This window comes from Hypanus sabinus, unplaced genomic scaffold (genome assembly GCF_030144855.1).
Source record: "Hypanus sabinus isolate sHypSab1 unplaced genomic scaffold, sHypSab1.hap1 scaffold_532, whole genome shotgun sequence".
Classification (NCBI taxonomy): Eukaryota; Metazoa; Chordata; class Chondrichthyes; order Myliobatiformes; family Dasyatidae; genus Hypanus; species Hypanus sabinus.
In genome coordinates, this window is record NW_026781394.1 from 238,969 (window position 1) to 311,057 (window position 72,089).

The window sequence follows — 72,089 nt, forward strand, 5'->3', positions numbered from 1 at the left end:
TATATGGAAACGAGGAAGGTTGTTCAGGTTGTAGGAAGGTTGACCCATTGAGGTAGGGAAAGAATGGTAACTCGCAGGGGTCATGGCTGTAACGAGATATGGAATATCCATTCCCGAGGAAGAAAGAAGTAGGCTTAAGACCTACGAAGCAGAGATCATTAGTGATGGCTCTGGAGAGTTACAAAGTCGCCAAGAAGGAGCCAAACAATGGACATAAATGAATTGGCGAGGAGAACATGAGGACAAGAGCCTCAAAGCGATGACGGCTACAAGAGTAAAGAAACATGTGCCTGGAGTCGGAGGAGGTAGTGGAGGTCGTTAATGAATGATTCGCTTCAGCACTCACTGGTGCAGAGGTTCCCAACAGTTTTTAGGTCGTGGACCAGTCCTATTAAGCAAGCACTCCGCTGACCACAGAGTAGGAATCCTGGAGGGATCTTGATAAATGTGGGGGCAGCGCGGACAGGCTGATATGCTGGAACATGTCAAGGTTTCGAAGGGAGATGCATTGGAGATTCTGAAGAGCATGAGGATAGATAAGTTCCCGATAGTGAAAGGATTACAGCACGTTACTAATGGATGTGTGGGAAGAGATTGTTTCGGCTTTGGTTATGATCTGTGCGTCCCCACTGGCCACAGGAATAGGTGCGAAACATTAAACGTTGTGAGCTTCTGACGAATATCATTATTTTATTCAAGGTATCAGGATTAACCCTGGGAATGATAGACCAATTACTCTTATTGCAGTGACGGGCAAAATTTCAAGAGATACGTTTAGGAGCTCCACAAGTCTCCACACATCAACCTGAGATTGGAACTTAGACTTCCTAACTAATCAGACCCAAAAGGTGAAATTCAGCAAGTGCGCACCAGACCCCAAACTTCAACACTTGTGCCCCGTGGTAGTGTGTCCAGAGCCCACGTCTCTACTCTCTCCCTCTCCTCGCCCATGACTGCAGTCCCGCTCTTGCTGCGGACTCCGTCATCATGGTCGCAGAAGACACAATCGTGATTGGCCTAATCACAAAGACTAATAAATCTGCATATAGAGAGAATGAACCTTAAACTTCGAACACCATTACGATGACAAAAGAAATCGTAATCCACTTCAAAAATGGAAGAAGTATCGAACAAGCTCCACTATCCCCAAATAGGAAGTAATGAGGAGTGTTCAGAGGGTCGAGTTTTTACGGAGGAATATCATCGATGAGCTCTCTTGGTCCATCAGTCAAACCTCGTTAGCAACAACAACAAGCAGTTACTATACTATATGAGCTGATTAGGGAGAGCTATTCTGTCTTAAATAATAGGATGTAAACATTTATGTGCGATAGAACGCATACGGACACACGAAATAACAGTTTTGTACTCTAAATGCAGAGAGACAGATTACAAAACACTCAACTGTTTGATTAGGACGGCTCCGAACATCACTGGGGCTCACCTACCGGGCTGGGAGACAATCCAACTCTCGATGTCTCCGGCAACAGAGTAGCCTGATCCGAACGCTGACATCGTCTGTTTAATTTCTTGTCAACTGGTTGGAGATAGGGAAACATCTTCTCCACGATATTAGACGGAAATAGCTTCATCCCGAGGGCCGTTGGTCTGCTGAATAATGCTACCCCCTGCCTTGCCAATGGTCTTTGAGTGCTACCGAAATCATTTGTTTATGCAAATACAGTTTTATTCTCGTTTTAATGAATCCGTAACTCAGACATTGCAAATATCTGTTTTGCCGGGTCTGGGTTAGCGACGCAATTTTGTTGTCTTCAGCCAGTACAATAAAGTTCCATTGTGTTCTCCTCATTTACAGAAGTACAGACTGATTAGAGACAGTCCAAAGGAATTTCAGAAGAGCAGAGCATGTTTCACGAACAAAATTGAATACTGCGAGGAATTAGCAAGACCTATTGTATAAAACCGAGGACTGGAGTGTATGATAGATTTTTGAATGGTTTGTTCCCCCAACGCTAAGCTCATTCAGGAAGGCAGGATGCATGTGTTCCAGGGACTATTACCTGTGCGGATTCAGAATTGGATTGGCCCCAGAACGCAGAGGCTGTGCTGGTCTTCATTAGACGGGGGAATGAGTGTAAGAGCAGTGAGATAATTTTGTAACCCTATAAAACCCTGCTGAATCCTACGATGCCGTATTGCTGTATGCATTATGCGATCATGTGTTAGTGAAAAGTTCAGGGCATGTCTTGTGACCAGGTACCTCCATATTTATGCCAGCAATGCAAAGTGTTCTGGATCCTGAGGGCCCTAAATGACGGGTGCCGTCTTCCTCAGACATTGCTTTTTGAATATGGAGCGAGCCTGATGCCATTGATGGAGCTGACTGACTTTACAACACGTTGTGGCTATTTACGATCTTCTGCAGTAGCGCCTCCACAGCTGACGGGATGTAACAGCCCGCATACTGTCCAGCGGACATCACTCATCTTCTCATACGTTTTCGTAATTGCACCAATTCTTCATCTGTAGCTCATCTACAGAGCTGTGGACCCACGGAAAAATGGAATCTGCTCAGCCTTTCCACTGCTGACCCATCGATGCAGACGTACCAGTTTACAGTTCAAAATTCAAAGTGCATTTATTATCAAGGTATGCTTTTTCAACATTTAGATTCGTCTCCTTACAAATAGCCACAGAACAAAGAAAGCCAATAGAATCGGTTAAGAAAATGTCAAACAACCGATGTGCAGAGATCGATCCTGCAAACAAACTTAGCCAGACAACATTCAGTACTGAAGTTCAGTAAAGTGAGTCCCCCAACAGAAAGGAAGCAGAATATTGCAACAACCGATCCAAGAACAAACCCCGCCTCTGTTCAACGCAACGCCGAGTAATGTCGCAGAGTAGCGAGCCGAAGCGTACTGTCCAGCGTCCAATCTGGTCCGTCACTGAGAACGTCCAAACGTCGCGTCGTTCCTCCCTTTCGGACCCGGGCCCTGCTGCACCGTTAATCAAGGATTGAATAACGGCGGGGGCATTGCTGAGACCAAAAGTCATAGCTAAGTACCCGAAGTGGCCTTAAGGGGTATTGAAAGCCGTCTTCCACTCGTCCCCCTCCCTTATCCGGACAAAATGGAAGCGGTTTCGAAGGTCCAACTTCGAGAAGATGGTGGCTTCATGAAGTGGCTCTAGCGTAGTACATGTAAGAGGCAGTGGGTACTTGTTCTTAATGGTGACATGACTTAGGCCTCGGTAATCGATGCAGGATCAGAGAGAGCCATCCTTCTACCCCACAAAGAAGAATCCAGCGTCCACCGGGGAGGATGAGGGTCGAATAATGCCCGCCGTGAGAGATTCACTGAAGTAACCTTCCATTGATTGCTTCTCTGGCAGGGACAAGTTAAATAGGCGTCTGGTGGGTAGCGGGGACCCGGTGGAAGTTCGATTGCAGAACCGTATGGGCGGTGCGGGTCAGGGAAAGGACCTGCTGTTTACTGAAGACTTGTCCAAAATCATGGTACTCTTTGGGGACGTGGGCAAATCAAGGGTTTCCAAAATAGGTGAGGTCACGGTAGCTTCTTTGGGAGACAGGGCCGACCGCAAGTAGTTGGTATGGAAGGACGGGCTCCATTTGGCTATCCTCCTGGTAGACCAGTCAATACTGGGATTTCGTTGGGTCAGCCATGGGTACCCTAGGACTACCGGGGCTTGAAATGACTGAATGAGGCTTTGTCGTACGTCCTTCCGATGGTTGCCGGATAGAATCAAGGTCAGGGGCGGCGTACAATGGGTAGAAAAAGAGCATAGGAATTCAATAATTTGGACGGTTTTAAAATCCATAGACAGTCAACTAAAACGTATAAGACAGGAAAAGATGAAATATGAGGGCAAACTGATCAATAAAGCACAGCGGGATATCAAAACTACTTTCAGGTTTATACAGAGTAAGAGCGAGATGAAAGTTGCTATTCGACCACTGGAAAGTGATGCTGGTAAGATAGCAATGAGGGACAAATAAATAGCTGATGAACCTAATGGGTACTTCGCATTGGTCTTCACCTTGGAAGGCAACAGCAGTGAAAATGTCCGTGAGTGACAGAGAACATTAGTGAGTGCCATTGCTGTTACAATATGAAATTGTGTTAAGCAAACTCAAGAATCTTAAGATCCAGGTCCCATGGAACATGGACGAAATTCCTGAGACCTGAGAGTGGTCATGGTCTCTCTAGAGAGAAAAAAAAAACAACTTGGTTATGGCAGGGTCTCGGAGGACTGGAAAAATATAAATGTCACTGCATTCTTTAAGCAGAGAGAGAGTCAAAAGAAAGGAAATTACAGGCCACAGCCTCACTTTACTGTTTGGGGAACTATTGGATGTATTGTTATGGATGAGGATTCAGGGAACTTGGAAGCTAATGTTAAAATAAGCCGAGGTCAGAATTGTTTATGTAAAAGGAAATCTTGTCTGACAAATCTGTTAGAGTTCTTCGAAGAATTAAAAAGAAATCAAAAAGATGAGGCAGCAGATGTCATTTAATTGGACTTTCAGAAGGCATTTGATAAGCTGCCACAAATGAGCCTGCTTCCTACGGTGTTTCAACAATAATACTGGCACAGATATCAGAATAGCTGACAGGCCGGAGGCAGCGGGTGAGAATAAAAGTGGCCTTTTCTGGTTGGCTGCCGGTGACAAGTGTGTTCCTTAGAGGTCAGTGTTGGGACCACCTCTTCTCACGTTGTTTGTCAATGATTTCGATAATCAAATATCAAATAGTGATAGGTCGTGCCGAGAAAAATGCGAGTGGCAGCATCACTGTCACTGATGTTGGACCTCAGCCCACTGAACTGATCTGACAACTGGCTAATCCCCGAACATCGCTGACCATGTTAATAATGTTTTTTTTTTTTTTGTTTCTGGAGTCTTAAATCTGACCACAGTGATTATGTCACAACGTATCCTGGTCACTGACTGAAATGCCTCCCAAAGACACAAATATATTAAATTCTACCTTAGTGCATAGAATTTAGTTGATTTATCCTCTCCTTATGTGATCCCTGCAGCCAGCTGATGATCGATTATCTAGATAAAAGTGATTAGCTAAGTGCAATGCTGTTTTCTGTACAGTACTTCTTTCGTTGTTATCTGAGTGGTCTGCAATGGCAGTACTGCCCAAAATGGCAGTGTAACTAGCAACACAGTTAGAAAATCAGCTGTTGAGAAAATCACATTTGTTTTACCTCCAATCCCAAACAGGAGAAAATCTGCAGATGCTGGAAATCCAAGCAACACACACAAAATGCCGAAGGAACTCAGCATTAGGACTCTTTTCCATAGATGCTGCCCGGCCTGCTGAGTTCCTCCGGCATTTTGTGTGTGTTGCTTTGTTCCACCTCCTCCTGGTCTGAACTTTTCTACCCGTGAGAATATGTTTTGACTCATTCTCTCTGGGAAGGTAATTATATCAAACAGCTTTTTGCCCTTCATCACAAATGTGCCAGATGTCTCCAAGGAGACAGTCTACTCCCCTTCCCTTCAGATTCATAGGCATTGCCATCAATGAGTTCACCCAGGGGAGGGTTCCGGGAAATATTTATGTACAATACATAAACTGGTATTATCTGTGTCTATTGTGGAGATGCAAAAGTTGCTGGAGAATTTACAAGTGGGAAAAAGTGGAATGATACTTGGAAATGTTACTTTTTGAAGTGTAATTTAGCAAGCAATCCACATATGGACAAAGTGCAAAAGCTCTGGTGAGAAAATCCTTCATTACCTGTTACAGGCCTGTTACATAGGTTGTGTGACAGTGCAGCTGAACTTGATTAGACCCAGAGGAGATCAAAGTTGTTATCGACAGTGATTTGCTAGCTGTTAAAATGAATACCTCTCTATATGAAATTCACTGTGCACATGTTGACACTGGATTAACAAAAATGCACAATACAGGCTTCATGTGCACACTGGTCATTACAAGTTAGAGGGGACATTGGTGGGAAGGTGGGGAGACCTCCAGTGTCCCTGACACCCTCACCTTCAAGATGCACATCCAGCTGCAGCTTGTAACCCTGCGCTGAAGGAGTTGGAGCCGGAAATGGATGAATTCTGGATCATCCAGAAATTGGAGGAGGTGATTAATATAACATGAAGAGAGGTATTACACCCAAGGTGCAGGACACAGGAAACTGGGTGAGAGTCAGGAAGGGAAATGAGGTTAAACAGCCCTCACAGAGTACGCTTGTGGTCAACCCCACAACAACAGGTAGACCACTTTAGAAACTGTTTGGGGGGGGGGGGGTGTGGATTACCTGGCAGAGGTAATTCAAAGGGTTGATAGAGGATTCGTTAGTTAGGGGAACAGAACAAGAAGGGGACTAATATCCTTGTGGTAAGGCTTACTACAGCTAGTGTCGGGGGGTGGGGATGATGTGTTTAAAATAAGTTGTAGGAGGAATGGGAGCCAGAATGAGAGAGCAGATAGTGGAAAGGGTAAAATGAATTGATTTTATTTTATTACATACATCTTTCATATACATGAGGAGTAGAAATCTTTTGTTTACGTCTCCATCTAAATGTGCAATCTGTAATTCATATAAATAGTTTGCACTTAGGACAGTCTATATAACATAGAAATCAATTAATCAGTCTGACGGCCTGGTGGAAGATGATGTCCTGGAGCCTGCTGGTCCTTTGCTGTGGTCCTGTTTCCTGGATGGTAGCAGCAGGAACAGTTTGTGGTTGTGGTGAATTGGGTTCTCAATATCCTTTGGGCCCTTCTTTGTCGTTACAGCTGTTCACCCTCTCAACAGCAAAGGGGATTACCCTGTCTCCATTCCTTCTGTAATCCACAACCGGCTCTTTTGTTGTTGCGACATTGAGGGAGAGGTTGTTTTCTTGACACCAGACAGATGTTGTTCAGACCTGTTAGTTTGTAAAAGCTTCCCAATATTTTTCGCTCTATTATTTACCCTCTCTTTGGCTTTTATGTTGGCTTTGGCTTCTCATTTCAGCCATTGTTCTGTCCTCCTGCCATTCTAATGCTTCATTGGGATGTATCTACCATGCAGCTCCCGAATTGTTCCCGGAAACTCCAGCCATTGCTGCTCCATCGACATTCCTACCAGTTTCCCTTTCAAATCAATTTTGTCCAGCTTCTCTGTCATAGAAACCTGGAGAAGTTCAGAGCAGAAACAGACCATATGTCCCATCGAGACAATGCTGAAAACATTTAAGCTGTCTGATGTAATGACCTGCACTGGGACAATAGCCCTCCATACCCCTACCATCCAGGTTCCTATCCAAACTTCTCTTAAAGGTGAAATCGAGCTCACATGCACCAGTGTGCTGGCATCTCATTCCACACTCTCACAATCGATTCAGTGAAGAGGTTGTCCACATGTTCCCGTTAAATTTTCACCTTCCCCACTTACCCATCACCTCTGGTTGTCATCCCACCCAACCTCAGTGGAAAAAACCTCCTTGCATTTACCCTATCTGTACCCTCATTATTTTGCATACTTCCAACAAATCCTCAAAACAATGTATAGTTTGTTTGTTTATGCTTAGAGCCTTGTTTAGGTGAATAAGATGGTGAGGGGCTTTGATTGTGTGGATAGTCGGAGGCTTTTCCCAGGGCTGAAATGGCTAACGGGAGGGGGCATAGTTTTAAGGCGCTTGGAAATAGATACCGTGGGAAAGTCATGGGTAAGTCTTTATACAGAGAATGGTGGGTGTGTGGAATGCACTGCCAGTAGCGGTGGTCGAGGCAGATACAGTAGGGCCTTTTAACATCTTCTTAGACAGGTACATGGAGCATAGAAAAATAGAGGGCTATGCGCTAGGGAAACTCTAGGCAGTTTCTAGAGCAAATTCCGTGGTTGGCACAACATTGTGGGCTGAATGGCTTGGAATATGCTGTGGATTTCAATGTTTTATGCTGAACAGTGAAATAACTTTGGCTATCCTACAGTCCTCTAATAACCACCTCCCGTTCACAAAGGATGATTTGGTTATCTCTGCCAGGGGCCCGACAACTTCTGCACTTGCCTCCTGTAGGGTCCGAGGGGGCGCCATGTCATGTCCTTTTCCACGCTCCCATAGACCCTGTGTCCATCTCCTGAGTAAATAGGGATGAAAAAGTATTTAACATCTCTCCATCTGCTTTGGTTCCACACGTGGATTGCCATTCCGGTCTTCCAGAGGATCAACTTTGTGCCTTGCAATCCTTTTGCTCTTAATCTATCTCAGGAATACCTGAGGATTATCCTTCATTTTTTCTGCAATGGCAACCTCTTGCCTTCTTTTAGCCATCCTGATTTATTTCTTATTTGTTCTCTTGCTTTGCTTATACTCCATAAGAAACTACCTGCCTATCCCTGTTATATAACTCCGTTTTGTGCTTCACCAGGGTCTCAATATTTCTTGAAATCCAAGGTTCTCTACAGTTTCTATCTGTACCATTTATTCTAAGAAGCACATACCCGCTTTGTACTTTCAAAATTTCACTTTGAAGGCCTCCCACTGACCAAGCACACCTTTGCCATAAAGCAGCCTGTCCCAGTCCACAGGTGCCAGATACTGGTGTCAGAATTTGAGGTGTTGATCCATCCCTGAACACATCAGCCTTTCCTACGATGCTCCTTGTATTGAAATATATAGTGTTCAGCATATTCCCACTGCACCATGCTCAACGTTTTTCATTCCTGCCTTTGTCTGAGGTCTCAACAACATCTGTATCCACAACCCCTCCACTATCTGTTCTGTTATTCAGGCTCCCATTTCCCCTGCAACTTTAGTTTAAACACTCCCCTTACCCCCACCTCCCACGATGCAGCACTATCACCTCTGGCTTTCCTCTCCCAGATCAATAAAAAGGAGGTGCATACCAGGTTCAGGCAGATAGGAACAAATGGGGTATGAAGTACAGGAAATTCAACTGAACACTTATGAAAGAAATAAAAGAAGGCATGAGGTTGACCCATCAGAGAACTTGAAGGGGAATCCTCAGGGATTCTGCAGATATGTTGAGAGCAAAAAGATTGCAAGCAAAAAAAAAAAAATAATGCTATAGAAGATCAGAATGGTAATCTATATGAGGAGACAAAATATATGGGGGAGATTTAAAAATTTTTTTTTGCATCCATATTTACTCAGGAGATGGTCACAGAGTATAGAAGTGAGGCAAAGCAGCATGAACTTCATGGACCCAGTACAGATTACAGAGGTGGAGATGTTTGTTGTCCGAAGGCAAATTAGCATGGCTAAATCCCCAGGGTCTGACAAGTTGTTCCCTGGGACTCCGTGGAGGATGTGCAGAAATTGTCGGGCCCAAAGCACAGATATTTAAATCATCATCAGTGACAGGTGAGGTACTGGAGGATTGGAGGACAATGAAAGTTGTTCCGCTGTTCAAGAAAGGCTCTAAAATTAAACAAGAAAATTGTACATTGGTGAGCTTGTCATCAGTGGTGGGAAAGTTATTGGAACGCATGCGCAGGAACCAGATGTAGAAGTATTTGGATAGATGTGGACTGATTAAGTATAGGCAGCATGGGGTTGTGCATGGTAGCTCATGTCTAACCAGTCTTATAGAATCTCCCGAGGAACTTATCAGGAAAGTGGATGAAGACAAGGCAATGGATGTTGTCTACATGGACTTCAGCAAGGCACTTGACAAAGTCGCACATGGGGGTGGGTCAGAAAGGTTCAGTTACTCAGCATTCAAGATGAGACAGTAAACTGGATGAGACACTGTCTTTGGGAGAAGCCAGAGTGTGGTTGCAGATGGTTGCCTGTCTGACCAGAGGCCTGTGACTAGTGATTGCCACAAGGATCAGTGCTGGATCTGTTGTTGTTTGTCATCTATATCAGTAATCTGGATGATAACATGGTTAACTGAATCAGCAAATTTATGGATGACACCAAGTCTGGAGGTGTAGTGGACAGCGAGGAAGACTGTCATGGCTTGCCGTGTGATCTGGACTAGCTGGAAAAATGGGTTGCGAAACGGAAAATGGAATTTATTGGAGACAAGAGGGAAGTGTTGTATTTGGTAGGACCTATGTCTTACACAGTGACTGGTCGGGCTCTGAGGAGTGCTCCAGACGAAAATGATTTGGGAATACAGGTCCATAATTCACTGAAAATGGTGTCACAGTTCAATGAGAATAGAAAGAAAGATTTGCCACATTGGCCTTCATAAACCAAAGTACAGAGTACAGTAGATGGATGTTATGTTGATATTGGTGAGGCCTAATTTGGAGTGTTGTGTGCAGTTGTGGTCACCAATCTACAGGAGGGTGTAAAAGTGGTAGAAAGAGTTCAGAGAAAATTCAGAAGGCTGTTGTCAGGTCTGGAGAACTTGGGCCATAAGGAGCGATTGAACAGGTCTGAACTTTATTCCTTGAAATGGAGAAGATTGAGGGGAGATTTGATAAAAAGTATACCAAAATTATGAGGGGTATAGATAGGGTAAATACAAGCTGGCTTTTACCACTGAGATGGGGTGGGACTACAACTGGAGGCCATAGGTTAAGGGTGAAAGGTCAAACATTAAGGGGAACATGAGGAGAAACTTCTTCACACAGACGGTCATTTAGGTGTGGAATGAGCCAACAACCCAACTGGTGCATGCAAGCTCGATGTAAACATTTAAGAGGTTTGTATAGGTACCTGGATGGTAGGTGTATGGGAGTAGACAGTATAAATAGTTCAACACAAACTGGATGGGCCAAGAAGTCTGTTTCCGTGTTGTACTTTTCTATGACTGTGACAAGAACCTGAAGTAAGGAATTAGAGCAAATATTACTATTTTAACAGCTGTGCAGAGCAACTATGCATCTGAGTAGGAGATATTTACATGGCGTTAAAACTGTGGTACTTTAAATTAACAGTACATAAAAGAAAATCCCAGCTGCACGTTAACAATGCTATTTGTGTGAGTGTTTCATTTACTGTGGGGCCAGGCCCCCATGCAGCTCAGTGGGAACAGGGAATAATACCAATCGAGAAAGTCAAACTGAGCCAGGTCACAGATTGGAGATGACAGAAATGCCCCATTCTCATAGAGACAGGAAGAGCATCAGAGAGTTTGATGGTCATTCCAGATACCAGCTCTGTGTCCAGTTAGAAGATGACTTCTCTCTCCAACTTGGGTTGCACCTCACTGTAACAGTGTGATTATCAGATCACACCTTGGCAGCTAAAGTGATCTCATCTGAAATGTTCTTCACCCATTGATGGATTTTGTAAATCTTTTTTACAGGTTAAAAATGACAAGGAATTTGTTAATGGAAATTCAAACACAACACACCAGTTTTGTCTAGATATTTAAGAAGTGCAAAAAGGGATTCAATCAACAATCCTTCCTGCTCAGACAGTGGGGAGGGATTCACTCAGTCATCTAACCTACTGGCACGCCTGTTATTTTACACGGGGGAGAGGCCATTCACCTGCTCGGACAGTGGGAATGGATTCAGTTGGTCATCACAACTGAAGGTACATCAGCAAATTCACACTGGGACAAGGCCATTCACCTGTTCTGTGGGTGAGAAGGGATTCAATCGGTCATCCCACCTGTGGACACACCAGTCAGTTCACACTGGGCAGAGGCTGGTCCTCTGCTGAATTTGTGGGGAAGGATTCTCTCGGTCATCCGACCTAATGGCTCATCAGCGAGTTCACACCAGGGAGCGGCCGTTCACCTGCTTGGACTACGGGAAGAGATTCACTGAATCATCTAAGTTGAAGGTACATCAACGAGTTCACACTGGGGAGAGGCCATTCACCTGCTCGGACTGTGGGAAGGGATTCACTGAATCATCTAAGTTGAAGGTACATCAACGAGTTCATACTGGGGAGAGGCCATTCACCTGCTCAGACTGCGGAAAGGGATTCACTCGGTCATCTCTCCTACTGCTACATCGGTTAGTTCACACTGCAGAGAGGGATTTCACCTGCTCAGTCTGTGGGAAGAGATTCACACAGTCATCACACCTACAGAGACACCAGCAAGTTCACACTGGGGAGAAGCCTTTCACCTGCTCAGAATGTGGGAAGGGATTCACACAGTTATGCAAATTACTGGCACACCAGTCAGTTCACAGTGGGGAGTGGTCATTCACCTGCTCAGACTGTGGGAAGGGATTCACTCGGTCATCTGATCTGCTGACACACGGGCGAGTTCACACCGGGGAGAGGCCATTCACCTGCTGTGAATGTGGGAAGGGATTCGCTCGGTCATCTGATCTACAGATACACCACTGAGTTCACACTGGCGAGAGGCCGTTTACCTGCTCAGTCTGTGGGAAGGGATTCCATAAATCATCCAACTTTCATAGACACCAGCAATTTCACACTGGGGTGAAGCAGTTCACCTGCTCAGACTGTGGGAAGAGATTCAGTCGGTCATCCTCACTATTGGCACACCAGTCAGTGAACAGTGGGGTGTGGCCGTTCACCTGCTCAGAATGTGGGAAGGGATTCACTCAGTCATCCAACCTACAGAGACACCAGTCAGTTCACACTGGGGAGAAGCCGTTCACCTGCTGTGAATGTGGGAAGGGATTCGCTCGGTTATCTGATCTACAGATACACCAGCGAGTTCACACTGGGGAGAGACCATTCACCTGCTGTGAATGTGGGAAGGGGTTCCATCAATCATCCAACCTTCATAGACACTAGCGAGTTCACACTGGGGTGAAGCCGTTCACCTGCTGTGAATTTGGGAAGGGATTCACTCGGTCATCCTCACTATTAGCACATCAGCGAGTTCACACTGGGGAGACGCCGTTCATCTGCTGTGAATGTGGGAAGGGATTCACTCAGTCATCTCTTCTGCTGGCACACCAGCGAGTTCACAGTGGGTAGAGACCATTCACCTGCTCAGAACGTGGGAAGGGATTCACTCAGTCACCCAATCTACAAAGACACTAGCAAGTTCTCTTCGGGTAAAGGCCGATCACCTGCTGAGACATTGGGAACTGTTTTCTCAGCCATCTCCATCAAATGTGTATCATTGGGTTCACACTGGGGAGAGGCAGTTTACCTGCTGTGAATGTGAGAAGGGATTCACTCAGTAATCTAACCTTGTGACACAGTACTGGGTTCACACTGGGGAGAAAGTTTCAATAAGCTGCATGCTGGATATTTGTCCATCACTGTTGCAGAATGCAATTTCGAGAGTGACTGTCGGTGCTGAACTCTGCAATTATTGCTGCTATTCACCACACACAGTTCTGCACCCTGGTCACCGGGCATGGGAGGAGTTTCTTCTGTTGCCTAGTCACCTTTAATGGAACTGGATCTGAGACAAATAAATCAGTTCTATTTTAAACTCTGTCTCTGGTACTTAGTGCACTTATAACACGCCTAGTGTACAGTAGAGAGTCAACTCAGGCCAACTGGACCCTGCCAGTTATTCATTTCCATGACAGTCTATTTAAATCCCGCCCCCCTGTTGCTCATCTCTCACTCTCCCTCTGGTGATGGGTTCCAAACAGTCATCATCTGTGGGTGAAAACGTTTCCCTTGAATTTTCTGCAGACTGAAGAAGTCGAGCTGATTACAGTTCTGTCTGAGATGTTCTTCACCCCTCAAATCTCTGGGCTGAGGAAGAATGACATCAGTTGTTAATCTCCATAATCACGACTAATTTCCACATTATGGGTCATTTTCCCTGCTGCTAAAGTGTTTTTAGAGAACATCACTGTCCTCTAAAGGCCGAAAACAGAATGGGAAACCATCAGTTGGATGTTTAACTGAGCAGGGTCAGATACCAGAGGTGGGTCTGCACAGGGCAGAATTTGGGGCTCTGGACGATGGTCGGGATAAGAACTTATGATGATGAGAAGGGAATCAGCAGTGGGGTGTGGCAACAAATGTCAAAGTAGCAACATTTGGAAGCTGATTGACAGAGACAATCAGTCGATTGACTGATGACACAAACAATGCCTGTGGTGAGGTTCTCCACCGGTTGAGGTACATGTGTTTTGGGAATGGTTTTATCCATTGAGTGACTTGTTCCTGCTTGTTTATCCAGTAATATTATATCCAGATAGTTATCATGTATTATCCTCTCTGAAATAATGTATTGATTATCATATAATTTGTACAAACATTTGTAAGATCTTGACTCTAAAACTGGGTCAGGATTGAATTCATTGTGTCTTTATAAAGTTATGGTGGGCATTGATGAGTTTGTATTTTAAAGCAAGGTTTTGATGAATGATATTTGCCACTTGATTGTACCTTTGTAGGTAATCAGATTGAGTTAAACTGCTGCTGGATCCTGGAATGTGTTGGATTGTGTCTGGTTTCTCTTGGCATTTTCTGCACTTACTGCCTTGTTTGTTTGTCATGTATTTTTTGTTTTTTTTTCCTTTTGTTAACCACCTTGCCCTGTATTTCTGCAAGAAACCCTTTGGTTTCTGTGAAGAGGTCTCCAACTCTCAGTCAGGTGCATGGTGCTTCCTTGTCACCATCTCATCTGCTCAGATCGTTGAGATGTCTCCCATGGAGGGTCATACTCATTCCACTGTTTAATGTTTTCTTCCAGAGTGATGATTTATTTTTTTGATTTGGCCTCTCATTGAAGTTTTCTGGTCTGTATTTCTTATCATGATTGCATATACACACATGGAGTGCTAAATCCTGTTCATTTTTGATGAAAGCATATACTTAGAAGTTTTATCTGACTGTTGACTGATTTTTTTCAAGCGTGCTTTTCTTCTTCCTCCTTGTGTCCAAGGTAGTGTTAACATAAATGTGTCACTCCTGATGAAGGGGTTCAGCCTGAATCATTGTCACTACCTCCTCCCATAGATGCTGTCTGGCCTGCTGAGTTCTGCCAGCATTTTTTCCTTTAGTTATTTCCAGCATCTGCAGATTCACTGGTGTCTGAGTGTGAATAGACTTTTCTAAAGTTCTTATTTATCTTTGTAAACTCTACTGATTGAAATTGGGCCAAGATGTTTTTATTAACAAATGTCAGTGTGGGTATTGATGAAAGTGTTTATTACCTTTGTTGTATTTGTTAACTATTGAGCTCTGTGTGCCAAGATTTTTAAGTCTTGAACTAAATTCTGTCAAAGGCTTTCTCTATTTCACACTACTTGCTTGTTGATATTCCAGATACGTGGGTATCAAGAGTCTCGATAAACTGTCTTGGCCCAAAATGTTGATTCCCATCCATAGATGTTGCCTGACATGCTGAGTTCCTCCAACACTTTGTATGTAGTTCTCTAGATTTCTAGCATCTGCAGGTCGTCTTGTTTCACAGTTAATTATGTTTCTTGAAAGAACAAGCTGGTAGTGGGGTTGTGTGGCTGTGTTGGTCAAATTTAATATTGGCATAGGGTTGGAAGGTGTAGAATCTGTGGGTAGAATAAAGGAACTGGAAACGTAAAAAAAAGATCCCTGATGGGAATTGTATAGAGACCTCCAAACAGTAGTAAGGATGTGGTCCACAAGTTACAATGGGAGATAGAAAATGTGTGCCAAAAGGGCAATGTTACAACAAGGGCTGTCATGCAAGTGATAAGGAAAATTAGGTTGGTGTTGGTCTCAAGAGGAGGAACTCTCAGAATGCCTATAGGATGCTTTTTTAGAACAGCTCGTGGTTGAGCCCATTTGGGGATAAGTTATTCTGGATTGGGTGTTGTCATGATCCAGAAATTATTACGTCACTTACGTTCAAAGAACACTAAGGGGCAAGTGATCTTAATGTGATCAAATTCAGCCTGACATCAGAGGAGTAGATGTGGAATAAAGAGAGTTAGAGAGACTTGAGAGAATATATGGTAAAAATTGATTTGAGAAGAACACAGGCAAGGATGAAAACAGAGCAGCAATGGCTGGAATTTCCGGAAGTAATTTGGAAGAAACAGGATATATACACTGGCATGCAGAAGTTTGAGCACCCCTGGTCAAAATTTCTTTTACTGTGAATGGCTAAACGAGTAAAAGATGACCTGAATTCCAAAAGGCATAAAGTTAAAGATGAGAAATTTCTTTAATGGTTTAAGCAAGGATGTTTTTTTTTTTTAATTTCCATCTTTTACAATTTCAAACTATCAAAAAAGGAAAAGGGCCAGAAGCAAATGTTTGGGCAGCCTGCATGGTCAGTACTTAGTAACACCCACTTGACCTCTGGTTTTCATCCCACCCAACATCAGTGGAAAAAACCTCCTTGCAGTGACCCTATCTGTACCCTCATAATTTTGCATACTTCCAACAAATCCTGAAAACAATGTGTAGTTTCCTTGTTTATGCTTAGTGCCTTGTTTAGGTACATAAGATGATGAGGGGCATTATTTGTGTGGATAGTCAGAGGCGTTTCCCAGGGCTGAAATGGCTAACAGGAGGGGGCATAATTTTAAGGTGCTTGGAAATAGATACAGAGGGAAAGTCAGGGGTAAGTTTTTGCATAGAGAGTGGTGGGTGGGTGGAATGCACTGCCAGCAACGGTGGTTGAGGCAGATACAATAGGGTCTTTTATCAGCCTCTTAGACAGGTACATGGGGCTTAGAAAATAGAGGACTATGTGCTAGGGAAACTCTCGGCAGTTTCTAGAGTAAGTTGCATGGTTGGCACAACATTGTGGGCTGAATGGCCTGGAAAATGCAGGGGATTTCAATGTTTTATGTTGAACAGTGAAATAACTTTGGCTATCCTACAATCCTCTGATAACCGCCCACCCCCGTTCACTAAGGATGATTTGGTTATCTCTGCTAGGGGCCCGACAACTTCTGCACTTGCCTCCTGTAGGGTCCAAGGGAGCACCACGTCATGTCCTTTTCCACACTCCCATAGACCCTGTGTCCATCTCCTGAGTAAATAGGGATGAAAAAATATTTAACATCTCCCCATCTGCTTTGGTTCCACACGTGGATTGCCATTCCGGTCTTCCAGAGGATCAACTTTGTTCCTTGCAATCCTTTTGCTCTTAATCTGTCTCTGGAATCCCTGAGAATTATCCTTCATCTTTTTTGCAACAGCAAACTCATTCCTTCTTTTAGCCATCCTGATTTATATCTTATTTGTTCTCTTGCATTGCTTATACTCCATAAGAACCTACCTTCCTATCCCTGTTATATAACTCCATTTTGTGCTTCACCAGGGTCTCAATATTTCTTGAAATCCAAGGTTCCCTACAGTTTCTATCTGTACCTTTTATTCTAAGAAGCACATACCCGCTTTGTACTTTCAAAATTTCACTTTGAAGGCCTCTCAATTACCAAGCACACCTTTGCCATAAAGCAGCCTGTCCCAGTCCACAGTTGCCAGATCCTAGTCTCATAATTCCAGCTGTTGATCCATGTCCTGAACACATCCACCTTTCCTACGGTGTTCCTTGTATTGAAATATACAGGGCTGAGCATATTCACTGCATCATGCTCAACGTTTTTCATTCCTGACCTTGTCTGAGGTCTGAACAACACCTGTCTGCACTACCCCACCACTATCTGTTCTGTTATTCCCCCTGCAATTTTAGTTTACCCCCCCATGCCCCACCTCCCACCACGCAGCTCTATCACCCCTTTGGCTTCCATCTCCCAGATCAATAAAAAGGAGGTGCATACCAGGTACAGGCGGATAGGAACAAATGGGGTACTTATGAAGTACAGGAAATTCAAGTGAACACTTGTGAAAGAAATAAAAGAAGGCATGAGGTTGCCCCATCAGACAAGGTGAAGGAGAATCCTCAGGGATTCTGTAGGTATGTTAAGAGCAAAAAGATTGCAAGGAAAAAATATTAATCCTCTGCAGGATCAGAATGGTAATCCATATGAGGAGACAAAATAAATGGGGGAGATTTTTTCTGCATTTGTATTTACTCAGGAGATGGACACAGAGTCTGTAGAAGTGAGGCAAATCAACATCAACTTCATGGACCCTGTACAGATTACAGAGGTGGAGCTGTTTGCTGTCTTAAGGCAAATTACCATGGGTAAATCCCCAGGGCCGGACAAGTTGTTCCCCAGGAATCTGCGGAAGATAAGTGCAGAAATTGTTGGGGCCCAAACAATTATCGTCCTTAGTATCCGGTGAGGCAGTGGAGAATTGTAGGACGGCCAATATTGTACCACTGTTCAAGAAAGGCTCTGAAAATAAACTAGGAAATTGTATCTTGGTGAGCTTGACATCAGTAAGGGGAAAGTTATTCTAACGTATGTGCAGGAACCGGATAGATAAGTATTTGGATAGATGTGGACTTATGAAGGATAGAGAGCATGTGTTTGTGCATGGTAGGTCATGCCTATCCAATAATAGAGTTTCCTGAGGAAGTTATCAGGAAAGTGGATGAAGGCAAGGCACTAGATGTTGTCTGCATGGACTTTAGCAAGGCACTTGACAAAGTCTCACATTGGAGGTTGGTCAAGAAGTTTCAGACATGCAGCATTCAAGATGAGATATTAAATTGGATGAGACCCTGTCCTTGGGAGAAGCCAGAATGTGGTAGCTGATGGTTGCCTCTCTGACTGGAGGCTGTGACTAGTGGTGTGCCAGAGGGATCAGTTATGGATCTGTTGTTGTTTGTCATCTATATCAGTAATCTGGATGATAGTGTGTTTAAATGGATCAGCAAATTGGTGGTTGAAGCCAAGACTGGGGATTCAGCGGACTGCGAGGAAGACTATCATGGCTGGCAGTGCAAATGGACCAGGTGGAAAGATGGTTTGAGAAATGGAAAATGGAATTTAATGCAGACAAGTGTGAGTTGTTGCACTTTGGTAGGACCTACCAGGGTGGGTCTTACACAGTAACTGGTCAGGCACTGAGGAGTGTTGTAGAAGAAAGGGATTTGGGAATACAGGTCTACATCTCACTGAAAGTGGTGTCACAGTTCGATAGGGACGGAATGAAAGATTTCGTCACATTGGCCTTCATAACCCGAAGTACTGAGTACAGGAGATGGACGTTATGTTGACTTTGTACAAGATATTGGTGAGGCCTAGTTTGGAGTATTGTGTGCGGTTTTGGTCACCTGCCTACATGAAAGATGTAAAAGAGGTTCCGAGAGTTCAGAGAAAATTCACAAGGATGTTGGCAGGTCTGGAGCACTTGGGTTACAAGGAGAGACTGAACAGGTCAGTACTTTATTCCTTGGAATGTAGAAGATTAAGGGGAGATTTGATGGAGGTATACCACAATTATGAGGGTTAAATACAGGGTAAATTCAAGCTGGCTTTTTCCACTGAGATGGGGTGGGACTAAAGCCAGAGGCCATGGGTTAAGGGTGAAAGGTGAAACATTAATGGGGACATGAGGGGAAACTTCTTCATGCAGACTGTCATCCAGGTGAGGAATGAACAGACAGCCCAACAGTTGCATGCGAGCTCATTTTCAATATCTAAGAGGTTTGTGTAGGTACCTGGATGGTAGGTGTACGGGGATAGACAGTTTAAATAGTTCAACACAAACTAGATGGGCCAAAGGGCCTGTTTCTGTGTTGTACTTTTCCATGTCTATGACAAGAACCTTAAATAATAATAACATTCACTCAAATTCCTTTTAACAGATGTGCAGACCAACCATACATCTGAGTAGGAGATATTTACATGGTGTTAAAACTGTGGCACTTTAAATTAACAGTACATAAAAGAAAATCCCAGCTGTACGTCAACAAAGGCTATTTGTGTGAGAGTATTTCAGTTACTGTGGGGCCAGGCACCCATGCAGCTCAGTGGGAACAGGGAATAATACCAGTGGAGAGAGTCAACTGAGCCAGGTCACAGATTGGAGATGGCAGAAATGTCCCATTCTTACAGAGACAGGAAAAGCATCAGGGAATTTGATGGTAATTCCAGATACCAGCACTGTGTCCAGTCAAAAGGTGATTTCTCTCTCCAACTTGGGTTGAACCTCACAGTAACAGGTCGCATGTGAGCTACTGAAGTGATCTCATATGTAATGTTGTCTTTCATTCATTGATGGTTTTTGTAAATCTTTTTACAGGTTAGAAATTTGAAGGAATTTGTCTACGGGGATCTCAAACACAACTCACCAGTTTTGCTGTCTCTGTCCAGATATTTAAGAAGTGGAGCAAGGGATTCATTCAACCCGCCTTGCTGCTCAGATTATGGGCAGTGATTCACTCGGTCATCTGACCGACTGGCATGCATGCCAATTTAAAAAAGGGGAGAGGATGTTCTCCTGCTCAGACAGTGGGAATGGATTCAGTTGGTCATCTCAATTGAAGGTACATCAGCAAGTTCACACTGGGACAAGGCCATTCACCTGTTCTGTGTGTGAGAAGGGATTCAGTCGATCTTCCCACTTGTGGACTTACAGTCATTTCACACTGGGCAGAGGCTGGTCATCTGCTGAATTTGTGGGGAAGGATTCACTCGATCATCTGACCTAATGGCTCATCAGCAAATTCACACCGGGGAGCGGCCGTTCACTTGCTCAGACTGTGGGAAGGGATTCACTTTCTGATCTAAACTGAAGATACATCAGCGAGTTCACACTGTGGAGAGGCCATTCACCTGCTCTGACTGTGGGAAGGGATTCACTCAGTCATCTGGACTACTGGTACACCTGCGAGTTCACACAGGGGAGAGACCGTTCACCTGCACAGACTGTGGGAAGAAATTTACTCGGTCATTTGATCTCCAGGTACATCACCGTGTTCATACGGGGGAGAAACCGTTCACCTGTTCTGACTGTGGGAAGGGATTCCATGGACCACCTGACCTTAATAGACACCAGCGATTTCACACTGGGGAGAAGCCGATCACTTGCCCAGTCTGTGGGAAAGGTTTCACTTTATTATCTGACCTACGGAGACACCAATCAGTTCACACTGGGGAGAGGCCCTTCACCTGCTCAGTCTGTGGGAAGACATTCAGTCAGTCATCCGACCTACAAAGTCACAAACGAGTTCACACTGGGGAGACACCGTTCACCTGCTCAGACTGTGAGAAGACATTCACTCGGTCATCCCACCTACAGAGACACCAGCGAGTTCACACTGGAGAGAACCCATTCACCTGCTCAGTCTGTGGGAAGGGATTCACTTTCTGATCTAAACTGAAGATACATCAGCGAGTTCACACTGTGGAGAGGCCATTCACCTGCTCTGACTGTGGGAAGGGATTCACTCAGTCATCTGGACTACTGGTACACCTGCGAGTTCACAGAGGGGAGAGACCATTCACCTGCTCAGACTGTGGGAAGAGATTTTCTCAGTCATTTGATCTCCAGGTACATCACCGAGTTCATATGGGGGAGAGACCGTTCACCTGCTCAGACTGTAGGAAGGGATTCCATGGACCACCTGACCTTAATAGACACCAGCGATTTCACACTGGGGAGAAGCCGATCACTTGCCCAGTCTGTGGGAAAGGTTTCACGTTATTATCTGACCTACGGAGACACCAATCAGTTCACACTGGGGAGAGGCCGTTCACCTGCTCAGTCTGTGGGAAGACATTCAGTCGGTCATCCGACCCACAAATTCACAAACGAGTTCACACTAGGGAGACGCCGTTCACCTGCTCAGACTGTGGGAAGAGATTCACTCAGTCATGCCACCTACAGAGACACCAGCGAGTTCACACCAGGGAGAAGCAATTCACCTGCTCAGACTGTGGGAAGAGATTCACTCAATCATCCCACTACAGAGTCACCAGAGTGTTCACACTGGCGAGAGGCCGTTCGCCTGTAGTAAATGTGGGAAGGGTTTCACTCAGTTATCTAACCTTGTGACACACTACCGGGTTCACACTGGGAGAAACTTTCAATAAACTGCATGCTGGATATTTGTCCATCACCATTGCTGAATGCAATTTTGAGAGTGACTGTCAGTGCTGAACTCTGCAATTATTGCTGCTGCTCACCACACCCAGTACTGCACCCTGGTCACTGGGCATGGGAGGAGTTTCTTCTGCTCCACATTCACCTTTAATGGGACTGGAGTTTAATATTCTGGATCTGAGACAAATAAACCAGTTCTGTTTTGAACTTTGTCATCAGTACTTAGTGAATTTATAACACACCTAGTATACAGTAGAGAGTTAACTCAGGCCAGCTGATCCTGCCAATGATTCAGTTCCATGACGGTCCTTTTGAATCTTCCCCTGTTCCCCTCTCGATCTCTCTGTGGTGATGAGTTCCAAACAGTCACCTCTCTGTAGGTGAAGACGTTTCCCTTGAATTTCCTGCAGACGGAAGAAGTCGAGCTGACTGCAGTTCTGTCTGAGATCTTCTTCACCCTTCAAATCTCTGGGCTGATGGAGAATGGCATTGGTAGTTAATTTCCTTATTCATGGCCGATTTTCACATTATGGGTCATTTTCCTGCTCCTAAAAGGTTCTTAGAAAACACCAGTGTCCTCTAAAGACTGAAAGCAGAATGGGAAACCATCAGTTGGATGTGCAACGTAGCAGAGTTAGAAACCAGAGGCAGGTCTGCACAGGGCAGAGTTTTGGGCTCTGGACAATGGTCGGGGTAAGAACATATGACGAGGAGAAGGGAATCAGCAGTGGGACGTGGCTGCAACAGAGTGGAAACATTTGGAAGCTAATTGACAGAGAAAATCTTTTGTTTGTCTGACTGATGACACAAGCAATACCTGTGGTGAGGTGCTCCACTGGTTCAGGAACGTGTATGTTGGGAATAGTTTTATCGACTGAAGGAGCTGTTCCTGCTTGTTTATCCTGTAATATTTTATCCAGGTGGTTATTATGGATTGCCCTATCTGAAATAATGTTTTGATTACGTATAATTTGTAAAATTTTGAATCTAACTGGATCAGGCTTGAATTTATGGTGTCTTTATGAAGTGATGGAGACTCTTAAAGCAAGATTTTGTTGAATGTTATTTGCTAAGATTGAGTTAAACTGCTGCAGGATCCTGGAATGTCTTGGATTGTGTCTGGTTTCTCTTGGCATTTTCTGCACTTACTACCCTGGTTGTATTTTATGTATTGTTGATTTTTTTTTAATGTCAACCAGTTTTTCCTGTAATTCCCTCTGATTCTGGGTAGTTGTCCCTAACTCTGAGTCGGGCACTCGATGTTTCTTTGTCAACACCTTGTCTGCTCAGATCACTGGGATGGCTTCCAGGAGGGACATACTGATTACACTGGTTAGCGTTTTTCCCCAGAGTGATAATTCATTTTTCTGAGATGCCCTCTCATTTATGTTTGCTGCTCTGTACTTCATATCATAATTACATCTAATATCATAATGGCCAAAAAGAATAACAGCAGAATTAGGTCCTCTGTCTGATCGAGTCTGCTCGGCCATTCAATTATGTCTGATCTTTTTTTGTCTTCTCCTCAACCCCAGTTCCCAGCCATCTCCCCGTAATCATTGATGCCATGTCAAGTCAAGGATCTAACAATCTCTGCCTTAAATATAACCAATAACGTGGCTTCTGCAGCTGCATGAGGCAACAAATTCCACCGAATTACCACCCTCTGGCTAAAGAAATTTCTCTGCATCACTCTTTTGAATGGACTTCCCCCTATCCTGATGCTGTGCCCTCTTCCTAACTGGAAGACCATAATCTGTGGATTGGTGAGAATATCTCCTCGCTGACGATCAACACTGGCACTCCTCAGGGGTGTGCGTTTAGCCCACTGCACTATTCTCCGTATGCACATGACTGTGTGGCTAGGCATAGCTCAAACAACATCTACAAATTTTCTGACGATACAAGCATTGTTGGTAGAATCTCAGGTGGTGATGCGAGGGCGTACAGGAGTGAGATATGCCAACTGGTGGAGTGGTGTCACAGTCAAAACCTAGCACTCAACATCAGTAAGACGCAAGAGCTGATTGTGAACTTGAGGAAGGGTAAGACGAAGAAACACATACCAATCCTCACAGAGAGATCAGAAGTGGAGAGAGTTAGTATTAATCTTTCCCTCGAATGATAACCTCTACACGCGAAACTCATGCTGATTTGCTCATCATTCACTGTTATTGTTGCAAAATATTTCCCTACACTCCATCTGGAAAATTGGCTGCAATTTCTAATTGTGGAAAACACTCCCTCGTATTCCAGATATCACTCCAGAAATGATTTGCTTTCTAAATGGGCTATCCACATTGAGTGCAGCGCTACTCTCGACAGTGGCAGGAAGAGAACCATCCACCATGTGGGAATCTGATCCAAGTTCTCAGCACGGGAATGAATGAGAAAGATTCAAATGTGTTGGCAATTCAACATAACACAAACACATAACACTGGTTCGGGGAGGTTTTATTACTGTCCTGGTCAAAGCCCGACTAAAATATTTTAGCAGCCTGTGGTGCTGTAGGCCTTTGATCGTGTCTCCATCTGTTTGCATTCGGAGCTGTTGGTCCTGCTTTTTGAGACAGTGATTATAACTTTCTATACATTTGCTGATATTTTATTAACATTCCTGAAGCTGAAATGGTCTGAATTGGTAAAGTGTCACAGCTTCTGCGTTATTTTGAGGTGCACCACCGTTGTGAAGTGATGTGTTATTACAGCGTGTTTCTCGTTCGTATAAAATCCACCCCTATTAGGAGCAGAAAATCAGACGTGATACTTGTTTGTGTTTATTTTTGGGGTGAATTAGAAATTCTGATCTGAGTTGATTTGCTTCCTTTCACATTTTGTCCGACAAGGGAATCTCTGAAAACACGAAGGGTGAGAATTATTTGTGAATGATTAATTTATTCGTGCGTCTCCATCCATTTAAAATTTTGAAACAGATATTTGAAACATAACTAATTCAGCAGATGCTGGAAACCAAATATGAGTGAGGGTGAGGGTGAGAGTGAGTGAGTGAGTGAGAGAGAGAGAGAGAGAAAACACACGCTGGAGGAAGTCAGCCGGGCGGGCAGCATTTATGGAAATGGATAAACGGTTGACGTATCCGTTGAGAACTTTTTCAGGTCTGGAGATTAACGAGGGAGACGCCAGAAAAAAATGGCGTAAGGAGGGGAAAGGTGATAGAGGAAACCAGGTGAAAGATGAAGGGCTGGAGCGGAAGGAATCTGATCAGAGCGGACAGTGGAGTACAGGAAAAACAGAAGCAGTTAGGAAGTGATAGGCAGATAAAAATAGGCATGAACCCAGCGAGGTGAACAGAAGAAGATGGGAGAGGGAGGGATATTTTTTGATCATTCATAACACCAGGTTGGAGACTACCTAGACGGAAAATATGTTGTGGCTGCCCCGTCTTGAGGCAAGCCTCAGCACGGCACAAGAGCAAGCAATGGACTGAAAATGTCGGATTGGAAATGGGAATCAGAATTAAAATGTTGGGACTCTGGGAAACACCGCTTTTCACGCTGCCGCGATGGTGCTCGAGGAAATGAGGTTCCGTTTATCACTGGTCTCACCAATGTAGAGAAGGCCGCACCAAGGGCACCAGACACAACAGATGACCACAGCAGATCCACAGGTGAAATGTTGCTTACCTGGAGGGAACGCGTTTGGGCCTGGACTAATGGTTGGAGAGGAGATGAATGTGTGGGTGTAGCACTTGGGGGGCTTGCAGGGATAAGCGCCGTGAGGGTGTTAGGGGTGGAGGGCTGAAAGAAACGAGATTATGGAGGGAGTGATCCCTGTGGGAAGCGGCGAAATGAGTTGGGAGGTAGTGATATCGTTGTTGGTAGCATCGCTTTAAAAGTGGGATCAGCCTGTAGGCGCTCACCAGGTCTTCCACCACCTTAACAGTGATGGAGTTGCTCTTATCTACCACGCCATGACGTTCCGCACCCAAAAATCATAATTTGTAAATTCAGCCATTTCCAAAGAGATCGCAGAAAAAAAAATATCTTTACCTCCCCATCACCGCCACACAACCGCTCTCCACTTCCCACAGGGATCACTTCCTTCATTATTCCGTTTTCATTCCGAACCTCACTATTCATCTCCCTCCCGGTGCTTATCCCAGCAAGAGGCCACAGCACTACAGCTGCCCATCCACGTCCTACATCAGCACCAGTCTTTGTCTCCAAACAGCCCTTCCAGGTGAGGCAACAATCTACCTATGAATCCATAGTCTGTGTGTCCAGTGTTCCCGAGGCAGCCTTCTCTACATTGGCGAGACCCATCATTCATCGGGGACCTTTTCGTCGAGCAGCTCAGCTCCAGCGACCAAAAACTGACCTTCCCCCAGGCAAAACCTCCGATTCCGATTCCTATTCCTGTTCCGCAGCTTTCTCTTCTTCCACGATGAGACAATCCCCAGGATGGAGCAGCAACAACTTCCAGTCTATGTTGTCTGGGTAGCCTCAATCCATGGCATGAATATCGATTCTCCTTCCCGTGGAAAGAATGATCACCCTTCCCCTTTTTATTCTATTCCTCAATCTGGCATTTTACCTCTTCTCACCTGCCTATCACTTCCTCATCGGTTCTCTCAAGCTTCCCTTTCTCCTATGGTCCATTCTCCAGTCCAGTCAGGTTCCTTCCTCTCCATCCTTTTAGTTTCCCCGTCCACCAGGCTTGACCTATCACCGTCCAGCTTCCCTTCTCCTCCTCCGTTACCTTTTTTATTCTGGCGTCTCACCACTTCGTTTCCGGTCCTGGAGAAAGGTCTCGGCCCGGCACTTTGGCTGTTTATTCACTTCCATGGATGCCGCCCGACCTGTGGAGTTCCTCTGGCAGTTGGTTTGTGTTGCTTTTAGTACTTCTGTTGTGAGTGCGAGTCAAATGTGATATTTCCATGTTTTTGAGCCATTGATGCCTCACTGCCTTTCAATAATGAAGTTGAGTTAAAAACTCAAGATTTTTTAGTCTACAAATTTATTTGTCAGTTTCATTGCTCCGATTTGTGACTATCCCATTGACGGGTTGTATGTTATTAGTATGTTTATTAGGTTGTGGTGCGTTATAACATTGAAACTTTCAATGTGTTTGAACAGCAGCATTGTTTGTTATTCAGTGTCTTCTATACTTGCTTTGTTGTTTGGTACGTTTCTGGGGCTAACATTTGGTATTATGTTTGTGGTTGTAGTCTACACTATGTGGTGTATCCGAGAGGTTACCGAGTGTTTAAACCTCCTTAACGAACTGAACAAAGCTGTAGAGGCAATGGATGAGGTTGGTCAGGATCCTCAGGGAAGGGTGAGGGACATGAAGGGTTGTAACTACAATTGTGTCCGTCCATCCAGGGCGAACTTCGAGCAACACCGATGATCAATGGGCAACATTTCGACTGCCTTCCTGAAAACAGAAGTGAAGGACGCTGGTTTCATAGACCATCAGTGTCGAATCCTTTTCAAAGTATAGAGAATGTAGCATCTCCTTCAGCTGTTCACTGAGCTCAGTCTGACTGACGAGGTGAGGAGCTCAGATGTTGCAGCATGCAGCACAGTTCCTTGAAAAATGAAGGTATATGCAAACAACGTGGGACGTCCACTGCAGGAACCATCCTGTTCCAGACAGCCATCACCCCATACCATTCCCATACAGGATGAAATCTGCCGAGACGCCCAGCAGTAAAACCAAGGATTTTCTGAGGTTTTCGGGGTCGCTGTAATTTTGACTACTACTTGGAGCCCGGAGTCTGCTGTGGGCTCTGCTGACCACTAAATGGTTCGTGATGGTGAAAGCATTGAGCAGGACAACAACAAGGAATGGGGTCACAGTTGAAAAGACAGAACGAAGAACACACTTTAATGTCCAAAATTGTGACAGAAGTAATTCTCAACTCTGCATGCAAAGGCATGTTAAAGGGAAGATATACATATATATATTGGACCATGAAGAACTTTAAGCAACTCAGTGAAGGCGCAAAGGTCAGAATCACATCCGCCGTTCTCCCGGTACAATACTTAGAGAGTAGATCCTGGAAGCAAAAGGCCTCAAATCGATCAAAGGTGAAGGCGACGGTGAACCAAAGAGAGCAATCTGTGGTGGCCTGCATTAAGAAGACGTGGGTTCTACACACGCGGATGTAAAACAGGAAGGGGAAGTCATCCGGAAAAGCCTTCGGAATTTTCATCAATATAACGTCCAGGAAAACGACCGCTAGGTCAGCCGCTGACATGGCCAGCAGATAGCGGATGACTGTTTTAGAGAGTCCGCACTTTCCCCGTGATAGTATGACAATCGTCGGCGCGTTCACTGTGAAAAGCAGAAGTACGGAAATTATATATCAAACTGAGAGCCTGTATGTGCCAATGTCTGTTTTATCGCCACAATATATCAGCCTCTATCATGATGTTTGGCAGCGCTTTCTTTGCACCTCCTTTTCCTTGTATAGAAAACCTATAACCAACCTCCCGCCGTATTTTCCCACTCCTTTTTGTTATTTCCATACTGGGAAAAAGACACAGGCGTTTGAGTCTGTCTATGCCTTTTACAATCGCGCATAAGTCGATCAACTCAGCTCTCATCCTCCAAAGAGCTGAGCCCAGGCTCGCTCCAGAGCGTTCCAATCCAGAACTAATCCATTTCTGGTTCGCAGCAGCAACGTACCTAACCAGATCCACATCTCTTTTTATCCGCCACTGTGTCAACGAATAAACAATTTTAAGAATTAAACCTTCCTTTCAATTACCCATGCAGTGCCCATGAAAAGTATTCGCCTCCTTGAATGTTTTCGTTTTGTTGTGCAGCTTTGTATCACAGTGGATTTAATTTGGATTTTATTCTTAACATGATAAACCGAAAAATGTCAAAGTGACAACAAATCTCTAAAACGTGATCTAAATTAATTACAGATATAGAACCTGAGCGTGACTGGGGTAGAAGAAAGAATGTGTGGGAAGGCGAGATTGGGGTGAAAGATGAAAGGGGGAGAGATAGAGATAGGTAGAGAGAGTGATAGAGGGGAAGAGGGAGACGGAGAGAAGGAAACGGTAGAAAGCGAGTGTGGGGAGAGGGAGATTTGGGGTTAGAAAGATTGGAGATAGAAAGAACCATGGAGTGAGGTACAAGAGAGCAATGTGGAGAGAGATTGACTGGAGGGACAGTAGATAATAATGGCAGGAGAGGGACAGTATAGAGATAGAGGCAGGCTGTTGAGAGAGATTTCGAATGACTGAAAAGATCGGAAGCTGGGGGAGACCGAGACGAATGGGGTAGGGAAAGAGACCGGGCTTGGGCAGAGAGACGTGGGACAGAAAGACTGCGCGGACGTGGTAAATCTTCGATGAGGATGTGTAGGGAAGAGAGAGCCAAAACCATGAAAAATGTACCGTGAGGGTCTGGAGGGCTTTCCGTCACGCACAGCATTCCGGGACTGCAGTGGCACCATTGGAAAGTGCTGCCGAATCATCCAACCTGCCTCGGTGACTCCTTCCCCTGACCCGACTCCTGCCAAACCGCATCGGCGTTCTCCCTCCCTCATAACCTTCTTCGCCACCTCCCTGTCTCTCTCTAATCTCCAACCTCGCTCCTTGTGGATGACATTTCCGAATATAACGTTTCCAATGCTGTATGTTGCCTCAGTTTTGTGAAATTGCAGACCTCTGCGTTTTCCACTTGAGAATAGCATCTTCTCACCAATACTCCTTGGAACGATAACCCGGCTGCACAGGTCAGATGGGTATAAACGGATGACCCACAAATCAAGAAAACAACATTATGACATAATTCTATTGTTCTACAGTTTCGCACGCTTCCCTGCTAATGGATCTAAAGGCAAGCCTTTTACTTGTGCAGAGTTCCACACTGCATGATATAAAAGATTCGCCAATTAAAGTCTGGTACCGCACTTCACTTTGAGATATCTCTGCCAAATTGCTGTAGTCCAGCAGGATCCCGACAAAACGGGATTGAAACGATGGAGTAACTATGTCTCAGAGGCACATTCGAGTTCGCCACCCGTTGGGGGTTCCGTTTTGTGCCTAGAGAACCTGGCCCATCACCGGGCAGCAAGGATGGGATCGGCGGAACCAAGTAGGAGAGACAGCAGTATTGCGTGAAGTATTGTGTGAAATAAGGATCCTAGTCGCACCCAAGATGTTATCCGGTAGATAAACAAAACCAATAGATAGAAATCAGACTGCAAGAAGTGAACAGAACGAAATTTCGTTCGTGCTTCTGCTTGCGACTGACGGTCTTTCCTTTGCAGGACCAGGTCAGTAGATAGAAGAAGGATGGGAAGTAGCAACAGTGACGTTGATCAGGAATGCGGGGAGAGTCTTCGCTGTGAAGGTAAAGAAGAAAACGAGAAAGAAGAACCCGAAAGTTGAACGAGTAACAAAATCCCTGGAAGTTCCATTGGTGCCGCTAATCTCCCTCCTGATAGGGTCTGGTTGAAAAGTGGATATGTTGCACTAGATATGTGATTCGTTTTACTAGTGGTTTGTGTGGTTGGACACAAGGACGGTGGTCCTATTGGAGTCTTTTTAGTTAAAGAAAGTCAAATAATTTAAACATGAAACTGGTAGTGGAGACGGAGATCCTACGTAGGATTATGATTTTATAATGCAGTAATGTGTTTTGATTTATGCACTTTGTTTGTTTGTGCGTAGTTCACCCGAGGATGTTCTTGCTTTCATAAGTGTTTGTCTGTTGCGTGTGCTGCTGTACCCTACACTCTGGGTCGACGAATCGTTGTCTCGTTTGTCGGTGAGCATGTGTGTAGTTAAACGAGAGTAAACTTGACTTGAGTTCAATAAATTCTGGAGGTATAAGCGATATCAACCTCCAGAACAACAACAACAACAACAAAAATAGACTGACTGACCAAACGATGTCCAAACAAAAGAAAGGGGATGCGTCTCAATGTCTATATCCTCACCTAGACAGCCTGAGCTCAGGCCCGAATCAGGTCTGGACAAAGTTTTAATGTTAGCAGAAGCCATACAACAAAATCAAACATCCCAAACCCGCCTGATAACGCTCAGGCAAACGAAGCAGAGGGGCAGCAGGGTGACAAATGTCAAGTCAAATAACTATCGAAGGAAAGATGAGGCCATTTCTAGGGTCGATTCCGAAACATGGAGGGGTCTCAAAACGGTACATGACTTTAATTTGCGTATTCGAACAGGAAACGAGGAGAAATAAAGAGAAGCGAATTCAGAAGTCGATTCTGTTGCATCATATCCAAATATATATATTGTAACGTTCTCCTTCGCGTGTCACGAACGCCGAATTTAACGTCGAGATAAACCAGTTAATAAGAACCAGATCGCAGTAAGATTAACCATTTACTGTTCACTCTTCACACTAACATATGGTGAAAACTGTTGATAAAACAATACAAGATTGATACAGTATTTGTTCCTTCCTTAATATCACATTTCAAGTGTAAATACTTGCAAAGGTGACTATAACGACATTACACTAAGGTGCAGTATACAGGGAGAGTTTACCTGCTCCATTGACTACTTTAAATACACTTCCATGCAAACTATCCGCGACTCTTTAACTAACGAAAGCATAAACATTATCTACCGTCGTTACTTCTAACAGGATCGGCATTAACATCTTAGTTCAACATATCGATTATCTATTAACTTACAGCGTTGCTCTCACTGTGATTTCTCATGCCTGCAAAACAACTCTGCTCAGGTGAGCCTCGTGGTAAGCCCCCACCCTCGCGCTAATTTCAAACCGGTATTTTCCCACAAGTCGCGGCGAAACCGGATGTGACGTCATCGCATGCCGATATATTTTACATGCAATGAATATACTTTAAACACTTCTAATTCTAACTAGAAAATACTATTGAATGAATTACTAAGCGAAAATATTATAGACTAAATAACTGTCGTAAAGACAGCACACTCCCCGCTTGACCTTCGTAAGGTCACAATGAGCAGAGTACAAAACTTAGTCTCTTAATCAGTCATTGGGTAGAAGTAGAATAACTTCTGTAACTGGCCCTTGGTAAATTTTCACATCGCCTTGGTCGGTAATCTTCAATTCGATCTTCCTGACATGTCCATCCCCGCTAGGGAATGTAGCAGTGATTCTGGCCGTTGGCCAGATTCCTGTGGGGTTCTGTCCACTTTTGTCTCTGTTGCAACAAAGGTAGATATTTTTGTCTCCAGCGAGGCCAGAACTGATTTGCCAGAGCCTGGACTTGTCTCCATTGCTTTGTGTACAAATCCTTGTCTGAGAAGTCTCCTGGTGGAGGAGGTGCTCCTGCCTTCTGCGTAAGGAGCGTTGATGGCGAAAGTATAAAGGGGTTTTCTGGGTCAGAAGACACAGGTAGCAATGATTGTGCGTTTATAATGGCTGTGACCTCTGCCATTAGGGTGCACAGTACCTCGTGGGCCAATCGGGTGCGTTGCTGCATCTCAGGTTTACTTTTCTGGGTTTTCCGTAAGGACGTGAACCGTTTGACTGCCTGCTCTTTGTTATCTGGTGAGCGCTGGCGTGGTTCTCTGAAAGGCAATGGGGCAACCCCATTATTTGCTTCATCTCTGAAGACCTTGGTGTCTTTGGGTTTTAAAGAAATGGTATCTTGAGCTGATTGTGCAAGTTTGTTTCCGTGCTCGGTTTGAATGAAAACTGACTGACCTAGCGTCTCGTCGGTTACTTTACGCTTGGTAACGTCTTGTTGTGCTTCTTTAGGGTACACCTCTGTAAGGCAGATCTCGGAACAAGAACGGCTTGACTGAGTTTGACCGCAAACTTCTGTACGGTTCGAGCTGACAATTGTTGTCCTGGAGTGAACCTCTCCCTCCCCGCCGTCCTGTTGTGGGTGTGAAGGAGCGTTGTCGGTTCTTTCATTCTTGACTTCATCACGGAGCCGTGAGGGTAAATTTCCTTCCTCGTATGCATGTGATGCGATCGTGACTCTCTGAGGTTCCTCGTAGCTGGGGAAGTTATCGAATACGTATGGAGAGGGGAGACGAGCCTGCCTGTCTATTTGATATTGTACATAGTCGCTTGTGCGTTCCAGTCTGGTCCTTTCTAAAGTAGATCTTACTTCGGTCAGATCACGCGACCCTTCAGCTTCTTCTATGTACTTTGCTTCCACCATGGCAGCTTCTTCTTCTCTTTCTAGCTGCAGCACTTGCAACTCTGTCGATATTTTTGCCATTTCCAACTGGGTTTCGGCTTCTCTGGCGGCCTCTTCTCTTTGTCTGGCAGCCTTTTCGGCTTCTCTGGCGGCCCTTTCTTTCTGGATTTCGGCTTCTCTGGCAGCCTCTTCTCTTTGTCTGGCTGCCCTTTCTTTCTGGATTTCGGCTTCTCTGGCAGCCTCTTCTCTTTGTCTGGCGGCCCTTTCTTTCTGGATTTCGGCTTCTCTGGCAGCCTCTTCTCTTTGTCTGGCGGCCCTTTCTTTCTGGATTTCAGCTTCTCTGGCAGCCTCTTCTCTTTGTCTGGCGGCCCTTTCTTTCTGGATTTCAGCTTCTCTGGCAGCCTTTTCTTTCTGGATTTCGGCTTCTCTGGCAGCCTCTTCTCTTTGTCTGGCGGCCCTTTCTTTCTGGATTTCAGCTTCTCTGGCAGCCTTTTCTTTCTGGATTTCGGCTTCTCTGGCAGCCTCTTCTCTTTGTCTGGCGGCCCTTTCTTTCTGGATTTCGGTTTCTCTGGCAGCCTTTTCTTTCTGGATTTCGGTTTCTCTGGCAGCCTTTTCTTTCTGGATTTCGGCTTCTCTGGCAGCCTCTTCTCTTTGTCTGGCGGCCCTTTCTTTCTGGATTTCGGCTTCTCTGGCAGCTTCCCTTTGTCTGGCGGCCCTTTCTTTCTGGATTTCGGCATCTCTGGTGGCCAGTTTCATTTTCAAAACTGCTTCTTGTCTGGCGTAACGCAATCGCACCTTGGCGGCTTCTCCCTTTCTGGCGGCCCTTTCGGCTTCTTTGGCAGCCCTTTCGGCTTCTCTGGCAGCCTTTTCGGCTTCTTTCTGGATTTCGGCTTCTCTGGCAGCCTTTTCTTTCTGGATTTCTGCTTCTCTGATGGCCATTTCTTTCTGGATTTCGGCTTCTCTGATGGCCAGTTTCATTTTCAAAACTGCTTTTTGTCTGGCGTAACGCAGTCGCACCTTGGCGGCTTCTGCCTTGGCTCTTGTCTGGGTGGACATACTTGATGTCGGTTTACTGACCTTGTCGCTGGGCGCCATCGGCTTGATCCCGGATCGAGCTGACATTGCAGCACTTGGAACACCTGATAACGCCTGGGTGGGCTTACTTGATGTCGGTTTACTGCCCTTGTCGCTGGGCGGCGTCGACTTGAAGCTGGATTGAGCTGACATTGCAGCACTTGAAACACCTGATAATGCCGCTTTTTCACTGTAACGTTCTCCTTCGCGTGTCACGAACGCCGAATTTAACGTCGAGATAAACCAGTTAATAAGAACCAGATCGCAGTAAGATTAACCATTTACTGTTCACTCTTCACATTAACATATGGTGAAAACTGTTGATAAAACAATACAAGATTGATACAGTATTTGTTCCTTCCTTAATATCACATTTCAAGTGTAAATACTTGCAAAGGTGACTATAACGACATTACACTAAGGTGCAGTATACAGGGAGAGTTTACCTGCTCCATTGACTACTTTAAATACACTTCCATGCAAACTATCCGCGACTCTTTAACTAACGAAAGCATAAACATTATCTACCGTCGTTACTTCTAACAGGATCGGCATTAACATCTTAGTTCAACATATCGATTATCTATTAACTTACAGCGTTGCTCTCACTGTGATTTCTCATGCCTGCAAAACAACTCTGCTCAGGTGAGCCTCGTGGTAAGCCCCCACCCTCGCGCTAATTTCAAACCGGTATTTTCCCACAAGTCGCGGCGAAACCGGATGTGACGTCATCGCATGCCGATATATTTTACATGCAATGAATATACTTTAAACACTTCTAATTCTAACTAGAAAATACTATTGAATGAATTACTAAGCGAAAATATTATAGACTAAATAACTGTCGTAAAGACAGCACATATATATTGGCATCACCACGGTAATTGGGCTATAGACCCCGTGTGAAGTTCGGGCTATTGGACAAATTTTTGAAATTTGTAAGCCCTTGACTGGAAATGTCCGGATGTTCTGAAATGCCGTCCGTGGAACCCACTTCGCCTGCAGGACAAAGCGCGGTTCAATTTTGCAGAGGAATAGAGGTGAAAACGATAATAATGGATGTAACGCTACCATGGGCACGTGGTTAAAGGGACAAGCTCGGCTGCCGTCGTGGGCTAGTCTGTCAGCATATTGATTTTGGAGAGGGATCCAGGTGCAGTCAAACAACAGGAGACAACATAACTGACGTTATTTCCCGTTTCCATGACGTATGATGGAATAGACTTACAGAGCAACTCTGCGCTGCCATACACGGAATTGAAAATACACCTGGAGTAAGATGTTAACCAACGACAGCTTATCCTGACATGCAAACATCTGATGTATTTACATTGCACCTTAAGTATAATCCTTAAGTTTCACTAGAAACATTAATTATAACAAAGCGTCGAGTTAGTAGTAACTGGCGCGAGGTGCATAAATCTATTGTGCGTTCGAAAAGATATCGGTCGTGTCAACTCTTACTTCTGTCAGCCCCGGGCGAGGAAAATCACCAGTGTTGTGTACCGCTAATCGGTTGCAGGACAGACAGCAGTGAGACGGAACTGGAAATGCAACAGAGTGAGTAATGTTCCGTCAGAAAGTAGTGCAACATCATTAAAAGCAATTTTAATTCGGATTTCCAGTATCATTCTTTTATTTTTCAAACATCGGCAAACCTTCCAGATAGAACTCAGTTCGTTCGGGAGAGAAACAAAACAAATAACTTTTTGCAGTTGCTCTGGAAGTTCATTAAATTTCAGCGTGCACTTATCATCAATAGAAATATATATTCCCGAATGAGACTTATTTTTTTCTGTAGGGAACCGGACGTGTGGTCAGAGAGAAACAGAGTATAGATGGCGAAGGAAAGAAACAGATTGTCACGAGGCCTTGGGATATGAACAGAGATAAAGGCGTGGGAGATATGCAGGGACAACGAGGGAGCAGGTCGGAGATGGAGATAGAGTTAAAAAAAAGAAAAATATACACGCTCTGTTTCAGCCCGATCATCTTCCCTCACGATGAAACTCACTAGTCTGCAATGAGATTAAATTTTGATGAGAAGTGGACGTGGGGGAAAGAGTAAACGAGGACAACGTGAAAGATATTGAGAGTAAAACACCATGAGCATCACTAAAAAGAATGAATCAGAAACAACGGAGAGAATGTAGAAATGGAGAGGATTTTACCTAACTGGACCAACCCGGATTAAATCGCTGTCAGATGTAATGGACGTTATTACAATAAAACGGGCGTGACCCGACTATAGACCCTTCATCGGGGTGAATTACTGCTGAGGTGACCACTACATATTACACGTTCGTTGAACGACACATTTCACCTGTACTGGGTAAGCAGCGAGTGAAATATATCATCACAAAATGCATGCGTATTTCCGAGCGCTCAGTTGTTACCCGTGGTTCTGCATACCGTATCGGCAAGTGGATAAATTATGAAGAAAACATGGTGTTTGACAAAACACCTGCAGAAATCAGCAAGCCGATCTACGATTTAAGGAATTTGGTTAACAGTTTCAGTGGGTGTTTCACCGCGTTCTGCAGCTCCTCTCTGAACTTGCTCTGAGTAAATACATGTGTTGGTGCAGGAGCTGAGGATCTGCAGCATCGTCGCCGTGGATACTGCGATATAAGTCGGATCCGCGTCCCTGTAACGAGGGATATTTGCAATCAGTACGTAGATATCAAAAAACCACCAGTGTTAACCACAGAAATATAAAACTACCGGTTATACTGAATAGTAAAACGACGGATTTCATTCGGTTCTCCATTTCCGGGTCCTGTCATCCTTTCCGTCGCTGCCGGGGAGCACCATCCGGATTTTTTTGGCGGAAAAAATCCGTCTAACTGTCAGAGCATTGAACAATAAAATCAGAATAAACGGGAGACAAGGAATGAAAATACGGTGAATCATCTGAGTGCGACCTACGAGGGCGACCCACGAATCTCGCTCTGGTCAAACAGCCATAGGAAACTCCGTTAACTAGCATCAACGGATCTAAAGTAAAGTAGAAAGGGATTAATTCTAAACAGCCCAGAACACTCACCGTGCCTATGACTATAACAACCGTTCATTCGATGCAATATTTTCTTTTCAACTTTTCACAACAAATGACCACAAAACTGTCATTGGTGAAGGCGACTGTCAGCCAGACAGAGATTCAGGTGCTTGCTCAAAGGAAGCAAGGGACGAACTTGTAAACGGGAGTTCGATGGAGGAAGGAAGACCAGAAGTATTTCATAACCTTCCACTTCAGCAGAGGGTCAGAGATAACGACCAGGAGATCGGCCGCTGCCATTCCCAGCAGGTTCCGTCTGAGACATTTGGAGAGACCGCGCTTACCTCGGGAGAAGATAGCAATCGCCAACTGGTTAACTGCAAAATAGAAGAAAAGAAACAGAGAAATTACTGACTAGTCAGGGTAACGGAGCAGCCGTGTGATAGAATTAGATTAGATTTTGTGGGTTTTTTTTTCTGGCTCACAGCGAGAATCCCCAGTACATAAGAAGCCATGTATTATCGGCGTGGAAGAGAACTTGCGCGAATTTTGTAATAGTGTTAAATCAAAATGAATTCGTAAGCCGACGAGAGGAGAGCTGCTTAAATTCTTCCTCGGGCGCAGTAAAGGATGGACATTCAATACAGCGTCACTGGCTCTGAACAGCACAGGAATGAAATTAAATCCACACCTGCAGTTCCCTCTACTCACATTTCGGAAATAAATGAGCTATTCGCTCTGTTCCATAACCAAGCCGCGCAATTCACAGACGATTTATACGGACGTAACAGAAGGACGGCTGGTTCTCACAGAAGTAGTATAGCCCGTGTCCTCCTGTGCAGACATTTCGATTCACAATTATTCCATGATATCCAATCAGGAGAGAGGAATTCAGTCAAAGGCAGCATCTCGGCTCCATTAGACCCGCTTCCAAAGCAATGGGAGTAATATTGTCAGCGCGTTCCGCCCACGGCAGAAATACGGGGACACGGCAGGTGACTGTGGAAGCACGTAGCTAGAGAAACACTTCCGAATATCAGAATTAACTCTCAGTTTCTGCCGTTTGCAGATGTGATAGCGACTTACCGGGAATTCCAACGGCTGAAATAACGGGGTAGTAAATGTCTTCTATCCGCCACATTACTGTATATCCCACTTGAGTGACGCAGTGAACGCTATTGTCCTGAATTCCACAGCTCGGCAAGACACTCTGGGCTGAATACAGCAACAAACTATGATTTATACAGGGGATCAATCTGCAGTAACGGAGTCCCACCTTTGATTCTGCTATTGAACCAACAAATTACATCACCGGTGTCTCGGGTCCAAAAGCTGTCGGCATGTAACACAAACACATTAATACTATTGGCATTAGCTCACTTAGATCCTTCTGCGTAATTTTACCAAAATGTGCAACGAGACCAGTAAGTGAGCAGTCAGCGGCTCTGCTTACAACTTTTCCACATTTGTCTTGTCAGCGGTCAGAACAGTTCCCATTTTCCAACCTGAACTTTCACTGTGGCTCTCTTCCCACATGCATTCCGGAATCGATGTTTCCAGCATTTTCGGCACTTTTCACAGTCACGCCTGCTGTTTCCTCTGCAAGTAGAACCGGTTTCCCCTCAGTGTGGACGTGACCCAGGGACACATGAGAACCTTCCCTGTTTCTTTCTGCAGACTTTCAATTAACGTCATTGTTTTTTTTAATATATTCAGCAGATCCGCTTTGGTCGGTCAGACACCAAAACTACCCCAACTCGTCCCACTATGTGCCACCAGATATGAAATATACTCGCTGTACCCACAAGCTGTGTAGTTCTTCATCAGCCCTGGACCACATCAGTGTTTACCTCATTTTGATCAGCTTCCCACTATAATGTTTATTTCCAATAACATGAAGCTCAGAGCTGTGCACGGTTCACTCCAACGCTTAAACCATCTTCCCACATCTGTTGTGCGTGCGTGCGCGCATAAATGTCCCTATTACATTTCTTTAAATGTATATGAATAGAATTTCCTGCCCGTGCTGTGGACTTTTAAACCTTAATGACGGGCAAAGCCGCTGTTGAATCCACCTGAGGAACAGTTAGATTTTGAAATATTGTAGCTGTAGGAATACAATTGGCTGTGAAGGCTGCCACTCGCTGTTTTGTGAGTTATGAGCGCAACCACCAACACGTTTGTCTCTGAGAAATACTGGCATGATTTAACAGAATATATTCTGCCATGTACAGAATCCGCTCCGTATACTGACGTTTTTAACTCCTGCTCTGTCCTTAAAATATCCGTGTCGTTAGCATTCCCCTCCGAGTGGAAAGAAATGCAGGACCGCCAAATAAGGCCAGCTCTCTCTCTGTCCCCCCTCCCTTTCTTTGTGGAGTGTAAGGAGGGGGTGAGTTTCCCAGCAAGGGGGCTGGGTGGAGATGAGATCCTAGGCACCCAGGGTGCGGGGGACAGCATAAACTTCAAATAAAACTCGTCCGAAACGAAGACAGGATGTTACAGTGGTTTATTGATTTCATCGACAAATGTAAATTAAACGATTTGTGAGCTGCTGACGTGCGGGAATAAATAAGCTGGTCCCGACTCACTCACAGTCACACACAATTAACTGACCGGCGACAACCAGGGGCAGTTTGAATAATCAGTCCCGTTTCTCACTGTCACTCTGCATCACGGATCTGATGATTATCAAATCACACTTCAGGGCCGTGTCCCAGATCACCGCAGATCCAGGGTCATTTCTGAAACCTTGCGAATTGCTTCTGGAGTGCGGAAAGATAAGGGAGGGAGTTAAAAGGGGGAGGGGGTATCGGCCAAATTGTCTCCATCTTGTGGACGGGTATATTCACACATTCAGACGTTTACAGGTACACTCTCAGTCCGGGTCTAGACTCCTGTAGAGACTCCAGTTCATTCTCCCCAGTCCCACTGAAATTATTCACTGCCAGCCTGAAACGGATGGAAAAATAAAGATGAAAAAGAAACCAGATTATATAACCGTGTCAGTAACAGAGTACTGGGGTACCAGAAAACCCGCGGATCTGATGAAATTTTTATCACATTGAACATTAACACAGACACTCACATGATCTGCTCCAGACTCGGGTGGGTCAGTATGAGCCGGCGGAGAGCGGGGACAGACTGGTCTGTGAGCGGGTTCCATCCCAGGTCCAGCTCTATCAGTGATCGGTTTGTACTGAGAGCGGAGGCGAGATCCTCAGCACCAGAATCTGTAAGTTCGACATGGTTCAGACTGGAAATGAGAGATAGATTGAGGGTGAAGGACACAGAGAGACAGGGGCAGTACAAATTTCCAGAATTTATCAGTAACACAATTACTGATCACATTAATGTTCAGTGTCAGACACTCAGTGTCTGTAAACACAATCTCCCACAGTCTGGTACTCACTTCAGTGTCTGTATTTTACACTCCGGGTTCCCAAGAGCCGCAGACACCAGTTTCACTCCTGAATCTCCCAGGTCATTCCGCCCAAGACTAAACAGAAACAGGCAAATTAATGAATGGGTCTGAAGGAATTTCTCTCACTCGGTTATTTCAGGAAACATTGAACCTTTCAGTAAATCACTGATCAGTGTTCCCATCACTGTCAATGTCCCTCACTGACCAGTTACAGGGGATTCACTGATGTCAGTAATTTAGTCTGTCGGTGTGACCCTGTAAACTCCTCATATTCTGTCTCATTGCGCGATGGTTAGGAAAGTGTTCCTGACCTGTGAGTGGATCGGAAGGGACAGGGTTGAAGGGGAGAAAGTCCCAAAGTGAGGAAGATTTGTGAATAGAGAAATGTCAGTGGGAAATGACACCATCTGAGGAAAAGGATGGAAAGACGGGACATGAAGGAGGAAGGGGGATGTGAAAGAGAGATCCCACAGGACGAAGCGGGATGGAGAAGAGAGATTCCACAGCAGGAACGGAGTTGGGGAAGAGACATATCACAGGAGGAAGGGGGATCGCATTTGTCACAATTCTTCACAATCATATTCACTATAGTTTTACCCAAATCCCTTTACATTGAAACAACACAATGGAACAATTTCACAGTTCAGAGTGAGAGAAAAATTAAGTTACCTCAATACCTGGAACTTGTGCAGCCAGGGTCCCAGCTGCTGGATTCCTTCACACAAAATGTGGCAGTACGACAGGTCGAGACATTTTATTGTATCACAGAGTCTGACAACATGAGACAGGACCGCGCAGTCAACTGGGGTCAGTGTCATTCCACTGAATGAAAGTTCTTCCACAGATCCCAGTGCGGTCTGAGCCAGTTCACGATTCTGAGACTCAAACAGGTAGTGAAATGTGTTCAGGAGCCTCCTTTTACCAGCTTCACTCGATGTGTTCCCACTCTGGCGTTTAACCTCCTCCTTCACCCAGTCCATCACCCGGCAGGTTGTTTCATGAGGAAATGGACCCAGAAACTCCTCCAGACCCCGAGCTGTCATTGGGGAGGAGAGACCAGCAACAAAACGGAGAAATACCTCAAATCGCCCATCTGTCGTATTGTGGGCTTCAGTGAGGAATTTCAGGATATCCTCGGGATGTATAGTCAGGAATTGTGCGACTGCAGCTGCAAACTCTTGGATGGTGAGGTGTGGGAATGTGTACACCACGCACTGGGCAGAATCCTCTCTCCCCAAAAGCTCCATCAGGAACCCAGACAGAAACTGGAATGGCTGCAGATTGTAGTTGTTCAAATCTCCATCTGTAAACACAGTTCTCTTATCGGACACTCCTCTGAAGGCCATCTGACCAACCCTGAGTAACACATCACGGGGGTTCTCAATCTCACGGCTGTGGTTTTTCAGGATGCTGTAAATATAGTAGGAATACAGTTGGGTGATGGTCTTGGGAATTTGCTGTGGGTCCCTGCCTCTTTGTGTGAAGAAAGGGCCGAGTGCAAGTGCGAGGATCCAGCAGTAGGAGGGGTTGTAGCTCATGGTGTACAGGATCTCGTTCTCCTTCACGTGTTTGAAAACAGCTGCCGCCACCGTCTGATCATCAAAATGCTTCATGAAATATTCCTTCCATTGCTCACCAGCAAATCCCAGGATTTCTGCCCAGACCCTGATATCTGCCTTTTCCAATAACTGTAACGCAGTGGGGCGTGTGGTCACCAGCAGCGAACACCCTGGGAGCAGCTTGCCCTGGATTAAGCTGTACACAATGTCCGACACTTCACACCAGCACTCGGGATCTGGACACTGGTGCTTAGGTTCTGTATCTCTCCATTTGTCTGCAAAATAGATTCTGTGTTTGAATTCATCCAAACCATCGAATATGAACAACAATCCCTGTGGGTTCTTCCAGACATCTCTCAGGAAATTCCCAAAGTAAGGATACTGATCCAGAATCAGTTCCCTCAGGTTTGTTCTGCAGTTAATGGAGTTTAACTCCCGGAATTTGAAACTAAAGACAAACTGGAATTGTTGGAATATTTTCCCCGTGGCCCAGTCATAAACAATCTTTTGTACCATTGTTGTTTTCACAATCCCCGCGACTCCGGCCACTGCTGCTGATCTCCCAGGTTCGGATTTACTTCGGGAAAAGCTGCTCTGGAATAACTGATCAGTCTGGATTTTTTCCATCTCTCCGTGGAGATGTTTCTCTCTCCAAAGCTCGTGGTCTCTGCGTCTTGCCAGCAGCTCATGTTCAACCAGTCTCCGATCTCGAACAGCAGAAATGACGATGAGCTCAGCGTATCGATCAACCAGGTGGAAAACCTTCACCTTCTCCCTCATCAGGATCGTGTTCACTCTCAGTGTTTCAGTTTGTGCCCGCAGAGTCTCCATGTGTTTCTGTTGAACATCTTCAATGGGAACAGACAGTGTTCAAACTGTTAGATGTCTCAACTCAAAACTCATTATTTAAGCACACAAGAGTCAGCCCAAAGCTATTGCATTAGTTGAATTAATCAATGAATGTCCGTGCAGTAAAGTAAATTTGCATAACAGTCCCCTGACTGAACAGAGAGGCCTGGTCTGGATAAACACATGGTCATCATATTTCCATATTAACTGTGCTGTGAAGATGAGAATTTCCCTGGTAGTTTACTGACCCCCGACTGTCCCGTACTGGACACCCTCTCACTACAGCCACAGATATCACTGTTCATGTGGAAGAAACTTTTAATCCCCATTGTTGATGAGGTGTGTGTGGAGACAGAGAAAAGGGACGTTGGCATTCTGTCAAAGGAACAGGTCGGGGAATCACAGCTCCCCCCCTCCCCTCTCAACATCACTGATTCAAAATGTAAAGAAGTATATTCGCTGATCAGCATCTGCTCTGTGGCTGGGTGGCTGGGGGAGAAAATGTCAATGTCTTGTTCAGGAGACTGAGACAGTCAGCATTTTGACACAAACCACAGACAATCCACACACCCCCCCCCCCCACTTCCATCATCACAGATGCTGCTCAGCTCACTGGGTTCGTCCAGAAAATGGTTCGAGACGGCAGATCTGCAGTACCGGGTCTCTTAAAGAGTCTGTGTTGTAAATGCTCAACAGATCCAAGATTGAATATACACGGGTGTAAAGGAGAAGAAAATAATTGTTATTCTGGATCTGATGAAGCTCAAACTCAGATAGTGTATGCAATGGAAAACTCAGTATTTTTTTTCAATCGGTCTAGTGGTGGGGTGCGGTTGTTAGTTGTGGATGTGTTGATCTGTCTTACTGCTTGAGGAAAGTAACTGATTTTGAGTCTGGTGGTCCTGCTGTGGATGCTATGTAGCTTCCTCCCTCATAGGCGGGGCAAACAGCCCATAGGCAGGATAGGTGGTATCCTTCCTAACGCTGCTGGCCCTTTTCCAGAACCGTTCTGTATATACGTCCCTGATGAGAGGTGGGATGGGGGTGCCGGTGATACGTTTGGGCAGTTTTGTCTACCCGTTGTCCAGTTGGCCACAGTTATGCAGCATGTTGGCCTGCCCTCTGCATCACAGCTGTCGAAGGCCGCGAGTGTAGATGTGAGTACAGGTCAGCCAACGTCTGTGGAAACGGGAGAGACCACTGGTCTATGGCTTTAAATACACGTTTGAAAACCATGTTGTTTACAGGTCGGGAGTTAAAGAGAGCAGAGACCGAGGAATTTTGGTAGCAGCCAGCATGAAGTCTCATTACACTGTGATGTTTAAGCATTCTCCTCATTTAGATAATAGTCCACCCTATTGTTTCTCTTGCCAAAATGCATTACCATTCATTCCCCAACATTGTAATCCATTTGCGACACTCTTCCAATTCGTCGAAGTTTTGCTGCAATCGCATTGCTTCCTCAGCACTATCTGCCCCTTCGCCAATTTTTGTATCATCAACAAATGCGGTCAGTAAAGGAGCCCAGCAGAAGCAGCTGATTGGGCAACCAAGGTCAAGTGACCAAGCGGTTTTGAAAGACTGATACCAATAAATAGAGGGGTAGCTCAAGTGGAGCGGCCAGTGCAAAGCTGCCAGTAGAGGTCTGGAGCTTTGGGGCTTTGACTCATGGAGCGGCCTTGTCGAGGGTAGAGCCTTGTGAGGGAACTGCGAGTCTTTGGCTTGAGGGATTTTGGCAGTTTGACTGTGCAATCAAGTCAATTACGATTTGAATATCTTAACAGAAAGCTGTTAATTAGACAATTCAAGATTTGAATAGCTCAGAATCAGCAGAAAGCAGCTGATTGAGCAATCGAGCTCAGGTGACCAAGCAGTTTGAAAAACTCAGACAAATAAATAGAGGGGTAGCTCAAGTGGAGCGGCCAGTAAAGGAGTTGAGCTTTGCGGCTTTGACTCGGGGAGCAGCCTTGTTGAGGAAAGGTCCTTGTGAGGAAAGAGCGAGTCTTTGGCGAGGAAGCTGAGGGAGGAGACTACGCCACAGTTGGTGAGGGTGAGAGGTGGTGAAGAGATGACAGGTAAATTGGTTCAGTGTGATGCTTGCCTGATGTGGGTGGTCAGGGACACTGATGGTGTTTCCGGCTGCTACAACTGTGAAAAGTGTGTCCAGGTTCAGATCCTGAAAGACCGTGTTAGGGCAGTGGAGAGGCAACTGGATGACCTCAGGTTCATCCAGGAAAAACGTGAGTTTTCTGGACAGGATCTACAGTGAAATCGTTACATCCGAAGATAACAGAGGAAAGAACGGGGGCGACGATGAGGAAGAGATGGAAGCTTGAAGTACAGGAGACCCCGGGGGATGTGCCTCTTGAAATCATGTTCACCCTCTTGGAAGCTTGGGACAGAAGACACTGCCAGTCTGAGAGGTGGACGGGTCTGCGAGTCAAAAATTGGCGCTGAAGCAAAGCCAAAGGGACAGACGACTGGCAGAGCTGTGGGTTTTAGATTCTTAGACCACTGGGATCAGTTTCGGGGTAAGGATGAATTGTACAAAAGGGACGGGTTGCACCTTAGCAGTCAGGGGACCAGCATTCTGGCAGGCAGGTTTGCCACTGCAACACGCGTGTGTTTAAACTAATAAGTTTGGGGAGGAGACGAACTGGAAATATAAGGATGGAGTTAAAGGGAAAGAGTGAATAAGAAAAGTTAAGAAAGACGTCAGAATTTACGGGGCAGAAAGCTCAGGAGGGGATCGGAGAGTATGGCCAAGTGCAATAGGACCAATGTGACAAGAAGGGGAGTAATGGATTAAAAATATTATATATAGATGAGCTTGAATTTCAGTTGGAAGTTGGTAAGTATGATGTTGTAGGAATAACAGAGACATGGCTGCAAGAGGACCAGGGCAGGGAAATGAATATTCAAGGATATACATCCTATCGAAAGGACAGACAGGTGGGCAGATGGGGTGGGGTGGCTCTGCTGGTGAGGAATGAAATACAGTCCCTTGCAAGGAGTGACATAGAATCAGGAGATGCAAAGTCAGTATGGATAGAACTGAGAAATTGTAAGGGCAAAAAGATTCTAATGGGAGTTATCTACAGACCCCAAAATAGTAGCCTGGATATAGGGTGCAAGTTGAATAAAGATCTAAAATTAGCATGTTGCAAAGGTAATACTACAGTTGTAATGGGGGATTTCAACGTGCAGGTAGACTGGGAAAATCAGATTGGTACTGGACCCCAAGAAAGGGAGTTGGTGGAGTGCCTCCTAGATGGATTCTCAGAGCAGCTTGTGCTGGAGCCTACCAGGGAGAAGGCAATTCTGGATCTAGTGTTGTGTAATGAACCGGATTTGATAAGGGAACTCTAGGTAAAGGAGCTATTAGGAGGTTGTGACAATAATATGTTAAGTTTTAATCTACAATTTGAGAGGGAGGGGCAGGATCAGTGATTCTCAACGTGGCTATCAAGGGAAGCCAAGGAGAGTATAAAACATAAGAGAGAAGAAGTATAACATAGCAAAGATGAGCGGGAAGCCAGAGCACTGGGAACATTAAAGAACAATAAAAGATTACTAAAAAAAAAGGCAATATGCGGAGACTATAAAGGAGGATAGTAAAAGCTTCTTTAGGTAGTTGAAGAGGAAAACGTTAGTTAAAACTAAAGTTGGGCCCTTGAAGGCAGAAACAGGTGAATTTACTATGAAGAGTGAGCAAATGTCAGACGAGTTGAACAGATACTGTGGATCTGTCCTCACTAGGGAAGACACAGACAATCTCCCAAATTTAATAGTAGCCAGAGGACATAGGATAATGGAGGGACTGAAGGAAATTCACATTATGCAGAAAAAGATGTTGGGTAGTCTGATGGGACTGAAGGCTGATAAATCCCCAGGGCCTTATGGTCTGCATCCCAGGGTACTAAGGAGGTGGCTCTAGAAATCGTGGACGCATTGGTAATTATTTTCCAATGTTCTATAGATTCAGGATCGGTTCCTGAGAATTGGAGGATAGCTAAAGTTATCCCGCTTTTTAACAAAGAGGGGTGAGAGAAAACAGGGAATGATAGACCAGTTAGCCAGACATCAGTGGAGTCAATTATAAAAGATGAAATAACGGTACATGTGGATAGCAGTAACAGGATCCGAGTCAGCATGTATTTACGAAGGGGAAATCATGCTTGACTGATCTTCTGAAATTTTTTGAGGATCTAACTATGAAAATGGACAAGAAAGAGCCAATGGATGTAGTGTACCTGGACTTATAGAAAGCCTTTGATAAGGTCCCATATAGGAGATTAGTGGGCAAATTAAAACACATGGTATTGGGGGTAGGGTATTTACATGGATAGAAAATTGATTGGCAGTCAGGAAACAAAGAGCAGGGATTAATGGGTACTTTTCAGAATGGCAGACAGTGACTCGTCGGGTACCACAAGGGTTGGTGCTGGGACCGCAGCTATTTACAAAATACATTACTGATTTAGATGAAGGGATTAAAAGGAACATTGGCTAATTTGCAGATGACACAAAGCTGGGTGGTGGTGTAAAATATGAGGAGGATAGACTCCAACGCTTCAATCACTTAGGTTAGGCAAACTGGCCTGTAATTCCACAAACAAGAGAGAATCTGCAGATGCTGGAAATCCAAGCAACACACACAAAATGTTGGAGGGACTCAGCAGGCCAGACAGCAGCTGTGGAACAGCTGACGTTTTCTTTCGAGATCCTTCGGCAGGACTGGAGACAAAAAGCTGAGGAGTAGATTCGGAAGGTGGAGGGGGAGGGGGCGGAGGGAGAGAGAAGTGACAGGTGACAGGTGAAACTTGGAGGGGAGGGGATGAAGCAAAGTGTATGAAGTTGATTCTTGATAGAGACAGGAGGCCATGGAAACAAGAAAAAGGTGGGGAGGGTCACCAGAGGGAGGCGATGGACAGGCGAGGGGATAACATGTGAGACGTACGAGGGCATGGGGAACGGTGAAGGGGGAGAGGAAGCCTTTCTGGAATCTTAAGAAATTGATATTCTTGCCATCAGGTTGGACGCTGCTCAAAAGGTGTTGTTCCTCCAACCCGAGTGTGGCATGATCCTGACGGTGCAGGATGTCATGGACTGACGTATCGGAATGGGAATGGGAAGTGGAAATAAAATGGGTGGCCACTGGGAGATCACGCTTGTTCTGGCGGACACAGTGCAGACGCTCGACACTGGTTTCATCGAGAGACAACAGACCATACCGAGATCAACTACGCCTCCCTCTTTTGCTCTCTCCACCCTCTATTTCCCTTTCTTCCACGCCTTCTGTCTCTTTTATTAACCAACTTCCTAGCTCTTTGCTCATCCCTCCCTCTCCAAATTTCACCTATCGCCTGGAATTTCTCTCACCCCTCCCACCCCGCCTGCCAGCATTCAAATCGACTCCTCAGCGTTTTATCTCCAGTCCCATCGAATGTTCTCAGCCCGAAACGTTTACTGTACTTTCTCCAAAGATGTGCTGAGTTTCTCCATCATTTTCTGAGTGATAGACTATAACTTATTTCTTTTGTCTTCATCCCTTCTTTATGCTTCTTTTTGTTACCTATTGTTAGATTTTAGAAGCTTCCAAATCAACTAGCTTTCCTCTCACTTCTGCTACATTATATTGCGTTTCCGATTCTATTATGCAGTCCCTAGCTGCCTCATAAGGGATCATTACAATAATCTCCCTGATAAGATCTGATCTCAGTGTGTCAGGGACATGTAGGGTATCACAGAGTGCCGGGAACCTGTTAGGGACGTGTAGGGTCTCACAGTGTCTCAGGACACTTGCTAGGGATCTGTAGGGTTTCACAGAGTACTGGGAACCTGTCAGAGCTGTGTGGAGACTCACAGTGCATCAGGACCTTGCCAAGGTTCTGTGGTGTCTAAAGGCGTGTCTGGACCCTGTCAGGGGTGTTAGAGGCTTCACAATGTGTCAGAACCCTGTCAGTGGTGAATGGTGTCTCATGGTGTGTTGGGACACTGTCTGAGGTGTGTGAGGTCCCACAGTATGTCAGGACCCTGGCATTAGTGGGTGGGGTTTCACAGTTTGTCCGGACCCTGTCAGGGGTATGAGCTGTCTCACAGCGTGACAGGATCCTGTCAGGAGTGCGTGGGTCTCTCTATGTATCAGCAACTTGCTGGGTGTCCGTGTGGTCTCACTGTGTGTCAGGACCCTGCCAGGTGTTTGTGGGGTCTCACAGTATGTCAGGACCCTGTCATTAGTGGGTGGGGATTCACAATGTGTCAGGACCCTTTCAGGGGTGTGTGTGGTCCCACAGTATGCCCAGAACCTCTCAGGGTTGTCTGGTGTCTGGCTGTGTGTCAGGACCTGCCAGCGATGAGTGTGGTCTCTAAGTGTGTCAGGACCTGCCAGCGATGAGTGTGGTCTCTAAGTGTGTCAGGACCCTGTTCGCGATATATGGGGTCTCACAGAGTTTCTGGAACCTGCCAGCGAACTGTGAGGTCTCATAATGTGAGAAGACCTTACCACAGTGTGTCATGACCGTGTCTGGGGTGTGTGGGGTCTCACAGTGTGTCAGGACCATGTCAGAAATGTGTGGGGTCTCACAGTGTGTCAGGACCGCTTCTGGGGTGTGTGGGGTCTCAAACTGTGTCAGAACCCTGTCAGAGGCTGTTTGGCGTCTCGCAGTGTTTCTGAACCCTGTCAGGGGTGTGTGGGGTCTCCATTCAAAGTGTTCGGCTGTAATTGGGAGCGTAGGAAAACATTAATTGTAGACATATTTTCTTTAGAGAATATGACAGTGGTAGAAATGGTGTTCTTCAACAGTCATGGAGAGATTCTGTTTCATGTACAGAAATGGCTGTAGGAATTTCACTGTCGTGTTTGTTCCCTCGGCAAACAACATGAGGAATAGTGAACGAAAAGGTTGTAGCGATTTACCAAACCCATGGTGCAGAGAAACTGAGGGGTTTCATTGATATGATGTGGACTGGAACAGCATTAACAGAGGTGAGTAGTTTGTAAACATCCTGATTCATCTCACTCTGGTCCCATATTTAAATTATCATCTTTGGAATTTGTTCTTGTAATTGAGAGAGACAGTACCAGGGTTCTGGCCGAGGTTCCTTATATTTCTGTTGAGAGATTTGAATAATTAGGTAAAACATGGGCTGATGCAATATTAATAAGTTTTGTGATGTTTGTCTTTCCTAAGCTCTCTCCTCTGTTAAATGTGCAGTTGAGTGATCTAACTCAGTCTGCAGTGATGAAGCCTCACAATGTCTTGAGCCCAGGAACTGCCCCGGGCTCCTGTTTCACAGTCATGATGGGCCTATAGATGTAGTGAGCTTTCCATCCAGACGGTCGCAGTTTAACTAATTGCAATATTATTTAGGGATATTTTCAGTCATTTTAATCTTCCTTGCCGCGATCCCATAACCCTTGGTTTCTCTGTCCTAATTCCCATCTCTCACCCTTTGACAGTGTCCAGCGCACAACACCAGCAGACAGGAATTCCAGCTTCTGTGGACTGAGCTGTGGAATATGTCCCCCAATCTCACCCTCTCTAACACTGTAGCAGTGTTTGCACTAGGGGGTGTAGATGTGAACACAGTGTGTTCATATTCTGCTCTGTGGTTGAACAGACCTGTTGGGATGTCACCTGATTTTCTAATTAAAGTGATGCGATGTTACTATTCTGTGACTGGAACTTCAGTGGACGCCCAACTCTAAGAAAAGATAATCTGCTGGGGGAAGTTTAGAAAACGGTTAAGAAAGAGTCTGTTCAGGAGAGGGCAGTGGCTGTCAAGAGAAGATTTTGACATCTTGTGTGAAGAAATATAAGTTTTTAATTCCATTTTCCATATCCCCCTCTCCCTTTCTCCACGTAGACTCGCAGTGAAGGAACTTGTAGGCCCTGGAGCGGTGTGAACAATTTCCTCAAACTCGCCAGCTCTCTGCCTCTTTCCTCAAAATGACCTTTGAAAACATTCGCTCTAAGAAACATGCTTCCATGTGTCTCACTGTGTTCTCCGTCACAGTGCCCATATTTACCTGGTCAGATCCCTGTGGCTCAACAACCTAACCGCCGTACGCAAATTACAACCGCTGGTGGAAACAGGGGTCAAGTTTCAACTTAATGAACTCTGCTGCAGCCCATTCTGGGCTATTGCATACCGCCCCACTACCGGAGGGATGTTGAGGCTTTAGAGAGGGAGCAGAAGAGGTTTACCGGGATGCTGCCTGGTTCAGAGGGCTTGTGCTATGATGAGAGGCTGGTTAAAATTAGATTCTTTGCTCTGGATCGTCGGAGACCGAGGGGAGCTCTGACACAGTTTAAGAATATTATGAGAGGCAGAGATAGAGTGGACAGCGATCATCAGTTTGTCGCGGTTGAAATGTCTATTACCAGAGGGAATGTATTGAATGTGAGATGCTGTAGAATGAAGTAGGATGTGAGGGAGAGCTTTTTATTCATCAGAGAGCCGTGGCTGCATGGACCGCACTGCCTGGTAAGGTGATAGAGATAAATTATTAGAAGCTTTTAAGAGACGTTTGGGTAGACACATGGATGTAAGGAAGATGGAGGAGTATGGACATGGTGCAGGAAGGAGAGATTAGAGTTGGGTTATGCAGATTTACCTCTCAGCTGGTTCGGCACAATATTATATGACTAATGACCTATTCCTGTTTTATACTCTTCAATGTTCAATGCACATTCACTTACCTTTCAGCTCACTGAGAACCTTGATTAAACCTTGAGCAGGATTTGATCGATGGGAGGGATCACAACCTGTTTGAATTTAAACACATTGAGGGAATGATGTGTAAGATTTTAAAGTGTGCTCTATTCAATCCAAATTTGAATAAATCTCTGATATTTTCTCACCATACATCTGTATTTCGTTATGTATTTTGTCCAACATTGGAACATCATTGCACATTTTCATAAAGGTTTCCCACATCACCCTCCGGGCGTGGGAGCCTTTCTCCATCACCAGGCTCAGGAGGAGTTTAGAAATGTCCGCCCGCTCTCCCTTATCAGCAAGATCAGAGATTTTCTGTGAAGAGTAACGGTGAAGATATTGGGGACTGGCAGATTCACACAGAGAATGAGAAGTAAATGATGTGCTGTGTAACAGGATCACACTGAGCAGTCACCCGGACGGGTGCTGAACCTGTCTGGACATGGACTGTACATTCTGAGTGCAGAGCACACGGAGGGACATTCACTGTGCACCTGGTCCACCAGTCAATGAGATCCTGGCTGGTCTATGACCGCTTCATTGACGTGGCTCCAGTTCCATAAATAATCCCTCACCGGATTTGACGGTGTAAAACAGAAATCATAAAATAACGATCACAGAGGAAGAAATAAAACTGGAGGATTTTATTTTATATAACAGACTGAACAGCCTCAGAGAAGTTGCAGAATTTATGATGTGATTCATCTCCTCAGTCCGCCAGTGTCTAAAATGACAGCGGATTACTGGCTGACATCTGACACCTTTCGCTTCCCTTTTCCAGTAGAGGTTTTCTCGGTGATTACACGTTACAACATGGCAATGTTCCCCGATTCACACTGTTTGCAGTTACAGATGGTAACAGAATTATCTCCACCCAGAACTGAACACACCCAGGCTCCTGTGGCATTCACTGATGATGTCCCGGTTCTCACTGACATCCTGCCGTCACTCTGTACATTTTTCACAGATTGAAACTTCCTGTCGTATTTGCAATTAATGCTGTTACTTGCTCAACTCACTCTGAACATCGAGCAGCTCCCTACCAGTCCGCGGGTTCTTTTCACCTCTTTCCATCTCTGGTTCAGATTCACATGTTCCGGATTGTATGTGGAGTATTTATTTCCCAGATATTCTTTTATCTTATTTAATATCCGTTGAGTCAGCGATCCTACGGCCATCAGTCCTGTGATGTGGGAAAATTCAAACCCATTCTCCCTCCCACTCACCCGATGTTCCTCTCTGCTGAACTGTTTCTCAGCCTTTAACGCCAGACTCACTCCGTGAACCCGTCCTTCCATCGCCTGCTCCAACCTGTCCCGGTAGAAGTCCGTCAACTGCAGCAGCTGGAAATCGTCCCAGCTTGCCAGGAGCTCCGTGATCACTGAGCCCGGACCTGTAAAGGAAAATGAGGAGCATTAAAGAAATTACTGACCTCATACTGGACAGTAACTTCACTTTGTAACCTAAAGATCACCAAACACAATGCGAAGTAAATGTATATGGGGATGGAGGAGAATAAACAATCAACGTTTTGGGCCAAGGCCCTTCATCGGACTGGAAATGAGGGAACAGAAATTCTAGGTATTGCCACATTACTTTCCATTCATTGTGGTCCTCATCCGAAATGTCAAATCTTTGTTCCTCTCCATGGATGCTGTCTGACCTGCTGAGTTCTGCCAATATTTCGTGTGTCTTTTTATTGCCCAAAACTTTCAGCATCTGCAGAATGTCATTTCTTCTAGAGTAACTCGCTATTTCAATGTGCATCACGATCTGTTAGAGGAGCAGCAGCAGACGGTAATTGTACACCTTCTACGTTTGACTGTATTTCCCCCAGAAATGTTAACTCTCTCTCTTATCTCTCTGATCAGTTTTCACAAACACTTTGTGAATTCCCAATATTGAATTAAATACAGACGCGGAATCAGCAGAGTATTTATAAAATAAAATAATTCGGCAACATACCCGTGACCTTTCCCGATGTTGAAGGCACTGGAAGTCCTCCCCTGCCCGCACATTGACCCATTGTGAGGACAAGTGTGATCAGCTTTTGTTTCTCTGTAACAAAGCAAATAACAGGAGGGTCAAACATTAATTGGGGTTTACAGTAGAACACTGTTTTGTTTTTAAACTGAGGTAAATACTTCCAAACATCTTGGGCCTGTCCACTGAAGCCTTGACAGGGCCTGATCCAGCTGAGCCCATCGATTTCCGCTCTCTCCATCTATTGTACAACGTGCCGGGACTTCCGGGATACCTACGTGCTATATTGCACACAATTCCCTTTTCGGAGCCAATCTTGTGTCCTCGACCGGGAGTGATGTGTCAATGCAATGGCAAGGCAGGTTGAGCAGACAGCGCCCACTGCTTTGGTCCTCCTACCACTGGTGGCGCTATGGTGAGTAATGGACAGCTGTTACAACAGTGTGGGTTGAAACATTTCTGCTGATTAATGGGACATCCACTCCTCTCGTCACTGAATTATACAGATTTCTCAGTCACACCTGATTCTCACCATCTCCTTTCAGTTTTTCATCCCCTGGCATTGACACCAGTGGCAATGCATGGTTTGAGTCTATATAGAATCACACTGACATTCTTAACAATGCAATCTCACACATAGCATCATGACATGTTGTTCTGAACCACTATGTTATCTCCGGCAGAACTTTAAGACCATTATTATCATCTAAACTCGGTCAAGATTTCTTTGGACATATTACCTGTCTATTATCAGATAGTTTTCTGGTACCTTGTTAAGCACAATGTAGACCCGCCATGCATCCGAAACAGCAAGTTGGGAAAAGTCATTGCAACCTGTTGCAATATGAAGCAGACGCCTGAATTTAGTATCAAAATTTTATAACCATGCCATGTACATTCATCTACAAACCAATGTCATGAATATCTAATTAACGAGGCCTCGACACTGCCATGCACTTCCCACTCGTCACGAACATCTATTCGTTAAATCCACATTCAGTCATCACCCTCTGCTTTCTGTCATTGAACCTGGTGTGAATCCACCTCACCAGCTCCCCGAGAATCCCACGTGACCTATCCTTCCAGGTGAGCTGTCATGAGGGATCTTGTTACAGACTTTTCTAAAGGTCAGATGAATATGTTACAATCCAGCAACAACGAAAACAGCAAAAACAGGGTTTTTATAACAAATAAAACATTTATTAAACACTGCTAAAAAACAAAAAGTTGGCAAACGATTAACAACCGGAAGTCTGCTGCGATATGGCAGCTCGAACAGTTCTTAAAGCGAGAATCCGAAAACAGTCCTTAAAACGATAATGCAAAAACAGTTTGCATAAGTAGTAATACGAAAGTCCAAACTTTTACCCAGTCGCTTAGGAGAGACTTCTTGAAACAATTCAAATTCTCTTTCAGGTCGTGTTACTGCTGTTCCCAGACAAAGTATGTTTTGTTCGAAGGATTCATGATGAAGAAAATGAAACGGCTTAAAGGCACTGACCTTTCTTTGGCGAAACTTTTCCCAACCCTCTATCCTTCCGACAGAACAGGAGTTATGATGGACATAGCTGACAAATTCCTTCCGAATGAGAATCAAACAAGGTCGAACCTGCTTGACAGTCGAAATCAACTTTCCTCGATCATTAAGTTACCGAACTTTAAATCTTCACTCTCCGATGACGGGGCTAGCAGTATTATGGCAAAACTGACGGCAATAACCTTTGACTTAAGGCAGAAAGTGAAACTCCACTTTTAAATGAATCTGCGTCATAACATCCGAATACACAGAAACGTGGAGTCACTACCAAATTCAACCACGAGCTGCCCACGTCACAGGATGGGGTTCTCCTTTAATACCCGGTTGGGAGGGGGGGAACTATCACATGACGTCTCACTGGAGGGAAAATGACAACACTCCCCCATCACAAGACCATTAACTCATCTCCAGCATAGCTTCAATTACATCATGGTCACGTGACTGGTATAAGATACCCACGGGTACGTAACAAATAACATCACTGCTCTATTTTATCTATCTTCAGTTAGCTCTTCAAAAGTTTCCAGAATACTTGTCAGATATGATGTCCCACTGAGTGGTGCAGATGACAATTTCCCCACAATCAATATCCAGCCGACCGGGACTTCAGCTTCACGGCAGACTGAGAAAATTCCAATCCAGTTGTAGAATTGCCGACCTGGACTGAAGCTCGCCTACTGCCGGTTCCATACCCGCAGAGTCACTAACCCAATATTATGACCCATCCAAAGACGTTTTGGTGCCGGCGATTTGCCGTGATATTCCTGCCATTTCCGATTCACAAACTGATGTTGAACTGGAACCTAAAGACCCTTTGCCGGGGCCGGGGCTCAGGCTGGTTCACCGGTCTGCAGACTGTGAGAGGATGCAGATACACTTCAGCTTGTTTCCAACAACTAAACTGAGCAGGTTTGATTACAATGGCATTGCTGTGTGGGAGCTTGTCCAGCACAGCTGTCTGCCATGCCTCCGCTGAATGTAGCAGGAAGAAAATGTAAAATTATAAAGTAGAAAAATATGGGAACTCCGGACATCAGGTTACATCCGTGAATGCCGAAATGGTGGAAGATCCTACATCTGAACTGCAACTGTCCAAGATGCTGTCGATCGGCTTTTCCAGTATTTTCGTCTTCTTACTTTAAATTTCCTGAAACTGTAGCTTTATCCCTCCTCTTTATATTATGCACAGATGGTAACTGATTGTAAGATACCAGCAACACGCTAAAATGTTTGTTGGTTATCAGTTCATTCTGACCCTGGTGTAATACACTCCATACAATCAATGCCGGACGAATGGCCGCTTTCAGTGTGTTGGGAATATGTAAAGCAATTATCGACCCCAGGCTTCGATCCATCCGGAGCTTGGATCCGATAACTGGCCAGTTGTTGGAAGTAAAGTTCCCCAGGTACATCTCAATGGATGGGTTCAATCTCGGCATCAGCTCCTCACCCCCTCCTGGGACCAGAACACCAGGGGTTGAGCGCGGTTCCTCTCAGGCGTTTCAGTGTGAAGGACCTACAACACGGACGGACCCCTGCGGTTTGTGTCCAGGAAGTGGAACGAGGCCGCCAGTTCGAGGAAGTTAACGGGACTCACTGCCCAACATCTCCCCCCCCTCCACACCGGGATCGGCCTCAGTACTCACCTATGGGAAATTGTCGGTCGCGTTCACCCTGAGTGACCGGCCTCAATACTGACCGATGAGAACTTGATCAAATTGTTCCCCAGACGAGATCTGTCCTCCGGCTCCCAGCCGATGATCCGCTTCAACAGAGAATAGAAAAAAAACCACCGCCCATCCGGGGACTGTGAGAGCGGGGGCGGAGCTTCGACGGCGGAACCCTCACGTGCTGCAGATTGGCGTATGAAATGGGAGTGAGAAACAGGATCATGTGACGGGAGGAGGGTCTCCCATCTGAACCGGTTTTACACGCTGCCCGACCTACCTGCCGCATTTTACACCTTATTTCGTATTTACACCAACTACAATTTTCAATTTTTCCCTCTGCATCTTCCATGTCCCGATCACTCCACCACCCGGTTCTTAGAGTTACGGGATCAATTCCCATCCCGGTCCGATACAGAATTCCCACTCCAACAGGAATTATGCAGGTTTCATTGAAAACACTTCTATGTTTATAAACACTAATTTCTATTTACATTCCTCCGGAGCCTCACTGGACAGGAACACTGAAACATCAAGTGAGAAACAGGAGGAGGTGGCCATTCTGTCCCTTAAACCATCAACAAGATGACGGCAGCTCCTCAATCTCAGCCACATGTTTGTGTCCTATCCTCATTTCTTCAATCCCTTCGGTCTCCATACGTCTGCCGGCCTCTGTCTGTTCCCGTATGTCTGATTATCAGCCACACACAGACGACTTGTTGCCGGCTATTTGACGTTGTGTTCCTGCCATTTCCGATTCACAGACTGAGGTGGGACGGGAACCTAACCTAAGGGTCTTCTGCCTGCGCTATTGCTCAGGATGGTTCACCGGTCTGTAGATTGTGAGAGGATGCGGATACACTTCAGCTTGTCTCCAGCAGCTAAACTGTGGACATTTGATCACTATCTTCATGCTGTGTGGGATCTTGCACAGCACAGTTGGCTGTGATGTTTCCCTCAGGGTAGCAGAAACACAATGTAAAGTTATAAAATGAAAAATGCTGGGAACACAGTACATCAGGCCACATCTGTGAAAGGGGAAATGGTGAAGACACAGTTTCAGATCTGGGGCTATCCAAGATGCCGCAGATCTGCTGTAAGTTTCCAGAAATCTCTCTTTTCTACTTTAAATTACCTGTAAGAACAGGTTTTGTTTATCTTTACTGGACAGATATTAACTGATTGGAGTTTCGCGGATGTTGTTCACTTATTCAAGAAAGTGAATTGAGAGAGCCCAGGAAATTATACACCAACGATATTTATTTCACTGGTTGGGAAATTGATGGGGAAGATCCTGTGAGATCCTGATTTATGAACATTTGTGGAAGCGTAATATGATTAGGAATAGTCAAAGTAAGAGCATGACTTACGAGCCCTATTGAAGTGTTTAAGGATGTGACTAACCATATTGATGAAAATAGAGCAGTTTATGTAGTGTATATGGATTTTAGCAAGGCATTTGATAAGGTACCCCATGCAAGGGTTATTGAGAAAGTAAGGAGGCATGGGATCCAAGGAGACCTTACGTTGTGTATCCAGAATTGGCTTATCCACAGAAGGCAAACAGTGGTTGCAGATGGGTCGTATTCTGCATACAAGTCAACGATTAGTGCTTTTATTCTGGGACCCCTTCACTTAGCAATTTTTAGAAATGGCCTGGATGAGGAAGTGGGGGGATAGGTTAGTAAATTTGCTAAAGACACCTAGGTTGGAGGTATTGTGGATAGCGTGGAGGATCTGTCAGAGGTTACAACGGGACATCGATAGGATGCAAAGCTGGGCTGAAAAGTGGCAGATGCAGTTCAGCCCAGATAAGTGTTAGGTAGTTCATTTTGCTAGGTCAAATATGATGGTAGAATATAGTATTAATGGTCAGACTCTTGGCAGTGTGGAGCATCACTGTGATCCTGGGCTCCGAGTCCATAAGCCACTCAAAGCTGCTGCGTAGGTTGGCTGAGTGCTACGGAAGGCTTACAGTGCATTGGCCTTCATTAACCGTGGGACTGAGTTTAAGAGCTGAGTGGTAATGGTACAGTTATATAGGACCCGGGTAAGACCCATCATGGAGTATTGTGCTCCGTTCCGGTCACCTCGCTAACCGAACGATGTGCACATTATAGAAAGGGTGCAGAGGGGATATATAAGAATGTTGCCTGGATTGGAGAGCAAGCCTTCTGAGAATAGGTTGAGTGAACTTGTCCATTTCTCCTCGGAGAGATGGAGGATGAGACGTGACCTGATAGAGGTGTATAAGATGATGAGAGGCAATGATCGTGCGAGTAGGCAGGGGCGTTTTCTCACGGCTGAAATGACCAACACGAGAGGGCACAGCTTTAAGGTGCTCGGAAGTAGGTACCAAGGCAATGTCAGGGGTACGTTTTTTTTTTCTTTTACGCAGGCAGTGGTGTGTACGTGGAATGGGCTGCCGGCGACGGTGGTGGAGGCGGACAGAGTAGGGTCCTTTCAGAGGCTCTTGGATCTTAGAAAAATAGCGGACTATGGCTAACCCTGGGAAATTTTTGAAGTAAGTACATGTTTCGGACAGCAGGGTTAGCCAAGGGCTTGCAGGTTTTCTATACTTCTATGTTCACTCCACACTGCTAATGCTTACAGAATCCTTTCCTCCCACTATCATTCCGTTGAAGTTGCTCCAGGGGTTACTGACTCTACGCAAAGAGGAAGTGAACACAGAACGATGAAATTGTGCAACACTTCTTGCAGTTCTCGTGGTTTGTTACCGTGGAAACGGAGGAAGTGGCTCAACAACAGTAACTGAAAAAGGAAATACCAAAGTCAGCAACACACGCTCTAAGTTACATTGTGACAAAGGTTAAAACTGTAGCCATTTTGAAATGATGAATCTAAAATTGTAAAGGCTGCTTTCAGCCATGCCTCGTGCTGTATTGAATTAATCGTATAGTTGTTCTGGCTAACAAAACATGATTCCTACTCTATCGATCAATAATATATTACCATTTTTATACCAAATGACAGCTTCAACCACCATCTGTTGCAAACAAACTCCATAGGCCGACCACTCTTTTGCTGACGACGTTTCTCTCATCTCTGTTTTAAAGGGAAACTTCTTCATTTTGAGGTTGTCCTCTCAGATAACAGACTCTCCGGCTGATGGAAACATCCTCCCCATGTTCCCTGACTCCAGGCTGTTCAGCATTCTGTGGGTTTAAATAAGATCCCATCCACCTCTATACTTCTGAACTCCTTAGAGTTCAGGCCCAGAGTCATCAGATGCTTCCCGTACATAAACCTTCTCATTCCTGAGATTACTCTTGTGAATTGTGTGAACACCAGTGTACTGAAAACATTTCCAGCAATAACAAAGGAACTCCAGAAGCAAAAATCTGAGCTTAGAAAATAAATAGTAGCTCAACATCTTATAAACATGTGCTGCTTGATCCCGGGTCCATTGCACTTGAATCTAAAGCTGGTGTATACCATGACTCTGTGATAACCCAGGCAAAGAATTGTGTGCCGAACCTCTACTTCCTTTAGAAATTATCCAGTGTTAAACACAGCCTTCTATTTATATAAGATCCATGTCCCTATCCAAGTGTCCCTTTAAAGACCCTATCATATCCGCCTCCACCACCATCTCCAGGCCCTTTCCATGCTCTCACCACTCTCTGCGTAAAAAAAAATAACTTACCCTTGATATCTCCTCTGTGCCCACTTCCCAGCACCTTGAACCTGTGCACTCTCACGTTTCAGCCCTGGGAAAAATCCATAACAATACTGGACGAATTAGGGCAGTATCTATGCAGAGAATTACACATTCGACGTTTCGCGTCAAGAAATTCCTCTCCATAGATGGCGTCCGACGATTTGGGTTTTTCCAGCAAATAGTTCTGCAGACTCTTTTGTGTTTACTATTCCCATTGTCTGATTAGAAAATCACACATATTCTGCATGACAGCTACGTCTCTATCAACAATGAAGATTATCCGGGTTTCCCACTGAACATCTGTGCTGCCTCTTGTTCTTTGACATGCTGTAATAATGAACACCGAACCCGGTCATCTTACTGTAACCAGTATCACGCCGGTCTCAAAGACGACGCTTTCAGAATAGTAAAATAAACTATTCAGGCTTCCATATGGATACCTATTTGCTTGATAGGACCTCATTAAAATGATCAGAATCTCGCGTTTGCCACAGCTTTTCTTTTAAACATACCATGAAAAATTCACCTCTCGCCCACCAAGCCTTCTGCCCTAAGTAGTGAAATGATGGTTTTCCTTCCACTATGCCGTCTGCCGCTTTATGTAACTGGCCACCCCAACTATTCACGATGTATCGAACCCATGAACAGAATCAAAGTCTTTGCTGCAACAGGAATTTCAGGAGATCAGTCAGAAACACCCACAATATACACAGTCTCAAAGAGAAAACAAAATACCTACATCCGAAACGGCAATTTTGGTAAAAGGGAACTCTTGTTGCCTGAACAGCTCTTCGCACACTTGCTTTGCAATTGTAATACTGGGTTAGATAATTGTTCCTAATCTCAACCATCTGTTGCAGTCTCTCTGGTGTTTATTCTTCTCGTAGCATGACTTCGCTGCTGAAGTTGATTTAAAATCGCACCCACTTTGCATCACTTCTACCTTAATGTCAGCTGCAGTCAGCTGATCACCTTTGAGCTAGATCAAGTGCAGTCCTGTATTTTGTACGTTATTGTTTTTAGTATTTATTTTTTGTCGTCGTGGATTGTCCCAAGTAGTCGTGCAAATAACAGCTCACCAGATGCTACTGTCCTGCCGAAGACATAACTGTATGGCATGGATTAAAATCAATGGATATTTATCAAATAGTCTTTCTCTAGAAGGGGGCACGAAACAGGGTTGTGCATGGTTACCACTACTCTTCGCACTGTGTCTGGAACCATTAGCTCAATACATCAGACAAAATGAAGATATCAGAGGAATTAATATTAAAGGTACAGAGCATAATTTGGCTTGTTACACTGATGACATTTTGATCTATCTAGGGCAAGCAACATACCCTTTACCTAAATTGATGCAATCTTTTGAAAAATATGGTAAAATATCAGGGTGCAAGATCAACATAGATAAAACCCAATTACTTTCATATAACTATAGCCCACGAAGGGAAATCGAAAGTTGATACCCCGGGCATGGCAAACAGAATCTTTCACATATTTGGGCATCATTGTGCCAAAAGATTTGGTAAAATTATGAGAATGTGATTATCAGCCTTTATATGAAACAAATTAAGGAAGATATGGCAAGATGGACTCTGATTTCTTTTTCTTTTTCTGGGTGCTAGGTTTAAGGATGGGGCAGCTAAAGGAATAACAGTTCCTTGCAACATAATGAAAGAAGGAACACTCTTCAGTTTTGAAATGCTTAAAGAGAAATGTAAGATGAGAGAAAATGTAATTACATGCATGAAATCAGTTTTTTTTTCAAGACATGGTGTCCTTGATGAAGTTTTCACAGACAGTGGTCCACAATTCAGTAGTGAATGCATGAAACATCTTGCATGTGAGTGGGGCTTTGTTCATACAACATTTAGTCCATTTCCCCCCTCAATCTAATGGATTAGTTGAGAAAAACAAGATTAGAAAAACAAGATTTTTAACGGTATTTACTTATGCGACAATATGTTAATAGGACGCTTAAAAATGTACCCAGGCAAGTACATGCTTGATAGAGCTATTTAGAAAAGCATATAATTCAGATAACGGCAGTAGAATAATTTCAAGCATGTATAATGGTTTGTCAAATCTTAAAACACGTTCGGCTTCATACATTGAAACAGAATGGGAGATTGAAGGAGGGATAATTATATCTGAGGAAGAATGGACAATAATATGGAGGTATCAATGGAAGAGTACCAGTTCACAGAAATGGAGGGAGTTCGGATGGAAATAACTTCATAAGATATTTTATTACACCCTCTTAGAAATCCCATTATGACAGTAAACTCCCTGTTCGCTAGAGAAATTGTAGAAATCAAAATGCAAATCATTATCATATTTTTGGGACTGTCCTGTTATCAAAGACTATTGGAGGGGGATACACAATACACTACAAGACATCTTTAAATGTGAAATACCCTTAGGGAGTAAGACCATAAGTTTTGTGTATCTACCTCAAGAATGGTGTACAATAGATGAATATTTAATGAATATACTCTTGGTAGCTGTTTAAAAGACTCTTACTAGGAAATGGTTATCACAGGAGAGCCTACATTTAAATTCATGGATGGAAATTACAATGGGCGTTTTCAAAATGGAGAAGATAACAGCATATTTTAATCGTTAGCTGGAACAATTTGATTCATACTGGGTAAAATGGGTTAACTACACAATGCCTCACAGGCCTGATTTTATTCTCACATATCAATGAATATGTTGTTAGAAAAAATCCCTCTCTACTTGCACATAGTTTATTTTTCAATTTGCTTGTTTTATTTTCTTTCGACTGTTTTCTATAAGTGTTTACCTCAGATAAATACTATGTGGAGTTTTGTGACATACATGATTATATGATATATTTGTACAATGTCTGAAATACATCTTATGGAAATGTCAGTTCAATGATGACATTCAATAAAAAATAAATTAAAAAAAAGAAAAATGAGCAAAGTTGGAATAAGGTGATGAAATCGGTATGTTCCACACATTTATTGGGCAACTAGTGCAAGCCCGCTGTAATGCTCACGTAACGTGGGGTTGTGTTCAGGATAAAACGTGAGCTCGCACTGAGCAAACATTTGCTTTGAGAGATATGGACCGAGATATCATACAATTAATATTAAATAAAATGAATATCAAGGCAACAATAGAACTAGGCGACTGGCATTCAATGCAGAACGCCTGGAACAGCTTTAAAAACTTCCTGATTGTCTACTTTGCTAGACGGTGTGGTGCCGAGAGAACACAGAATTAGAAACGGCGCCTTGTTTGTTCACTGACTGTAACTAACTTGAGTCATTGTGCAACCTTTGTGCCTGTTGTTTTATTTTTATCGAGGCGTAGATTAATATATAAAAGGGCAGCAAGCTCAGAGCGCAGGCGAGTGGTCCTTAGTGCAAGGAGTGCGGTACCTGTTGTACAATATCCGAAAAATGGCTCTACCAACAATCCGGGATGTAAGGATTGCATTTTACCCTATTCTCGCTGTTTTCGGTGTTCCGTGTAAGACGACACATTGGAATTACTCTCTGTCTGAAATGCTTGGGACGCTCTTCGATTAACGGTCGTTTCACTGGGTGTCTTGTCCCGGTGAAACCAACCCAGCGCGGAGACACGGCAGACAACTGCTGCAGAGATGATCCTCTCCGGTGGATCCTCTCACGTTCACTGCCGCCCCCTCCCCTCTCCAAAGGTCACCCCTGACGATGCTGCTCAAATTCAGAGAAATCAATCCTCCCCGCTGGCTGCTGTAAATCGGCAACCACGCATTGTTACAGATTGAAATAAATCTTGTGATATAACTTATTTTTGAAGAAGAGTACGAATTGCGGGATCATTGTGGATCGTACCAACTGCCGCTATCATAGCACCTTCCAGTCTGTCATAATTGGACAGAGAGTGGATTTTCAGGATAAATTCTGCTTACCTTCGTCTCTCTCTTTCTCTCCCTCTCTCTCTCTCCCCCCCCCCCCCCCACTCTCCCGCGCTCCGCCACTTTAGGCTTTTCGATCAAACCTTTGATAATATGTCTTACGAGTACTAGTTGGGAATTATATTAAATGTAGCTATCACAAGTATGTCCAGCTAGGGATTTGAAATAATTTCTCCCCATTGCTCCTGCAAGATGATAACGAATGCGATCAAAAGGGCAGATGTATACCAGAGGAAGAGCTTAATTTATTGATCGACATGTCTGAAACTATTGAATTTCAGTTAGTTTGTGTACAAGCGACACTGGACAAGTCAGTGAAGTCCGTTTCTGTTCAACCGGCCCCGTGCTCATTCATTGATTAAACGCAGGGAGCGAGTGCATCGGTTTCACCCTGGGCCTGGTGACCGAGAGCAGCACGACCCCACTTAGTCCGGGGCAGTACTGTCTCAATAATTATGAGAGTTACGTCGAGTGGAATCTGTCGAGTTCACATCAGCCGACTCTCCTACAGCTGCTGGGTTCAGCTCTGTCCCGGCTCTCATTCCCGACAGCTGGTTCCTGAATGGGGTTTCGAGGGTAAGACCCATTGAAATGACGATCCCACGGCTAGGGGTTGCAGGGCGCAAGGGACGCATGGGGGAAGATGGTGATCTCTGTGTTTCTGGGTTGTGATGGCGAATGGGCAGAGGTGCTGTCCCTCTCGGTTACATCGCCAAGGTGAAATCGAGAGCATGTCAACAGCAACTTAACCAGGAGCAAATGCGTAGTTCGGCTGCAAACCATTTTAGTTCACTGAATGAGAAGTTTTCGGTCTCTTGAAATAATTTTAAAATATTCTCGCTTGGAACATATTTCGCCAGTAACTTTACCGATCACTGTCGGAATAGTATTTTCACATTGGTCTTCTCAAACACTTCTCCTCGCCCCGTTTGTAACTCACATTTTGTATCTCTTTCCCTAGCGAACCTACTGACAATGGTGGTCCTCTTCCGAGGGAATTGCGGCCTTTCCAAATGTATATCCCACCACATGGTTGCCATGGCAATGGCAGATCTCCTAGTGATGATATTCTGTGTAATCGGCTATCATATCGTCATGTACCAGTTTCCAACATCCTTCCTGGCCTACACATCCGCTTGTAAGGTCGTCCTGTACTTCAATTCAACCAGCCTGCTAACCTCCGTCTGGTTCACTGTCCTGTTCACTGTCGATCGGTTTGTGGCGATCTGTTGTCAGAAGCTTAAAGCGAAATATTGCACAGTGAGGACAGCTGTTGCCGGAATTATAACCGCGCTGGTCCTGTTGCATTTACAGAGCGTCCCGTATCTATTTCAGTATAAACCTGTGTATGTAGTTAACGGTAATCAGTGGGGCTGTCAGACGAGCTCATGGTTCAAGACGTCTCCTGTGGGAGTCACATTCTCCTTTCTGCAGAGTATTTTAATGGCAATAATGCCTTTTGTTCTGATAACCCTGTTTAACTGTCTAACAGTGAGGCGCATATTAAGAGCTAGTAAAGTGCGTCGCGGACTGCGCGGTCACAACAGTCAAACACAGAAGGATCCGGAGATGGAAAGCCGCCGGAAATCCATCATTTTACTCTTTAGTGTGTCCAGCAGTTTCATTCTGTTGTGGCTGCCGGTCACTGTGAGTTTTCTGACCTCCCGACTCACAGGAACCGCGCATTACGACGGCAATTACACCGACTCTGCCTACGTCGCCACTGAAGCCGGCTACATGTTGATGTACCTGAGTTCCTGCACCAACACCTGCATTTATACAGCGACCCAGGCTAAGTTTAGAGAAGAAATGCTGCGGGTGTTAAAATCTCCTTGGACTTTGTTTTCAATATTAGTTAAAAAGCACAGGGAAAGCAAAGCACATGTTCCTAAAGGTCGAACGTTCATTATCAACTAATTCTCCGCATCGGGCACCCGCCATTGGGTCAAGATATGCACCTGGGATTTATGTGTTTAAGTACAATGGGTCTCGCTATTAAATTGACGGAATAAAATAACACTCACTACGTTTCCGTGCAGGAGCGCCCTTGACAGCGTGACGTCATCAGCAATCCCGGCATCTGTTCGCTCAGTTGATTTCATTCAATCGTTCCGGTTCACAGCTGCTTTGACAATCAGGGCTCAATCGGCTGCAGTGTAACTCAGGTAAAGGTGGAGCAATCACAACTAGCTTTACACTGGCAGTGGAGATTCGCTGCGGTCAGCGCTGTGACAGCCACCTTCTTGTAGTTTGCAGCGGGAATCAATATTGCATAGATTCTGCCCCACGTCGACTATAGCGAACTATGCCAATCGCAAGACCCATAATACAGCCCGTATCCCTCGCTACCTTTGTTAACTAAGGGCTATCCAGGCACTTTCCCATTATTTTATTGTCCCCTGCATCCAGAACGTCTGCTCTAGACATAGTCACGCAGCACTGGGCGGAAAAAAGAATGTCTTCAGACCTGTGTATGCACGCGCCTGTAGTTTTAGCTACTACCGACGTAGGAAAAGACAAAGTTGTTGGCTATCTGTACAATATACACCTCCTCATAATTGCATAAACTTCTACAAGGACACTTCAATTTATTTCCTATATCAATCAATCAAATTTATTCTTATAGTTTATTCCCTTCCTCATAGTCCAGAAACAATCTGGTGAATTTTGATCTGCCATCGCTCAGTTCCTGCAGTATACTGCCCATGGCGTGGCAATTACATTTGCACCCGTTGCGTTATGTCCGCTCTGACCAGTGCTCCGTCCGGCTGTGAGAACGAGTCGGAACACTTCTACTCAAAGCTAGGTGAACAATACCTCTTGTACTGTCCACTAATAACACTGCATTCAGAGAGGTATGACCTAGCAATGCAAGATTACAAATAAAAGCGACCATACAAAAGTCTGTATGTTCTCCCAGAATTTTATTGCACAAAGGGCATTGTCACATTTTGTTTTACATACTGTTTTGCAAACAATAAAGGATCCAGCAGCAAATATACATCTCGCCGCTTATTGGCAGCGTCCGGGAAGAGAGAGACACACGCACACTATGATTTGCATTCATTCACCGAGCTAATAGTGTGACTAGTATGTAAATTCATCTCGGCTTCCCTGTATCTGCCATGGGAGACTTCTTAGAAACATTTCTAAAGTCTATCCACACTTCCTCTACCTTCATGCTTCGTTAAATCGTCGAAATTATTCCTTTAAAATCAGACATATTTGTGAGACATGACGTCCCCGTCACAAGACTCCACTATCTCCTTATTGTCTTCTATGGACTACCTTCCGGGCTGTATATACATAATTTTTGTTAACCGGAATTTTCCCCCACGACATTCCCACACCGATATAAAGAGAACTGATCTCTTTTTCAAGAAATGAAGTGGTAAGAGGAGCGATGTGGAATCGGTGAAGAAGGGAGAAAAATACATATAAGAGTCACAAACTGTAAACGGAGTTTGGGGGATTAATTGAAGACAGACGTTTACATGTCCAACGGCACAGCTTAATCGAGAACGCTGGGTTTATAATTTCATGCACTTGTATCTAAATCACTCCAAAGTCCCGACCAAATCCGTCCCATGATCCCAGAGTTCAGCGCTCTTTCATTCATTCCCGCATGGCCCTCCCTCCACCGCGGACATCCATCCTTCAGCTACCTGAGGTGAAAACTCCGCAGTAACATCCGTCCGCTCAGTAGCCTGTCTTTTCCTCCCCCTTCCCTCTCCTGTTTCCCACTTGTCTATCTCCCGTGGCCCTGTTGTGTCCAAATGCCTTTAACTCCTTTCTATCACCTCCTCTCTCCCTCACGAGACGAAAGTCATCGAGCTGCAACTCCCGTTCCCTAACGTGGTCCCTTAGGAGCTGCAGCTCCACACACCGGGTACAGATATGGCCGTCCGGGAGGCTGGAAGACTGACATGACCCCTACAAAGCACAGGAAACTGGTTTGATCCAGGCTGCCTATACATGGACAAGTCTACTCACATTTCCTGGCCATCCCCGCAATTCCCATTGCCAAAGGAGCCGGCCTAATTATTCCAGCTCTGCTCATTACTCTAACCTGGAAAGTCTGCCACCGATGTCTAGTGGGTTTGCAGGTAAGGACAAGAGGGATTCTGCCAATGATAAGGGGACGGTAAGATGGAGTGAAGGCGGATTTTCAGGAAACAGAACCGATTGGACTGAGATCAGCATCAATGATGGAGGAAGGAAAACCCTCTCTATGAAGGGACATCTCTGGTGTCCCGGAAAAGGAAAACCTCATCCTGGGAACAGATATGGCCGGAACAAAGTGACTGAGAAAAGGGAATATAGTTTTTTTTTTCAGTAGGCAATGTGGGAAGAGGTTTAGTCAAGCTAACCATGCAAATCGGTTGGTTTACAAACAGGAAGTGTGATGGTGTTTTATGAACCCTGTCATATGGCATGGGCAGTGTCTTCATTTTGTCAGCTGTCACCTGAATGCACCAGGGTGGATGGTACAGGGTTTGGCAGAGATGGCGAGTGCTGTCGGTGTCGGAGGGGTTTACGAAATGTGGAATGATGTAGGAGTTGGAAGGGATTTTACAGTTGGCGAGGGGAGATTGGGCACTTCACCACTGTGGAAATGTACTTGTAGTCCTAAAATAGCATTTTTGAATGTAACAAAATGAAACCCATATTATATCGCAGTGCTTTTCTAATAATGTTCGTCCAACGTAATGCTGAGAGAACTTGAGTACCAAACAGTAGACCACAGTCCCTACAGTGTATTCCATCTCGCACTTTATTGCCTCTTCTCTGAACCTGTCTGAGTCCTTTTGCAGACACCAGTTTTACTCTAAGCCACCTACCCGGCACATACCTTCATATCAACTGCAAAGTTGGTAACCAAGCCATCAATTCTCTCAACGGATCAACGAAATCTAACATGAGAAGGATCGGTCTCAATACAGACCCCAGCAGAACGCCATTAGTTACGGGCAGCAATTATAACAGCTTTGCATTGTTCTCACTCTTTGCCTCCCGCTAGAAAACCAATCCTCATTCATGCCAGTATTTTTCCTGTAATACCCTGATCTGTGGTATTGTTAAGGAGCCTCATGTGCAGCATCTTGTAAAAGACCATCTGAAAATTCAAACAAACAACATTTACTGCTTCTCTTTTCTCTATCCTGCCTGTTAGTTCATCAAAGAATTCCAACAGCTTTGTCAGGCAAAATTTCCTCCGAGGGAAACTATGCTGACGTTGGCCTACTTTATCACGCTCTTCCAAGTACATCGAAAAATCATCGTTAATGGACTCCAAGATCATCCCAACCACTGAGGTCAGTCTAAATGTCCTATGATTTCCTTTCTTCTGCCTCATTCGTTTCTTATTTGCAACTGCGTAGTCCGCCAGACACATTCCCAAATCTAGTGATACTTGAAAGGACATTACTCATTCTTTAAGAGAAAGTTGATGGGGGACTTCTTCACTCAGAGGCGATGAGACTGTAGAATGGGCTGCCAGAGCAAGTGGCAGGTTCGATTTCAACATGTAAAAGAATTTTGGATGGGTTCATGGTGCGAGGGGTATGGGGGAATATGGTCCCAGTGGAGGTTGCTGGAACTCGGCGGATAGACGGATTGGCACAGACTAGATTGGCCGAATGGCATTATTCTGTGCTGTAGTGCTCTCTGGCTATAATGTCTGCGCAAACTCTTCGGCTACCTCTTTCTGAAGCCTGGGGTGTTCACCATCTGTCCGGGAGACTTATCTACCTTCAGAACTTTCAGTTTCCAAAGCACATTTTCTCCTTAGTAATAAAGTCTACAGTATACTCACTTCTGTCCCCGATGCTCTTGAAGTATTGGCATTTTTGTGGAAAAAATGATGCAAAAACGAAGTAAGGAATGTAGAGTGGATAGCGGAGGAAGTAGTACAAGGTGGTAGGTCATGGGTGAACATCGGGATGGAGAGGGGTCAAGTAAAATATCTCCCCAGGATATACTTTGTACAACGAAACCAGGATTCAGCACTCCATGACAGCATGTGTAAAACTAATAAGGAGTACATAGCACTGAAGTTAAATGAAAACACAATCCAGAAAAATGAAGAAATGGTCACTATAGAAGATCAAGTTCACCACTCATGTCCCTCCATAGGAGACCTCCCGGGATCTGAGCAGACAGGTTTCTATTAAGGATCTGCCCTGAACACTGGGTCAAAGGGGCTCTGCTGATAACTCTTGACCACGACAGCCCTTAAATTCTACCTTTTTTCTCCTGGCCATGTGGACTTTGAACCAGCCTCTTCCCTATTTGGACTCTCGCCAATTACCCACTTATCTCCTCAATAGCACTCACCCAACTGTTTCTGTTCACGTTCATTACCCGGTCCACTTAAACCCTGCCTCGACTCACACTCTCTGCCTCTTCGTCCCGGTCCTGAACTGAGTCGTTCCAGCCTGCGATCGTGAATTTGTTTGAATTCTTGTTGATAGTGACTACTGCCAACTGAAATTGTTGAATTCTGTGTTTCCGGATTCTGCCTGTTTGGAACCTGATTCTTGCCTGAAGCATCCGTAATCGTCTGCCCTCGCCGGACAGCTTTTCCCGGGTAAGACCTCCGCCTGCCATTCCGGCTACGTGCCTGCCTCCTGGTGTTGATAGACTAATAAAATCCTGGTAAAAGAACATTCATTGGTCTGTACTTGAGTCCTACCGCAACCGGCCCCGCCTGACAGTCTGATATTAACCTGCTGACTAATTCTGACACACGCATATCGTCCAGAACACCGCGCACTTATCCAAAACTTTCTTAAGTTCTTCCAATACCACATTCACAATTTCCCAATTTTCCAGCTGTTCGCCCAATCCTGAACTCACACTGACACTGCTAACCCCGTGGGTGTGGATATGGAGGCTGGGGCTGTATCTCTACTGTAGGACAGTGGGGCCGAGGTCAATGGAAATGTTAACCATCTGTGTTTCAGTGTAGCCGTTGTGCTGGTAACCTGTGTCCGGGTCTTGAGTTCAGTCTGGGACTGAATCTAAATTTCTCTGCTGTCTGAAACTGTGGAACTAATGAGCTGTCGGTATCTCTGTGCTTTGTAACACACCTTGCGTGTCAGAGAGGATCGACTGCTCCGGTGCCTCCACAGGCGGGAAAATCGGAGTTGATTGAAGTTTTCCCTGTTTGTAAGAGAAGGAAATTCGGTCAGTAAGGGAGAGGAATATGCCAGACGGTTGTGTGAAGCGGCCGTTGCAGCGTGTGCCACTGTCAATCTGTCGGTCTGACCCTCTGACTTTTTCACACAGTTATAATATAGCATATGATGCTTGTCTTTCATTCATTCACTTTCATCAATCCTACGTCGATTCATTTCCCAATTTAGAGACCTATGTTTAATATTTATTATTGAATATTCCCTTTGCAGATCGAAGCATTTCTTCCTTTGAGTTCTGGCTGGTCTGAGATGCCCTTAAGATCCAATTACATCAGCAACATCTCAAGATTTTTTTCCCAGCACTTTGTGTGTTTGCCTTCCTCTGAGGATTTCCAGCATCTGCAAATTTTGTCATCTTTAATACATCAGCATCGCGGTCATCCGAACACGGTCATTCCGCGTGTATGTGCGTGCGTCCAGGATGATGTTGAAAATGGAAAACCACAGGGAGAGAAGTTTGGGTTCGGACGTGTCGTTGAACTCTGTTCATAAGTGGTTAATTAGCGGAGAAAAAAATGAAATCTGTAAATGTGGCTGCTTCGGGTGTTTATCAATGGAGCTCCGGCATTCTTCTCACTAGGTGAGGAACCGCGGGGGTAATGCCGAGGAATTTAGAAGTGCTTGTCTTCTGTCGGCCCAATATTTA

The 72,089-nt window shown here is 44.9% G+C and overlaps 2 protein-coding genes across 2 annotated transcripts; one reads left to right on the forward strand and one right to left on the reverse strand.

Annotated features, from left to right (window-relative positions):
• The first annotated feature begins 2,148 nt into the window (after positions 1–2,148).
• LOC132389328 (zinc finger protein 239-like) lies at positions 2,149–30,502 on the forward strand. The gene is made up of 7 exons (XM_059961847.1): positions 2,149–2,153; positions 3,355–3,532; positions 12,689–12,764; positions 20,541–20,707; positions 21,056–21,295; positions 25,842–25,918; positions 30,376–30,502. Exons 1-7 carry the CDS (start codon positions 2,149–2,151, stop codon positions 30,500–30,502), a joined length of 870 nt encoding a protein of 289 aa, XP_059817830.1.
• An 8,699-nt stretch (positions 30,503–39,201) lies between these two features.
• Positions 39,202–52,518, reverse strand: LOC132389329 (NACHT, LRR and PYD domains-containing protein 12-like). Its single transcript, XM_059961849.1, has 6 exons — positions 52,464–52,518; positions 51,426–51,491; positions 40,982–42,719; positions 40,301–40,387; positions 39,977–40,144; positions 39,202–39,840 (listed from the first exon to the last, which is right to left on the reverse strand). The coding sequence occupies exons 1-6, from the start codon at positions 52,516–52,518 to the stop codon at positions 39,753–39,755; spliced, it is 2,202 nt and encodes a 733-aa protein (XP_059817832.1). The 3' UTR covers positions 39,202–39,752.
• Positions 52,519–72,089: the final 19,571 nt, after the last annotated feature.

Bases quoted from the DNA above. Each gene is read 5' to 3' on its own strand.
- LOC132389328 (XM_059961847.1), top strand. The intron at 12,765-20,540 runs GTGGGAAGGGAT...TCACCTGCACAG, and splicing joins GCCGTTCATCTGCTGTGAAT to ACTGTGGGAAGAAATTTACT. The intron at 21,296-25,841 runs GTCTGTGGGAAA...TGCTTATCCCAG, and splicing joins AGAAGCCGATCACTTGCCCA to CAAGAGGCCACAGCACTACA.
- LOC132389329 (XM_059961849.1), bottom strand. From the start codon at position 52,518: ATGGAAAGAGGTGAAAAGAACCCGCGGACTGGTAGGGAGCTGCTCGAT. The intron at 40,145-40,300 runs GTGAGTACCAGA...TCTCATTTCCAG, and splicing joins TGTAAAATACAGACACTGAA to TCTGAACCATGTCGAACTTA. The intron at 39,841-39,976 runs GTGAGTGTCTGT...CATCCGTTTCAG, and splicing joins CCGAGTCTGGAGCAGATCAT to GCTGGCAGTGAATAATTTCA.